Below are 72,089 nucleotides of genomic sequence, written 5' to 3' on the forward strand. Positions count from 1 at the left end.
CAGAGAGGGATATCGGTCGATGTTTTGCCATATAATATCAGTATCCAGGGACGTATTTGTGCACATATAGTACTGCCTGGAAAGATTATAATTTACAGGTGATTGTTTGGAGGAGTTGAAATTACTAGCACTCATATATATGGGTATATAGATAAAAATGAAGTTTCCCAAGAGATTCTGCATAAACAGTTTCCTCAGAAAGAAAAAGGGCTTGCAATAAAAATCTGTATTTTTTATATCTTGCTGCTGCATAAAGTATTGGAAGATTACTTCAAACCTTCATTTCTATTTCACTGTTTCTGGGCCATTTCCTCTAATATTATATTTTGTGCTGCCACGTTATGAATCCTCATCTTTTCAGTCCCCACGGACTCCGGCAAGTTTTCACGTTTAAGAAGCAGAGAGATGCAAACTGCGCTTTTGTAACTCTCTACTACTCAGAGCAAAGGTCTGTGTTGTCATACATCAGGATTAGTAGGTTTAACAGTAGTCTGTAGCGCAGGCGGCCATGGCAATAGTACTGGGAAATTCAGAGGTCGCATAAACGCATAGTCGTTACTCCACAACAATTTGATTAAGATTAAATTATTTTAATGCTTCATAGACCGTATCACATAAAGTGAACACTGAAATTGTAAATATGAGACTTGGGGCCAGATCACAAAATATTTTTGAATGGTGCTTCCTGACCTTGGTGGTAGGCTAAGGCAGTGTTTCGTGCAAACACCTTTGTATAATGAAGGAAGATTGCTGGAGGTGGTAATGTGTGGCAAACGTGCAGATTTATTGTAATTTTGCTGTGGTGGTGATGTGTTTTTTTGTTGTTGTCTATGCTGCTTTTTTGTGCTGCATTATTACAGCATGAGGTTGATGTGTTGCATTGCAGTTGGTAAAGTTTATTCTGTTTTGACTGTTTTGCTGTGCTCTGTTAGATTTGAATTGTGTTATGTTACTCGGTGTATGCTATTGTTTATGCTCTCCTGTATTCTTTAGATCTGCCATTTCTAGCAAAACGCAACACCTGCCTTGAAAGTTTCCGTGACAAGTAAACATTTGTCACTGCCTAAGGTAGTAAAATAGCGCTGCTCCAACTCTATATCCATTTAAGTCAGTCCAAAACTGTGGAGATGGAGACTCATTAATCTAATAAAAAATTACAATAATCAGGCACCTCACCTGTTCAATCCCTGGCCACATATGACTGTCTTGTTGAACCCTTATTCCATTTGGTCTTTACTGTTGTGAATACAGGCTCAATGTAAATAATATCTTACCCCGTGAGTCCGAAGCACTACAGAGATCAAAAGGGGATACTGTTTTCAAACTGCTTTTTCATTAGGCTGAATCAGTCTCTGTTATCATCCGAACCAATACCTGAAACACACACTCCAGACACGAAGCAAAACAGTAATAAACGCTACACTCTTAGGGCCAGATGTATGACCGTTTTTAGCAGTTTCAAACGGAGATTCAACTCGTTTGTGCTCTCTGACATGTACAAACCATATTTTGCGAGTTAGTAACCTATTACTATCTCACAAAATAGGGTTTGTGAATTGCTATTAGAAAAGGCATGCCATAGGCATCCCTTCCTAATAGGAACTTTCAGGGGGATGTAAGATTGTTTTGCTATTGGAATACAGTTGAAAAACAATTGCAGTTTACTGCCTACTTCAAGTAGGTGGTAAGCCAGTCGCAAACAGGAAAGGGTCCCCAGGGGACCCCTTCCCCTTTGTGAATGGTAGTGAAAATGTTTTTTAACAGTATGCAGTGGTCCTATGGACCTCTGCCTACCCTTTAAAAAATGAAACAGAAACGTTGAATTTTTCTTTTTGAAATACATACCGTTTTCCTTTACGTAAAAACGAGCTGCATTTAAAAAAAAATGATTTATTTAAAAGCAAACACATACATGGTGGTCTGCTGTCCCCAGCAGGCCACCATCCCTATGTTATTGCCCATTCCCAATGGTTCGCAAGTTGTGACCCCAATGGGAATTGCTAAATGTATCTCTGACTCATTAGTAGCATTTCCTTTTGCGACTCGGGAATTATGAGTAACTCAAAATTGCAATTTGCAAGTCCCAAAAGGAAATGGTCATACATCTAGCCCCTGGGTACTCGCAAACATTTTCCCAGGGGCCAAAAAGTTTGTTGTGTGATGTGCCAGAGGGCCGCATTGATGCCAGGGGGATGGCGGTCAGGGGAGGGGAGTTGGGAGATTGGTGGCAAGGTATATGTAGGAGAAGCAAAGGATTTACATCTAGTGGCTGCACTGAACAATGTGAAACCAGAAAACCTTGGATTAATCCCGGCTTCCCTACTTTTACAAATTGTGTGATCCTAGGAATTTGTTTAATTTCACTTTCCCTCCTTTTTCTTTATTATCACATTTAAGGGGACCTTGAAATACATAATTTCATGGTGAGCACTGTACAAAACCTGCTACTCTGTTTGATTTAATATACTCTAACATTGTTCATGTATAGTAGGAACCCAGGCCACCTAAAAAGTGCACATAACAACTGACTTGATTTTAATTTACTATGGGTGTTGTTGTCAGGGTAAGGGGAAGAATTGTTTCTAAATTCATGTTTGAAAACTATCACTCTTAAATTAATACTTCTCAATGCACTGATATAATACATTGTACTAAGACCAAAAGAGTCTGCATGTTAACCTAATACACTTTTTGAATTCTGAAAAGACTGTCATTTTTACAGTTTTGCTGCAAGATGTCTTTAAAAATGAAGGCGTTTCTAAAGTTAAGTGTAGGACTCCCTAGTTACTTCCTTTCTTTAACACTAACTAAGCTTAGAATAAATTGTTGCCTGTCTAATATCTTTTACTGTTGGTGCCGAGTCGACTAAACAACCTCCCAGTGCTCCTGTTGCCCAGGGACCTCATGTAAAGATAAGGGGGGGAACCACATGCGTAATTTAGGTATCCATAATCTAGACCTTAATACCTGACATCCACCGACAGAGATTGTTAGAAAACCATACGACTCCAAAGAAAACAATCAGTACCATAAGTGACCCCGACTCTATGTAATTGGTCGACCGGACCACCCCCGTGAAGTTCCCTGAAGCTATTAACGTTCACACCGACTAGATTTGAAGATCATAGGAACAAACAGGTCAATGCAATGTGACAAAAAACCCAAAGCACGAAGAGCCCAGAGAATTATAGAATGTTATGCCATTCAAACAGTGTGTAACGTGATATAGAATCATCGATTTATAGAGCAAAGGAGAAATATGTAACTTGTAGCCATAGAAATATTGGTGAACACAAGATTCATTTTGATGACAGTGATAAATCCCTGGGGTATGGTTGTCTGATATAATTAATACACATTTTATTCTGTTCTCATGTGAAATTCCATTCATTTTGGTTAAATGGGTTAGTGGAGCACATTTTACAGTCTCTAAAGCGTGACATTGTGATAAACCTAACCCCAAGCAGTTAATGCCCAGTTGAAGTATGGGATTTGGGGAACAGATACAATTACCCATAAGTAATTATATGAAACTTTTCATATTTTGAGAATCTGAAGTCTCCTGACGACATCATCATGGTGGGTTACAGAAGCAGAGAACGTGAAACCCAATGCACAATACATGGAAATAATATTTTCAAATATGATTAGTAATTCCAAAATATGTTTTACATTCATGTTTCAGCTTCACCTATTCGCATTTATGGTGCGGTGAATGTGAATTTACTGAAATACTGTGGACTGTACACAATACTTAAAAACGTATTATTATTTGCACAATGAACTGTAGGAGCAACTTAATTGTAACCCATCTCTGCTTGACGCTTCATTATAATTCCGAAATGATGTCTCTGCTCATCCATAATTCAATTTTTATATCACAAAGACCTCAAATCAATTATATCCTACTATTCCTTCGCTAATTAACTTTAGATAGAAAAGTGGAAGATCTGTTAGGAAATATAATATGCCAATTTATGAAAGACTGCTTCCTTTCATTGGGGTATGTGAAATTAGCTGTCTTTTTATGGTACTGTCTCCTTTCTTTGTGTAATGTTTTGTATCTCCCTTCTTTCTCTCTATAATATGAGAAAGTACATTATCTTATGATAGAAACTCGTTTTAGGTTTTGCCTCAGTGACACTGTAGAGCCATTCCTTGGGGGCAAAGGGGTTATGTTGAGGTTCTCACAAAATAACTCTTGGGACTGTTGTTGTAGGGAGGCTAAATCATTTGTTGCTATGCAGGTGTAAGTTACTTTTCAACTGCATAACAAAATGCTAAAAAACGCATCGACCAGAGGGTAGGCTACCAGGAAAGCCATAAGTTCTCCTAAAAGCTGTTGCAATATCCCTCTCCCAAACAGCAACCACAAATAATCTCTGTCTGTAAGGGTGGTTTTTTTAACTTCAGCCTTTCTTGAATTCAAAAATGCTTTCTCCATGGAAGACTACATGGATATGATGCAGCCTCTGCTTGCGAAATCATTGTATATTACGTTTCGGATTGGGACCTTGCTGCTACGTTCATTCACTGCTTAATGGCATTGTCCCCCCCACTGACCTACAAATGAGTTGCCCCTTCTGTCCTGACACAAAAGAATGCATTGACCATGTTCATTTTTTTTACCTGGATTATCACGCTTATCAGAGGAAATGGATTGTGTTTCTGTGTCGCAACCTAGGGCCAGGGATCATAGTACAGCCTCTAGGATTATTAGATGTAACCCAACACAGCCAATTGTTATGTTATGTTAAAAGATTTATAAAGGTCATAGCAGCCCCAACATAGGGACTACCCAGCGCTGGCACATAAAACATGCACTGCAGAAACCAACACACCAAGAATGGGAAATAGACTAGAGGGAAACAAAACATGTTTTAGGAGATTTCCTAAAAAGAAGATAATTGGAAATATTTCTAATAGAAAGGGGGAGTGAATTCCAGAGATGAGGGGTCAGGACACTGAAAGACTGGCCTCTCGCTCTTGCTTTCCTCACTCATGGAATGGTGGCCAGATTGAGGTTGGCAGAGCGTAGGAGACGAGCAAGAAGATACGATGAGATAAGATGGCTCAATAATGGGGCCGCCTGGAAATTATGGATCATATGGGTAGTGCAGAAAGTTTTAAAATGAATACATTTCTCCACAAGGAGCAGAATTATAGCCTGCACAACAGACATAAGCAGAACAAGATTTTGCGAGGGAGGAGAGCATCCTGGGAGCAGCATTTTGGGCAAGCTGTAATTTTTTTATGACAGATTTATTGGCACCCAAGAATAGAATATTGCAGTAGTCCGAACAGGACAGTATAGCCGCCTGGATGATAGTTTGGCAGGTGCGGGATCAAAAAAGCCCAGAATTGGTTTAAAGCATCTCATGAGGCCAAACCAAGTGCCGGCAACATATTAGGCTTGGGCCTCGATGGCCAGGGTGTTGTCCATCCAAACTCCTGGGTTTTTGATACAAGACTTGGGTTTGGGGGGAGGACCAAGGTAAGAGGGCCACCGGTCATCATCCTGGGAGAGAGTTTGTTTGCCCAGGAGAAGAATCTCGGTCTTACTAGGATTAAGGCGTAGACAGTTGTTCATCATCGATTCTGCCACTGCAAGTATACCTTTTTAGAACTTGGATCTGTCTTGCAATGGATTGTCTGAAATTGAAAGCACAAGATGAGTTTTGTCTGCATTTGAAATCAGCATAAGCCCTACCAATTTCAAAACCTGAGCTAAAGGCTGGATGTATGTGTTAAACAGTGTGGGGCTTAATGATGAACCCTGAGGGATGCCATACTGTAGCACATGGGGTTGAAAGCTGTACAGAGGAGAGATGACCTGAAAGGAGCACTCGGATAGGTACCCAAGACACAGTTATCTCCTAAGAAGCCAGTTAGGATGCCATTTACATACCTCTCCTTAACCTTTGCAAGAAAGGGTAAGAGGGAAACAGGACAGAACCTTTCGGGCTTGGAAGCATCTAAGGATGGTGGTTTCCTAAGGAGCAGGATTACTTTAGCATGCTTTCAAGGGCTAGGTACAGAGGCGGTGGAGAGAGGGTGACTGACCAGCTCTAAGCTGGGAGGATGTGGCGAATCCAGTGTAATGAACAACGCGGTAGTCAGTCTTCAAGTAGGTAAGTGAGGTTTTATTGTTTGATAAAGTGGATGAGTGATTGCTAGTTTCTTCCTCTCGTCCTTCCGGTCTTTCTTGGTTATGTCTCCCTCATTCCCCGGTTCTGACCCTCTTCCTTATTTCTCTTCGTCTCTTAGGACTCCCGGGATGCACATGTGGAGAAAAGGAAAATAAGAGCGGTAAGTGCTTTGAATTTTCTTTTCCTATTTTTCCTAACTGCTTCTTGTTTTCCCTTGTCTTTGGTCTTTTCTTGCTTTTTTTTACTTTTCTCTTTCTCTCTCTCTCTCTCTTCCTTCCTTTCTTTCTCTTTTTTATCTTTCTCATTTTATTCCCTCTTGTCAGGGTTTGCCTTAGCCTTCTCTTGTGGCTTTTTTCCCTTTCTGTCTTCTCTCTCTTCATTTCCTGTCCGTGGTGGATTTTCCTGTTTTTTTTTCTCTTTCTCTCTCATGCTACTAATGTGACCTGGGGTCCTTTCCTTTATAAATGTTCTGGGTTATTTCCCTTCCCCACCCTTGCTTCAATTATCGTGCACCATCTGTCCCATATTCCCATTTCTTCTCCCACCCCCTCCCTTGACTCCAATTTTTCTCCACCCGTCCTCCCTTCCCGAGTTATGGCGCTCATAAATACCTGAGTTTGCCACGCTTCTCCAGAAGCGTGGCGGGTTGTAGCGCTCAGCTTCCCGGGTTGCAGCGTTGCCTCCATCTCCTTCGGCGGCTCCGTTGGACTTCACGCTCTGGTTGCGGCAAAACGGCTCTTCAACCTTCAAAATCTTCCGGCTGGGTTTTCTCGCTCCGGTATCCTCTCGACCTGTCAGTTCTCCGTCTTGCTCCTCGTCTGTTTGGTTTGTCTCCTCTCCCTCCTCCTTCGCCTTCTTCGATCCCGACGCTGCCTCTTTCAGCGCCCCTCCTTCCTGCGTCGTCCTGCCTGCAGCTTCCCCATTGGAGGACGACCCGCAGTGTTCTGGTTCAGTAGTGGCAGCATCAGCACAAGTCACGGCAATGTGCGGGCGGCTACCATCCAGCCCGTCACAGACACTCCCCCTAGAGAGCGGTTGTGGGAGACGCTCCGTTGTCAGATATCGGGACAGAAAATCCACATTCGTCATTTGGTTGCCTGGCAAGTGTACGATCAGAAAGGAAAAAGGCTGTAAGGAAAGGAACCACCGTAGGATACGAGCATTAGTATCCTTGTTGTGTGCAAGACACGTGAGGGGAGCGTGATCCGTTACCAGGGTAAACATTCTGCCTGTTAGATAGTACCGGAGAGATTCCACTGCCCATTTGATGGCCAAGCATTATTTTTCTATCGTGGGATAATGGGTTTCCCTAGGTAGAAGCTTCCGGCTAATGTACACTATAGGATGTAAAGTCCCATCCCTTTGTGGCTGGGAAAGTACTGCCCCTAGACCCACAGCAGAGGCGTCCATTTGTAAAATAAAGGGCTTCTGAAAATCCAGGCAACACAAGACTGGACCAGATGTCAGCATGGTTGTTAGCTGTTCAAAGCACTGACGTTCAGCCTTAGAGAGAGGTGGAAGGGTGTTGGGACAGGATTTCCTTAACAGGTTAGTAAGCGGTTCTGCTAACGTGGAAAATTGTGGAATGAACCATCTATAATACCCCACGAGACCGAGGAAGTCCCTAACATCTTACTTTGTCCGTGGCACAGGTATATTCATAATGGCATCTATTTTCTCGATTTGAGGTCTGACATGACCATTCCCCAAGACATACCCCAGGTATTTGATACTGGTATGTCCAAGTTTGTACTTCTCTGGATTTGCCATTAGATTAGCTGCTCTCAAGGCCTGAAAAATGTAACTTAAATGTTTCATGTGTTCTTCCCAGGTCATACTATAGATCACTATATCATCAAGATACGCCGCAGCATATCGATGATGTGGACGTAGTATCCTATCCATGAGCCTCTGAAAGGTGGCTGGCGCCCCATGGAGCCCAAATGGTAGTACTGTGAATTGATAGAGTCCTGATGGTGTTGCGAAAGCAGTTTTTTCTTTGTCCTCTGTTCTTAAAGGGATTTGCCAGTACCCTTTGGTCAAGTCTAAGGTTGACATACATTGGGCTTGGCCTAGTCTCTCAAGTAGTTCATCAATACGGGGCATGGGATATGCATCGAAGTATGTCAAATAATTGACTCGTCTATAATCTACACAAAAACGGGTACTTCCGTCCGGTTTGGGTACTAGCATGACTGGGGAACACCAAAGGCTGGCTGATGGCTCAATAATGCCAGCCTCTAGCATGGAGTGTACTTCCTGTTCTATTATTCACTTTTTGGCTTCCGGAATACGGTATGGTCACTGTCTGGAGACTTTATCTACTTTTAACCAGATCGGGTGGTGTACTAAATTTGTTTGACCAGGAGTCTTAGAGAAGCTATCTCTATTTTCCTCTACCAAGTGAGTGAGTTGCCTGCGATAAGGTTCTGCTAAGGTAAGATTTATCTGGGGGGGAGAAGAGCCATGGGGTTCTCTTGAGGGAAAAGAAAGGTAGGGGATCTCCTTTGTGGAACCATGGGTGATATATCAAACTGGCTGCCCACATGAGGGTTCCTGGCATTTTTTAAGGAGATTTATGTGATATATCTGCTCTCTACCCAATCCTTGTGGAATGGCTAATTTATATGTGGTGGGGTTGATCTGTTCAATAATCTCATATGGTCCTTGCCACCGGGCCAATAGTTTATTTTCACTGCTAGGGAGCATGACTAACCTGCTCCCTAGCTTTATCTCCTACCTTTAGACTGCGAAACACACTTCTAGCGTCATATCATTGTTTTTGTTTACTCTGTGCTTCTCTTAAGGTGGTGTGGGCCTCTTCCCATACTGTATGGAGATTTTCTTTTAGTTCCAGGGTGTATGTTAAGAGATCTTTCACCTCTGTCTCCTCCCACTGTTCAGCCAACATTTCGAGAAGGGTCTGAGGTTGTCGGCTGAACAATAACTCGAATGGGCTATGACCCAGGGAAGCCTGAACATGGGTCCGTATTGCATATAAAACTAGAGGCAGTTTTTTCTCCCAATCTTTTCCCGCCTCAGAAATGCTTTTCTTGAGGAGAGATTTGATCATCTTATTATACCTTTCCACTAAAACATCAGTTTGTGGATGATATACCAATGTTCTGATTTGTTCACCCCCAATGCTTTGCTCACCTCAGCGATGAGTCTGGACATGAATTGTGTCCCTTGGTCAGTAAGTATTTCTTTGGGAAACCCTACCCGGGAAAATAATTCTGTCATCGCCTGTGCAGTGACTTTAGTGTGCATACTGAGAATGGGGATTGCTTCCGGATACCGGGTTGCATAGTCTACAATTACCAGTACATATTGACGTCCTCTTATGGAGGGGGTGAGTGGTCCAATAATATCCATACCCACTCTCGAAAATGGAGTGTCTATGATAGGAAGGGGTTGGAGAGGGGCTGGTCGGTGTGGAGAGGGGTTAAAGAGTTGGCATTTTGGACATTCTGAGCAATGTTTACGTATCTCTCCATACACTCCAGGCCAATAGAAGCGTCAAAGTACTGCTTCCTCCTTCTTTTCCCTTCCCAGGTGTCCTTCCCCATTATCCCCATGTGCGAGATGTAAGACCTGCTGTCTATGACTTATGGGAACTACTAGTTGTAAGGTCTTTCCCGCTATGTTCGGTTTTCTATATAGTAGGTAGTTTTGCACGATAAATCGTGGACCTACCCCATGCTCCTCCGGATTCATGGCTTGTTGCCACGCATGTTTCAGGGAGGGGTCATTGTGTTGACTTTTCTGGAACTCCCCCGGGATGGTACACACCCTACTAGCTACTTCTGGGTTGTCAACTGTTGGGACTTGCCGCGTCTGGGAATATTGTTGTCTCTGTTCCCGTTTTTCTTTTCTACTGAGGATAGGTCTGGGAGGTCGACCTTCCTCCTCGCCTACCCCAAAAGGCACTTCCTCCCACCAACTTCTAAGAGCATGGTCCTGACCCGCTTTGGCTAAGAGGGAGGGAAAATCCTCGTAGTCTGTTCCAAGGATGATATCTTCACCCAGATGGGGTAGTACTCCCACTCTTATCGTCTCACTTTTGCTTCTCCAATTCAGGCGAATATTTGCTACTGGGTAATATCTTTGATCCCCGTGGACGCATGCTATCAATACTTGTGAATGTGTTTCCTCTTGACCTGGTAAGACTAATTGTTGACTGATTACGCTCTGACTACATCCAGAGTCTATCAGTGCTGTCCTTTCAATGTCATTGATGAGAAGAGTCAGAGTATACTTGGGTTTTTCCCCTCCGGACCAGAATACTCGACCCCTCGTTAAACCAATCTCCATGGGTTCCCCAGCATCTTTCTTATGGGGGCAATGTCTAGCTATATGTCCCCACTCTGAGCAGTGGTAGCACTGGGGACCTGTGGTCGGATAGGTTGTATTGGACGTTGTTGCCGGCAGGGACCGCTCAGGACCATGTAATAGTACGGGTCGCTGGATGGGGCCTTTTGCTATGGCTGGTCGTACAGGGGAAGGGAGATGTTGTCTACTGGATGTAGCCCGGAAGTCCAGGGCCCTATGATAGGCACAAGCAAGGTCTACTGTGGTATCATTAGTCAGGCCTGGGTGTTGTCTAACCCAATTGCGAGTGTTACAGGGTAATGCCTCCAAATATTGTTCCAGAACTATAGTGTCGAACATGTCTTCCCTAGTTTTCTCTGTAGGGTGTAGCCATCTCCCTGCTGCATTCTGAACCCTGTAATATAAGGTACGGGGATTCTCCTGATGCTGCCATTTGATTTGGCAAAACCTGGTGCGATAGCTTTCACTGTCCAGCCCTACGCGTTCCAGAATGGTTTTCTTTATGTCTTCATAAGGAAGAGTGCCACTGGGGTTAATGGACTGGTAGGTGGCTTGTAAATGTCCCATGAGTAATGGAGCTGTATATTGGCCCCATTTTTCCTCTGGCCAATTTGCTGTGCTGGCAACTCTCTCAAAGTTTGTAAAAAAAGGAGTCTGGATCATCCTGTTCTTGGTATTTCTGCAACACACTACTTGGGACATTTGGTTGAACTTTGGTATGTGCAATAGTGTCTGTAGGTTTTCCAAGAGCTGTTTAGTGCACTAGCTGATTATTCGCCATTATTGTTGCTTGACTCTTAAGTGCTGTCTGTAATGCCTCGCACTCCCCTTTGGCCTCTTTCGTCTGCTGTTTCCATACAATCTGCAAGTGCCGCTCCCCTCTGCCTGTTGGGCGATCATGTCGGCCATGGATGGTTTCTCCTCCATTGTGGCATATTACTCTCTGATCCCACTTCTGACACCACTTGTGGCGAACGCAGTGTAATGAACAACGCGTTAGTCAGTCTTCAAGTAGGTAAGTGATGTTTTATTGTTTGATAAAGTGGATGAGTGATTGCTAGTTTCTTCCTCTTGTCCTTCCGTCTTTCTTGGTTACGTCTCCCTCGTTCCCCGGTTCTGACCCTCTTCTTTATTTCTTTTCATCTCTTAGGACTCCCAGGAAACGCATGTGAAGAAAAGGAAAATAAGAGTGGTAAGTGCTTTGAATTTTCTTTTCCTATTTTTCCTAACTGCTTCTTGTTTTCCCTTGTCTTTGGTCTTTTCTTGCTTCTTTTTACTTTTCTCTTTCTCTCTCTCTCTCTTCCTTCCTTTCTTTCTCTTTTTTTTATCTTTCTCCTTCTATTCCCTCCTGTCAGGGTTTGCCTTAGCCTTCTCTTGTGGCTTTTTTCCCTTTCTGTCTTCTTTTCCTGTCCGTGGTGGATTTTCCTGGTTTTTTTCTCTTTCTCTCTCATGCTACTAATGTGACCTGTGGTCCATTTCCATTATATATGTTCTGGGTTATTTCCCTTCCCCACACGTGCTTCAATTATTGTGCCCCATCTGTCCCATATTCCCATTTCTTCTCCCACCCCCTCCCTTGACTCCAATTTTCCTCCACCCGTACTCCTTTCCCGAGTTATGGCGCTCTTAAATACCTGAGTTTACCATGCTTCTCCAGAAGCATGGCGGGTTGTAGCGCTCGGCTTCCCGGGTTGCAGCATTTCCTCCGTCTCCTTCGGCGGCTCCGTTGGACTTCACGCTCTAGTTGCGGCAAAACGGCTCTTCAACCTTCAAAATCTTCCGGCTGGGTTTTCTCACTCCGGTATCCTCTCGACCTGTCGGTTCTCCGTCTTGCTCCTCGTCTTTTTGGTTTGTCTCCTCTCCCTCCTCCTTCGCCTTCTTCGATCCCGACGCTGCCTCTTTCAGCGCCCCTCCTTCCCGCGTTGTCCTGCCTGCAGCTTCCCCATTGGAGGACGACCCGCAGTGTTCTGGTTCAGTAGTGGCAGCATCAGCACAAGTCACGGCAATGTGCGGGCGGCTACCATCCAGCCCGTCACAGACACTCCCCCTAGAGAGTGGTTGTGGGAGACGCTCCGTTGTCAGATATCGGGACAGAAAATCCACATTTGTCATTTGGTTGCCTGGCAAGTGTACGATCTGAAAGGAAAAAGGCTGTAAGGAAAGGAACCACCGTAGGATACGAGCATTAGTATCCTTGTTGTGTGCAAGACACGTGAGGGGAGCGTGATCCGTTACCAGGGTAAACATTCTGCCTGTTAGATAGTACCAGAGAGATTCCACTGCCCATTTGATGGCCAAGCATTCTTTTTCTATCGTGGGATAATGGGTTTCCCTAGGTAGAAGCTTCCGGCTAATGTACACTATAGGATGTGAAGTCCCATCCCTTTGTGGCTGGGAAAGTACTGCCCCTAGACCCACAGCAGAGGCGTCCATTTGTAAAATAAAGGGCTTCTGAAAATCCAGGCAACACAAGACTGGACCAGATGTCAGCGTGGTTGTTAACTGTTCAAAGCACTGACGTTCAGCCTTAGAGAGAGGTGGAAGGGTGTTGGGATAGGATTTCCTTAACAGGTTAGTAAGCGGTTCTGCTAACGTGGAAAATTGTGGAATGAACCATCTATAATACCCCACGAGACCGAGGAAGTCCCTAACATCTTACTTTGTCCGTGGCACAGGTATATTCATAATGGCATCTATTTTCTCGATTTGAGGTCTGACATGACCATTCCCCAAGACATACCCCAGGTATTTGATACTGGTATGTCCAAGTTTGTACTTCTCTGGATTTGCCATTAGATTAGCTGCTCTCAAGGCCTGAAAAATGTCACTTAAATGTTTCATGTGTTCTTCCCAGGTCATACTATAGATCACTATATCATCAAGATACGCCGCAGCATATCGATGATGTGGACGTAGTATCCTATCCATGAGCCTCTGAAAGGTGGCTGGCGCCCCATGGAGCCCAAATGGTAGTACTGTGAATTGATAGAGTCCTGATGGTGTTGCAAAAGCAGTTTTTTCTTTGTCCTCTGTTCTTAAAGGGATTTGCCAATACCCTTTGGTCAAGTCTAAGGTTGACATACATTGGGCTTGGCCTAGACTCTCAAGTAGTTCATCAATACGGGGCATGGGATATGCATCGAAGTATGTCAAATAATTGACTCGTCTATAATCTACACAAAAACGGGTACTTCCGTCCGGTTTGGGTATTAGCATGACTGGGGAACACCAAAGGCTGGCTGATGGCTCAATAATGCCAGCCTCTAGCATGGAGTGTACTTCCTGTTCTATTATTCACTTTTTGGCTTCAGGAATACGGTATGGTCACTGTCTGGAGACTTTATCTACTTTTAACCAGATCGGGTGGTGTACTAAATTTGTTTGACCAGGAGTCTTAGAGAAGATATCTCTTTTTTCCTCTACCAAGTGAGTGAGTTGTCTGCGATAAGGTTCTGCTAAGGTAAGATTTATCTGGGGGGGAGAAGAACCATGGGGTTCTCTTGAGGGAAAAGAAAGGTAGGGGATCTCCTTTGTGGAACCATGGGTGATATATCAAACTGGCTGCCCAAATGAGGGTTCCTGGCATTTTTTAAGGAGATTTATGTGATATATCTGCTCTCTACCCAATCCTTGTGGAATGGCTAATTTATATGTGGTGGGGTTGATCTGTTCAATAATCTCATATGGTCCTTGCCACCGGGCCAATAGTTTATTTTCACTGCTAGGGAGCATGACTAACCTGCTCCCTAGCTTTATCTCCTACCTTTAGACTGCGAAACACACTTCTAGCATCATCTCATTGTTTTTGTTTACTCTGTGCTTCTCTTAAGGTGGTGTGGGCCTCTTCCCAAACTGTATGGAGATTTTCTTTTAGTTCCAGGGTGTATGTTAAGAGATCTTTCACCTCTGTCTCCTCCCACTGTTCAGCCAACATTTCGAGAAGGGTCTGAGGTTGTCGGCCGAACAATAGCTCGAATGGGCTATGACCCAGGGGAGCCTGAACATGGGTCCGTATTGCATATAAAACTAGAGGCAGTTTTTTCTCCCAATCTTTTCCCGCCTCAGAAATGCTTTTCTTGAGGAGAGATTTGATCATCTTATTATACCTTTCCACTAAACCATCAGTTTGTGGATGATATACCAATGTTCTGATTTGTTTCACCCCCAATGCTTTGCTCACCTCGGCCATGAGTCTGGACATGAATGGTGTCCCTTGGTCGGTAAGTATTTCTTTGGGAAACCCTACCCGGGAAAAGAATTCTATCATCGCCTGTGCAGTGACTTTAGTGTGCATACTGAGAATGGGGATTGCTTCCGGATACCGGGTTGCATAGTCTACAATTACCAGTACATATTGACGTCCTCTTATGGAGGGGGTGAGTGGTCCAATAATATCCATACCCACTCTCGAAAATGGAGTGTCTATGATAGGAAGGGGTTGGAGAGGGGCTGGTCGGTGTGGAGAGGGGTTAAAGAGTTGGCATTTGAGACATTCTGAGCAATGTTTACGTATCTCTCCATACACTCCAGGCCAATAGAAGCGTCAAAGTACTGCTTCCTCCTTCTTTTCCCTTCCCAGGTGTCCTTCCCCATTATCCCCATGTGCGAGATGTAAGACCTGCTGTCTATGACTTATGGGAGCTACTAGTTGTAAGGTCTTTCCCGCTATGTTCGGTTTTCTATATAGTAGGTAGTTTTGCACGATAAATCGTGGACCTACCCCATGCTTCTCCGGATTCAAGGCTTGTTGCCACGCATGTTTCAGGGAGGGGTCATCGTGTTGACTTTTCCGGAACTCCCCCGGGATGGTACACACCCTACTAGCTACTTCTGGGTTGTCAACTGTTGGGACTTACCACGTCTGGGAATATTGTTGTCTCTGTTCCCATTTTTCTTTTCTACTGAGGATAGGTCTGGGAGGTCGACCTTCCTCCTCGCCTACCCCAAAAGGCACTTCCTCCCACCAACTTCTAAGAGCATCGTCCTGACCCGCTTTGGCTAAGAGGGAGGGAAAATCCTCGTAGTCTGTTCCAAGGATGATATCTTCACCCAGATGGGGTAGTACTCCCACTCTTATCGTCTCACTTTTGTTTCTCCAATTCAGGCGAATATTTGCTACTGGGTAATATCTTTGATCCCCGTGGACGCATGCTATCAATACTTGTGAATGTGTTTCCTCTTGACCTGGTAAGACTAATTGTTGACTGATTACGCTCTGACTACATCCAGAGTCTATCAGTGCTGTTCTTTCAATGTCATTGATGAGAAGAGTCAGAGTATACTTGGGTTTTCCCCCTCCGGACCAGAATACTCGACCCCTCGTTAAACCAATCTCCATGGGTTCCTCAGCATCTTTCTTATGGGGGCAATGTCTAGCTATATGTCCCCACTCTGAGCAGTGGTAGCACTGGGGACCTGTGGTCGGATAGGTTGTATTGGACGTTGTTGCCGGCAGGGACTGCTCAGGACCATGTAATAGTACGGGTCACTGGATGGGGCCTTTTGCTATGGCTGGTCGTACAGGGGAAGGGAGATGTTGTCTACTGGATGTAGCCCGGAAGTCCGGGGCCCTATGATAGGCACAAGCAAGGTCTACTGTGGTATCATTAGTCAGGCCTGGGTGTTGTCTAACCCAATTGCGAGTGTTACAGGGTAATGCCTCCAAATATTGTTCCAGAACTATAGTGTCGAACATGTCTTCCCTAGTTTTCTCTGTAGGGTGTAGCCATCTCCCTGCTGCATTCTGAACCCTGTAATATAAGGTACGGGGATTCTCCTGATGCTGCCATTTGATTTGGCAAAACCTGGTGCGATAGCTTTCACTGTCCAGCCCTACGCGTTCCAGAATGGTTTTCTTTATGTCTTCATAAGGAAGAGTGCCACTGGGGTTAATGGACTGGTAGGTGGCTTGTAAATGTCCCATGAGTAATGGAGCTGTATATTGGCCCCATTTTTCCTCTGGCCAATTTGCTGTGCTGGCAACTCTCTCAAAGTTTGTAAAAAAAGGAGTCTGGATCATCCTGTTCTTGGTATTTCTGCAACACACTACTTGGGACATTTGGTTGAACTTTGGTATGTGCAATAGTGTCTATAAGTTTTCCTAGAGCTGTTTAGTGCACTAGCTGATTATTCGCCATTATTGTTGCTTGACTCTTAAGTGCTGTCTGTAATGCCTCGCACTCCCCTTTGGCCTCTTTCGTCTGCTGTTTCCATACAATCTGCAAGTGCCACTCCCCCTCTGCATGTTGGGCGATCATGTCGGCCATGGATGGTTTCTCCTCCATTGTGGCATATTACTCTCTGATCCCACTTCTGACACCACTTGTGGCGAACGCAGTGTAATGAACAACGCGTTAGTCAGTCTTCAAGTAGGTAAGTGATGTTTTATTGTTTGATAAAGTGGATGAGTGATTGCTAGTTTCTTCCTCTTGTCCTTCCGTCTTTCTTGGTTACGTCTCCCTCGTTCCCCGGTTCTGACCCTCTTCTTTATTTCTTTTCATCTCTTAGGACTCCCAGGAAACGCATGTGAAGAAAAGGAAAATAAGAGTGGTAAGTGCTTTGAATTTTCTTTTCCTATTTTTCCTAACTGCTTCTTGTTTTCCCCTGTCTTTGGTCTTTTCTTGCTTCTTTTTACTTTTCTCTTTCTCTCTCTCTCTCTTCCTTCCTTTCTTTCTCTTTTTTTATCTTTCTCCTTCTATTCCCTCCTGTCAGGGTTTGCCTTAGCCTTCTCTTGTGGCTTTTTTCCCTTTCTGTCTTCTTTTCCTGTCCGTGGTGGATTTTCCTGGTTTTTTTCTCTTTCTCTCTCGTGCTACTAATGTGACCTGTGGTCCATTTCCATTATATATGTTCTGGGTTATTTCCCATCCCCACCCGGGCTTCAATTATTGTCCCCCATCTGTCCCATATTCCCATTTCTTCTCCCACTCCCTCCCTTGACTCCAATTTTCCTCCACCCGTACTCCTTTCCCGAGTTATGGCGCTCTTAAATACCTGAGTTTGCCATGCTTCTCCAGAAGCATGGCGGGTTGTAGCGCTCGGCTTCCCGGGTTGCAGCGTTGCCTCCGTCTCCTTCGGCGGCTCCGTTGGACTTCACGCTCTGGTTGCGGCAAAACGGCTCTTCAACCTTCAAAATCTCCCAGCTGGGTTTTCTCGCTCCGGTATCCTCTCGACCTGTCGGTTCTCCGTCTTGCTCCTCTTCTGTTTGGTTTGTCTCCTCTCCCTCCTCCTTCGCCTTCATCGATCCCGACGCTGCCTCTTTCAGCGCCCCTCCTTCCCGCGTCGTCCTGCCTGCAGCTTCCCCATTGGAGGACGACCCGCAGTGTTCTGGTTCAGTAGTGGCAGCATCAGCACAAGTCACGGCAATGTGCGGGCGGCTACCATCCAGCCCGTCACAGACACTCCCCCTAGAGAGCGGTTGTGGGAGACGCTCCGTTGTCAGATATCGGGACAGAAAATCCACATTCGTCATTTGGTTGCCTGGCAAGTGTACGATCTGAAAGGAAAAAGGCTGTAAGGAAAGGAACCACCGTAGGATACGAGCATTAGTATCCTTGTTGTGTGCAAGACACGTGAGGGGAGCGTGATCCGTTACCAGGGTAAACATTCTGCCTGTTAGATAGTACCAGAGAGATTCCACTGCCCATTTGATGGCCAAGCATTCTTTTTCTATAGTGGGATGATGGGTTTCCCTAGGTAGAAGCTTCCGGCTAATGTACACTATAGGATGTGAAGTCCCATCCCTTTGTGGCTGGGAAAGTACTGCCCCTAGACCCACAGCAGAGGTGTCCATTTGTAAAATAAAGGGCTTCTGAAAATCCAGGCAACACAAGACTGGACCAGATGTCAGCGTGGTTGTTAGCTGTTCAAAGCACTGACGTTCAGCCTTAGAGAGAGGTGGAAGGGTGTTGGGACAGGATTTCCTTAACAGGTTAGTAAGCGGTTCTGCTAACGTGGAAAATTGTGGAATGAACCATCTATAATACCCCACGAGACCGAGGAAGTCCCTAACATCTTACTTTGTCCGTGGCACAGGTATATTCATAATGGCATCTATTTTCTCGATTTGAGGTCTGACATGACCATTCCCCAAGACATACCCCAGGTATTTGATACTGGTATGTCCAAGTTTGTACTTCTCTGGATTTGCCATTAGATTAGCTACTCTCAAGGCCTGAAAAATGTCACTTAAATGTTTCATGTGTTCTTCCCAGTTCATACTATAGATCACTATATCATCAAGATACGCCGCAGCATATCGATGATGTGGACGTAGTATCCTATCCATGAGCCTCTGAAAGGTGGCTGGCGCCCCATGGAGCCCAAATGGTAGTACTGTGAATTGATAGAGTCCTGATGGTGTTGCGAAAGCAGTTTTTTCTTTGTCCTCTGTTCTTAAAGGGATTTGCCAATACCCTTTGGTCAAGTCTAAGGTTGACATACATTGGGCTTGGCCTAGTCTCTCAAGTAGTTCATCAATACGGGGCATGGGATATGCATCGAAGTATGTCAAATAATTGACTTGTCTATAATCTACACAAAAACGGGTACTTCCGTCCGGTTTGGGTACTAGCATGACTGGGGAACACCAAAGGCTGGCTGATGGCTCAATAATGCCAGCCTCTAGCATGGAGTGTACTTCCTGTTCTATTATTCACTTTTTGGCTTCCGGAATACGGTATGGTCACTGTCTGGAGACTTTATCTACTTTTAACCCGATCGGGTGGTGTACTAAATTTGTTTGACCAGGAGTCTTAGAGAAGATATCTCTATTTTCCTCTACCAAGTGAGTGAGTTGCCTGCGATAAGGTTCTGCTAAGGTAAGATTTATCTGGGGGGGAGAAGAGCCATGGGGTTCTCTTGAGGGAAAAGAAAGGTAGGGGATCTCCTTTGTGGAACCATGGGTGATATATCAAACTGGTTGCCCACATGAGGGTTCCTGGTATTTTTTAAGGAGATTTATGTGATATATCTGCTCTCTACCCAATCCTTGTGGAATGGCTAATTTATATGTGGTGGGGTTGATCTGTTCAATAATCTCATATGGTCCTTGCCACTGGGCCAATAGTTTATTTTCACTGCTAGGGAGCATGACTAACCTGCTCCCTAGCTTTATCTCCTAACTTTAGACTGCGAAACACACTTCTAGCATCATATCATTGTTTTTGTTTACTTTGTGCTTCTCTTAAGGTGGTGTGGGCCTCTTCCCATACTGTATGGAGATTTTCTTTTAGTTCCAGGGTGTATGTTAAGAGATCTTTCACCTCTGTCTCCTCCCACTGTTCAGCCAACATTTCGAGAAGGGTCTGAGGTTGTCGGCCGAACAATAACTCGAATGGTCTATGACCCAGGGGAGCCTGAACATGGGTCCGTATTGCATATAAAATTAGAGGCAGTTTTTTCTCCCAATCTTTTCCCGCCTCAGAAATGCTTTTCTTGAGGAGAGATTTGATCATCTTATTATACCTTTCTACTAAACCATCAGTTTGTGGATGATATACCAATGTTCTGATTTGTTTCACCCCCAATGCTTTGCTCACCTCGGCCATGAGTCTGGACATGAATGGTGTCCGTTGGTCAGTAAGTATTTCTTTGGGAAACCCTACCCGGGAAAAGAATTCTATCATCGCCTGTGCAGTGACTTTAGTGTGCATACTGAGAATGGGGATTGCTTCCGGATACCGGGTTGCATAGTCTACAATTACCAGTACATATTGACGTCCTCTTATGGAGGGGGTGAGTGGTCCAATAATATCCATACCCACTCTCGAAAATGGAGTGTCTATGATAGGAAGGGATTGGAGAGGGGCTGGTCGGTGTGGAGAGGGGTTAAAGAGTTGGCATTTTGGACATTCTGAGCAATGTTTACGTATCTCTCCATACACTCCAGGCCAATAGAAGCGTCAAAGTACTGCTTCCTCCTTCTTTTCCCTTCCCAGGTGTCCTTCCCCATTATCCCCATGTGCGAGATGTAAGACCTGCTGTCTATGACTTATGGGAACTACTAGTTGTAAGGTCTTTCCCGCTATGTTCGGTTTTCTATATAGTAGGTAGTTTTGCACAATAAATTGTGGACCTACCCCATGCTCCTCCGGATTCAAGGCTTGTTGCCACGCATGTTTCAGGGAGGGGTCATCGTGTTGACTTTTCTGGAACTCCCCCGGGATGGTACACACCCTACTAGCTACTTCTGGGTTGTCAACCTTTGGGACTTGCCGCGTCTGGGAATATTGTTGTCTCTGTTCCCATTTTTCTTTTCTACTGAGGATAGGTCTGGGAGGTCGACCTTCCTCCTCGCCTACCCCAAAAGGCACTTCCTCCCACCAACTTCTAAGAGCATGGTCCTGACCCGCTTTGGCTAAGAGGGAGGGAAAATCCTCGTAGTCTGTTCCAAGGATGATATCTTCACCCAGATGGGGTAGTACTCCCACTCTTATCGTCTCACTTTTGTTTCTCCAATTCAGGCGAATATTTGCTACTGGGTAATATCTTTGATCCCCGTGGACGCATGCTATCAATACTTGTGAATGTGTTTCCTCTTGACCTGGTAAGACTAATTGTTGACTGATTACGCTCTGACTACATCCAGAGTCTATCAGTGCTGTTCTTTCAATGTCATTGATGAGAAGAGTCAGAGTATACTTGGGTTTTCCCCCTCCGGACCAGAATACTCGACCCCTCGTTAAACCAATCTCCATGGGTTCCTCAGCATCTTTCTTATGGGGGCAATGTCTAGCTATATGTCCCCACTCTGAGCAGTGGTAGCACTGGGGACCTGTGGTCGGATAGGTTGTATTGGACGTTGTTGCCGGCAGGGACCGCTCAGGACCATGTAATAGTACGGGTCACTGGATGGGGCCTTTTGCTATGGCTGGTCGTACAGGGGAAGGGAGATGTTGTCTACTGGATGTAGCCCGGAAGTCCGGGGCCCTATGATAGGCACAAGCAAGGTCTACTGTGGTATCATTAGTCAGGCCTGGGTGTTGTCTAACCCAATTGCGAGTGTTACAGGGTAATGCCTCCAAATATTGTTCCAGAACTATAGTGTTGAACATGTCTTCCCTAGTTTTCTCTGTAGGGTGTAGCCATCTCCCTGCTGCATTCTGAACCCTGTAATATAAGGTACGGGGATTCTCCTGATGCTGCCATTTGATTTGGCAAAACCTGGTGCGATAGCTTTCACTGTCCAGCCCTACGCGTTCCAGAATGGTTTTCTTTATGTCTTCATAAGGAAGAGTGCCACTGGGGTTAATGGACTGGTAGGTGGCTTGTAAATGTCCCATGAGTAATGGAGCTGTATATTGGCCCCATTTTTCCTCTGGCCAATTTGCTGTGCTGGCAACTCTCTCAAAGTTTGTAACAAAAGGAGTCTGGATCATCCTGTTCTTGGTATTTCTGCAACACACTACTTGGGACATTTGATTGAACTTTGGTATGTGCAATAGTGTCTGTAAGTGTTCCCAGAGCTGTTTAGTGCACTAGCTGATTATTCGCCATTATTGTTGCTTGACTCTTAAGTGCTGTCTGTAATGCCTCGCACTCCCCTTTGGCCTCTTTCGTCTGCTGTTTCCATACAATCTGCAAGTGCCGCTCCCCCTCTGCCTGTTGGGCGATCATGTCGGCCATGGATGGTTTCTCCTCCATTGTGGCATATTACTCTCTGATCCCACTTCTGACACCACTTGTGGCGAACGCAGTGTAATGAACAACGCGTTAGTCAGTCTTCAAGTAGGTAAGTGATGTTTTATTGTTTGATAAAGTGGATGAGTGATTGCTAGTTTCTTCCTCTTGTCCTTCCGTCTTTCTTGGTTACGTCTCCCTCGTTCCCCGGTTCTGACCCTCTTCTTTATTTCTTTTCATCTCTTAGGACTCCCAGGAAACGCATGTGAAGAAAAGGAAAATAAGAGTGGTAAGTGCTTTGAATTTTCTTTTCCTATTTTTCCTAACTGCTTCTTGTTTTCCCTTGTCTTTGGTCTTTTCTAGCTTCTTTTTACTTTTCTCTTTCTCTCTCTCTCTCTTCCTTCCTTTCTTTCTCTTTTTTTATCTTTCTCCTTCTATTCCCTCCTGTCAGGGTTTGCCTTAGCCTTCTCTTGTGGCTTTTTTCCCTTTCTGTCTTCTTTTCCTGTCCGTGGTGGATTTTCCTGGTTTTTTTCTCTTTCTCTCTCGTGCTACTAATGTGACCTGTGGTCCATTTCCATTATATATGTTCTGGGTTATTTCCCTTCCCCACCCGGGCTTCAATTATTGTCCCCCATCTGTCCCATATTCCCATTTCTTCTCCCACCCCCTCCCTTGACTCCAATTTTCCTCCACCCGTACTCCTTTCCCGAGTTATGGCGCTCTTAAATACCTGAGTTTGCCATGCTTCTCCAGAAGCATGGCGGGTTGTAGCGCTCGGCTTCCCGGGTTGCAGCGTTGCCTCCGTCTCCTTCGGCGGCTCCGTTGGACTTCACGCTCTGGTTGCGGCAAAACGGCTCTTCAACCTTCAAAATCTCCCGGCTGGGTTTTCTCGCTCCGGTATCCTCTTGACCTGTCGGTTCTCCGTCTTGCTCCTCGTCTGTTTGGTTTGTCTCCTCTCCCTCCTCCTTCGCCTTCATCGATCCCGACGCTGCCTCTTTCAGCGCCCCTCCTTCCCGCGTCGTCCTGCCTGCAGCTTCCCCATTGGAGGACGACCCGCAGTGTTCTGGTTCAGTAGTGGCAGCATCAGCACAAGTCACGGCAATGTGCGGGCGGCTACCATCCAGCCCGTCACAGACACTCCCCCTAGAAAGCGGTTGTGGGAGACGCTCCGTTGTCAGATATCGGGACAGAAAATCCACATTCGTCATTTGGTTGCCTGGCAAGTGTACGATCTGAAAGGAAAAAGGCTGTAAGGAAAGGAACCACCGTAGGATACGAGCATTAGTATCCTTGTTGTGTGCAAGACACGTGAGGGGAGCGTGATCCGTTACCAGGGTAAACATTCTGCCTGTTAGATAGTACCAGAGAGATTCCACTGCCCATTTGATGGCCAAGCATTCTTTTTCTATAGTGGGATGATGGGTTTCCCTAGGTAGAAGCTTCCGGCTAATGTACACTATAGGATGTGAAGTCCCATCCCTTTGTGGCTGGGAAAGTACTGCCCCTAGACCCACAGCAGAGGCGTCCATTTGTAAAATAAAGGGCTTCTGAAAATCCAGGCAACACAAGACTGGACCAGATGTCAGCGTGGTTGTTAGCTGTTCAAAGCACTGACGTTCAGCCTTAGAGAGAGGTGGAAGGGTGTTGGGACAGGATTTCCTTAACAGGTTAGTAAGCGGTTCTGCTAACGTGGAAAATTGTGGAATGAACCATCTATAATACCCCACGAGACCGAGGAAGTCCCTAACATCTTACTTTGTCCGTGGCACAGGTATATTCATAATGGCATCTATTTTCTCGATTTGAGGTCTGACATGACCATTCCCCAAGACATACCCCAGGTATTTGATACTGGTATGTCCAAGTTTGTACTTCTCTGGATTTGCCATTAGATTAGCTACTCTCAAGGCCTGAAAAATGTCACTTAAATGTTTCATGTGTTCTTCCCAGTTCATACTATAGATCACTATATCATCAAGATACGCCGCAGCATATCGATGATGTGGACGTAGTATCCTATCCATGAGCCTCTGAAAGGTGGCTGGCGCCCCATGGAGCCCAAATGGTAGTACTGTGAATTGATAGAGTCCTGATGGTGTTGCGAAAGCAGTTTTTTCTTTGTCCTCTGTTCTTAAAGGGATTTGCCAATACCCTTTGGTCAAGTCTAAGGTTGACATACATTGGGCTTGGCCTAGTCTCTCAAGTAGTTCATCAATACGGGGCATGGGATATGCATCGAAGTATGTCAAATAATTGACTTGTCTATAATCTACACAAAAACGGGTACTTCCCTCCGGTTTGGGTACTAGCATGACTGGGGAACACCAAAGGCTGGCTGATGGCTCAATAATGCCAGCCTCTAGCATGGAGTGTACTTCCTGTTCTATTATTCACTTTTTGGCTTCCGGAATACGGTATGGTCACTGTCTGGAGACTTTATCTACTTTTAACCCGATCGGGTGGTGTACTAAATTTGTTTGACCAGGAGTCTTAGAGAAGATATCTCTATTTTCCTCTACCAAGTGAGTGAGTTGCCTGCGATAAGGTTCTGCTAAGGTAAGATTTATCTGGGGGGGAGAAGAGCCATGGGGTTCTCTTGAGGGAAAAGAAAGGTAGGGGATCTCCTTTGTGGAACCATGGGTGATATATCAAACTGGTTGCCCACATGAGGGTTCCTGGTATTTTTTAAGGAGATTTATGTGATATATCTGCTCTCTACCCAATCCTTGTGGAATGGCTAATTTATATGTGGTGGGGTTGATCTGTTCAATAATCTCATATGGTCCTTGCCACCGGGCCAATAGTTTATTTTCACTGCTAGGGAGCATGACTAACCTGCTCCCTAGCTTTATCTCCTAACTTTAGACTGCGAAACACACTTCTAGCATCATATCATTGTTTTTGTTTACTCTGTGCTTCTCTTAAGGTGGTGTGGGCCTCTTCCCATACTGTATGGAGATTTTCTTTTAGTTCCAGGGTGTATGTTAAGAGATCTTTCACCTCTGTCTCCTCCCACTGTTCAGCCAACATTTCGAGAAGGGTCTGAGGTTGTCGGCCGAACAATAACTCGAATGGGCTATGACCCAGGGGAGCCTGAACATGGGTCCGTATTGCATATAAAATTAGAGGCAGTTTTTTCTCCCAATCTTTTCCCGCCTCAGAAATGCTTTTCTTGAGGAGAGATTTGATCATCTTATTATACCTTTCTACTAAACCATCAGTTTGTGGATGATATACCAATGTTCTGATTTGTTTCACCCCCAATGCTTTGCTCACCTCGGCCATGAGTCTGGACATGAATGGTGTCCGTTGGTCAGTAAGTATTTCTTTGGGAAACCCTACCCGGGAAAAGAATTCTATCATCGCCTGTGCAGTGACTTTAGTGTGCATACTGAGAATGGGGATTGCTTCCGGATACCGGGTTGCATAGTCTACAATTACCAGTACATATTGACGTCCTCTTATGGAGGGGGTGAGTGGTCCAATAATATCCATACCCACTCTCGAAAATGGAGTGTCTATGATAGGAAGGGATTGGAGAGGGGCTGGTCGGTGTGGAGAGGGGTTAAAGAGTTGGCATTTTGGACATTCTGAGCAATGTTTACGTATCTCTCCATACACTCCAGGCCAATAGAAGCGTCAAAGTACTGCTTCCTCCTTCTTTTCCCTTCCCAGGTGTCCTTCCCCATTATCCCCATGTGCGAGATGTAAGACCTGCTGTCTATGACTTATGGGAACTACTAGTTGTAAGGTCTTTCCCGCTATGTTCGGTTTTCTATATAGTAGGTAGTTTTGCACAATAAATTGTGGACCTACCCCATGCTCCTCCGGATTCAAGGCTTGTTGCCACGCATGTTTCAGGGAGGGGTCATCGTGTTGACTTTTCTGGAACTCCCCCGGGATGGTACACACCCTACTAGCTACTTCTGGGTTGTCAACCTTTGGGACTTGCCGCGTCTGGGAATATTGTTGTCTCTGTTCCCATTTTTCTTTTCTACTGAGGATAGGTCTGGGAGGTCGACCTTCCTCCTCGCCTACCCCAAAAGGCACTTCCTCCCACCAACTTCTAAGAGCATGGTCCTGACCCGCTTTGGCTAAGAGGGAGGGAAAATCCTCGTAGTCTGTTCCAAGGATGATATCTTCACCCAGATGGGGTAGTACTCCCACTCTTATCGTCTCACTTTTGTTTCTCCAATTCAGGCGAATATTTGCTACTGGGTAATATCTTTGATCCCCGTGGACGCATGCTATCAATACTTGTGAATGTGTTTCCTCTTGACCTGGTAAGACTAATTGTTGACTGATTACGCTCTGACTACATCCAGAGTCTATCAGTGCTGTTCTTTCAATGTCATTGATGAGAAGAGTCAGAGTATACTTGGGTTTTCCCCCTCCGGACCAGAATACTCGACCCCTCGTTAAACCAATCTCCATGGGTTCCTCAGCATCTTTCTTATGGGGGCAATGTCTAGCTATATGTCCCCACTCTGAGCAGTGGTAGCACTGGGGACCTGTGGTCGGATAGGTTGTATTGGACGTTGTTGCCGGCAGGGACCGCTCAGGACCATGTAATAGTACGGGTCACTGGATGGGGCCTTTTGCTATGGCTGGTCGTACAGGGGAAGGGAGATGTTGTCTACTGGATGTAGCCCGGAAGTCCGGGGCCCTATGATAGGCACAAGCAAGGTCTACTGTGGTATCATTAGTCAGGCCTGGGTGTTGTCTAACCCAATTGCGAGTGTTACAGGGTAATGCCTCCAAATATTGTTCCAGAACTATAGTGTTGAACATGTCTTCCCTAGTTTTCTCTGTAGGGTGTAGCCATCTCCCTGCTGCATTCTGAACCCTGTAATATAAGGTACGGGGATTCTCCTGATGCTGCCATTTGATTTGGCAAAACCTGGTGCGATAGCTTTCACTGTCCAGCCCTACGCGTTCCAGAATGGTTTTCTTTATGTCTTCATAAGGAAGAGTGCCACTGGGGTTAATGGACTGGTAGGTGGCTTGTAAATGTCCCATGAGTAATGGAGCTGTATATTGGCCCCATTTTTCCTCTGGCCAATTTGCTGTGCTGGCAACTCTCTCAAAGTTTGTAACAAAAGGAGTCTGGATCATCCTGTTCTTGGTATTTCTGCAACACACTACTTGGGACATTTGATTGAACTTTGGTATGTGCAATAGTGTCTGTAAGTGTTCCCAGAGCTGTTTAGTGCACTAGCTGATTATTCGCCATTATTGTTGCTTGACTCTTAAGTGCTGTCTGTAATGCCTCGCACTCCCCTTTGGCCTCTTTCGTCTGCTGTTTCCATACAATCTGCAAGTGCCGCTCCCCCTCTGCCTGTTGGGCGATCATGTCGGCCATGGATGGTTTCTCCTCCATTGTGGCATATTACTCTCTGATCCCACTTCTGACACCACTTGTGGCGAACGCAGTGTAATGAACAACGCGTTAGTCAGTCTTCAAGTAGGTAAGTGATGTTTTATTGTTTGATAAAGTGGATGAGTGATTGCTAGTTTCTTCCTCTTGTCCTTCCGTCTTTCTTGGTTACGTCTCCCTCGTTCCCCGGTTCTGACCCTCTTCTTTATTTCTTTTCATCTCTTAGGACTCCCAGGAAACGCATGTGAAGAAAAGGAAAATAAGAGTGGTAAGTGCTTTGAATTTTCTTTTCCTATTTTTCCTAACTGCTTCTTGTTTTCCCTTGTCTTTGGTCTTTTCTTGCTTCTTTTTACTTTTCTCTTTCTCTCTCTCTCTCTTCCTTCCTTTCTTTCTCTTTTTTTATCTTTCTCCTTCTATTCCCTCCTGTCAGGGTTTGCCTTAGCCTTCTCTTGTGGCTTTTTTCCCTTTCTGTCTTCTTTTCCTGTCCGTGGTGGATTTTCCTGGTTTTTTTCTCTTTCTCTCTCGTGCTACTAATGTGACCTGTGGTCCATTTCCATTATATATGTTCTGGGTTATTTCCCTTCCCCACCCGGGCTTCAATTATTGTCCCCCATCTGTCCCATATTCCCATTTCTTCTCCCACCCCCTCCCTTGACTCCAATTTTCCTCCACCCGTACTCCTTTCCCGAGTTATGGCGCTCTTAAATACCTGAGTTTGCCATGCTTCTCCAGAAGCATGGCGGGTTGTAGCGCTCGGCTTCCCGGGTTGCAGCGTTGCCTCCGTCTCCTTCGGCGGCTCCGTTGGACTTCACGCTCTGGTTGCGGCAAAACGGCTCTTCAACCTTCAAAATCTCCCGGCTGGGTTTTCTCGCTCCGGTATCCTCTTGACCTGTCGGTTCTCCGTCTTGCTCCTCGTCTGTTTGGTTTGTCTCCTCTCCCTCCTCCTTCGCCTTCATCGATCCCGACGCTGCCTCTTTCAGCGCCCCTCCTTCCCGCGTCGTCCTGCCTGCAGCTTCCCCATTGGAGGACGACCCGCAGTGTTCTGGTTCAGTAGTGGCAGCATCAGCACAAGTCACGGCAATGTGCAGGCGGCTACCATCCAGCCCGTCACAGACACTCCCCCTAGAAAGCGGTTGTGGGAGACGCTCCGTTGTCAGATATCGGGACAGAAAATCCACATTCGTCATTTGGTTGCCTGGCAAGTGTACGATCTGAAATGAAAAAGGCTGTAAGGAAAGGAACCACCGTAGGATACGAGCATTAGTATCCTTGTTGTGTGCAAGACACGTGAGGGGAGCGTGATCCGTTACCAGGGTAAACATTCTGCCTGTTAGATAGTACCAGAGAGATTCCACTGCCCATTTGATGGCCAAGCATTCTTTTTCTATAGTGGGAGGATGCGTTTCCCTAGGTAGAAGCTTCCGGCTAATGTACACTATAGGATGTGAAGTCCCATCCCTTTGTGGCTGGGAAAGTACTGCCCCTAGACCCACAGCAGAGGCGTCCATTTGTAAAATAAAGGGCTTCTGAAAATCCAGGCAACACAAGACTGGACCAGATGTCAGCGTGGTTGTTAGCTGTTCAAAGCACTGACGTTCAGCCTTAGAGAGAGGTGGAAGGGTGTTGGGACAGGATTTCCTTAACAGGTTAGTAAGCGGTTCTGCTAACGTGGAAAATTGTGGAATGAACCATCTATAATACCCCACGAGACCGAGGAAGTCCCTAACATCTTACTTTGTCCGTGGCACAGGTATATTCATAATGGCATCTATTTTCTCGATTTGAGGTCTGACATGACCATTCCCCAAGACATACCCCAGGTATTTGATACTGGTATGTCCAAGTTTGTACTTCTCTGGATTTGCCATTAGATTAGCTGCTCTCAAGGCCTGAAAAATGTCACTTAAATGTTTCATGTGTTCTTCCCAGGTCATACTAAAGATCACTATATCATCAAGATACGCCGCAGCATATCGATGATGTGGACGTAGTATCCTATCCATGAGCCTCTGAAAGGTGGCTGGCGCCCCATGGAGCCCAAATGGTAGTACTGTGAATTGATAGAGTCCTGATGGTGTTGCGAAAGAAGTTTTTTCTTTGTCCTCTGTTCTTAAAGGGATTTGCCAGTACCCTTTGGTCAAGTCTAAGGTTGACATACATTGGGCTTGGCCTAGTCTCTCAAGTAGTTCATCAATACGGGGCATGGGATATGCATCGAAGTATGTCAAATAATTGACTCGTCTATAATCTACACAAAAACGGGTACTTCCGTCCGGTTTGGGTACTAGCATGACTGGGGAACACCAAAGGCTGGCTGATGGCTCAATAATGCCAGCCTCTAGCATGGAGTGTACTTCCTGTTCTATTATTCACTTTTTGGCTTCCGGAATACGGTATGGTCACTGTCTGGAGACTTTATCTACTTTTAACCAGATCGGGTGGTGTACTAAATTTGTTTGACCAGGAGTCTTAGAGAAGATATCTCTATTTTCCTCTACCAAGTGAGTGAGTTGCCTGCGATAAGGTTCTGCTAAGGTAAGATTTATCTGGGGGGGAGAAGAGCCATGGGGTTCTCTTGAGGGAAAAGAAAGGTAGGGGATCTCCTTTGTGGAACCATGGGTGATATATCAAACTGGTTGCCCACATGAGGGTTCCTGGTATTTTTTAAGGAGATTTATGTGATATATCTGCTCTCTACCCAATCCTTGTGGAATGGCTAATTTATATGTGGTGGGGTTGATCTGTTCAATAATCTCATATGGTCCTTGCCACCGGGCCAATAGTTTATTTTCACTGCTAGGGAGCATGACTAACCTGCTCCCTAGCTTTATCTCCTAACTTTAGACTGCGAAACACACTTCTAGCATCATATCATTGTTTTTGTTTACTCTGTGCTTCTCTTAAGGTGGTGTGGGCCTCTTCCCATACTGTATGGAGATTTTCTTTTAGTTCCAGGGTGTATGTTAAGAGATCTTTCACCTCTGTCTCCTCCCACTGTTCAGCCAACATTTCGAGAAGGGTCTGAGGTTGTCGGCCGAACAATAACTCGAATGGGCTATGACCCAGGGGAGCCTGAACATGGGTCCGTATTGCATATAAAATTAGAGGCAGTTTTTTCTCCCAATCTTTTCCCGCCTCAGAAATGCTTTTCTTGAGGAGAGATTTGATCATCTTATTATACCTTTCTACTAAACCATCAGTTTGTGGATGATATACCAATGTTCTGATTTGTTTCACCCCCAATGCTTTGCTCACCTCGGCCATGAGTCTGGACATGAATGGTGTCCGTTGGTCAGTAAGTATTTCTTTGGGAAACCCTACCCGGGAAAAGAATTCTATCATCGCCTGTGCAGTGACTTTAGTGTGCATACTGAGAATGGGGATTGCTTCCGGATACCGGGTTGCATAGTCTACAATTACCAGTACATATTGACGTCCTCTTATGGAGGGGGTGAGTGGTCCAATAATATCCATACCCACTCTCGAAAATGGAGTGTCTATGATAGGAAGGGATTGGAGAGGGGCTGGTCGGTGTGGAGAGGGGTTAAAGAGTTGGCATTTTGGACATTCTGAGCAATGTTTACGTATCTCTCCATACACTCCAGGCCAATAGAAGCGTCAAAGTACTGCTTCCTCCTTCTTTTCCCTTCCCAGGTGTCCTTCCCCATTATCCCCATGTGCGAGATGTAAGACCTGCTGTCTATGACTTATGGGAACTACTAGTTGTAAGGTCTTTCCCGCTATGTTCGGTTTTCTATATAGTAGGTAGTTTTGCACAATAAATTGTGGACCTACCCCATGCTCCTCCGGATTCAAGGCTTGTTGCCACGCATGTTTCAGGGAGGGGTCATCGTGTTGACTTTTCTGGAACTCCCCCGGGATGGTACACACCCTACTAGCTACTTCTGGGTTGTCAACCTTTGGGACTTGCCGCGTCTGGGAATATTGTTGTCTCTGTTCCCATTTTTCTTTTCTACTGAGGATAGGTCTGGGAGGTCGACCTTCCTCCTCGCCTACCCCAAAAGGCACTTCCTCCCACCAACTTCTAAGAGCATGGTCCTGACCCGCTTTGGCTAAGAGGGAGGGAAAATCCTCGTAGTCTGTTCCAAGGATGATATCTTCACCCAGATGGGGTAGTACTCCCACTCTTATCGTCTCACTTTTGTTTCTCCAATTCAGGCGAATATTTGCTACTGGGTAATATCTTTGATCCCCGTGGACGCATGCTATCAATACTTGTGAATGTGTTTCCTCTTGACCTGGTAAGACTAATTGTTGACTGATTACGCTCTGACTACATCCAGAGTCTATCAGTGCTGTTCTTTCAATGTCATTGATGAGAAGAGTCAGAGTATACTTGGGTTTTCCCCCTCCGGACCAGAATACTCGACCCCTCGTTAAACCAATCTCCATGGGTTCCTCAGCATCTTTCTTATGGGGGCAATGTCTAGCTATATGTCCCCACTCTGAGCAGTGGTAGCACTGGGGACCTGTGGTCGGATAGGTTGTATTGGACGTTGTTGCCGGCAGGGACCGCTCAGGACCATGTAATAGTACGGGTCACTGGATGGGGCCTTTTGCTATGGCTGGTCGTACAGGGGAAGGGAGATGTTGTCTACTGGATGTAGCCCGGAAGTCCGGGGCCCTATGATAGGCACAAGCAAGGTCTACTGTGGTATCATTAGTCAGGCCTGGGTGTTGTCTAACCCAATTGCGAGTGTTACAGGGTAATGCCTCCAAATATTGTTCCAGAACTATAGTGTTGAACATGTCTTCCCTAGTTTTCTCTGTAGGGTGTAGCCATCTCCCTGCTGCATTCTGAACCCTGTAATATAAGGTACGGGGATTCTCCTGATGCTGCCATTTGATTTGGCAAAACCTGGTGCGATAGCTTTCACTGTCCAGCCCTACGCGTTCCAGAATGGTTTTCTTTATGTCTTCATAAGGAAGAGTGCCACTGGGGTTAATGGACTGGTAGGTGGCTTGTAAATGTCCCATGAGTAATGGAGCTGTATATTGGCCCCATTTTTCCTCTGGCCAATTTGCTGTGCTGGCAACTCTCTCAAAGTTTGTAACAAAAGGAGTCTGGATCATCCTGTTCTTGGTATTTCTGCAACACACTACTTGGGACATTTGATTGAACTTTGGTATGTGCAATAGTGTCTGTAAGTGTTCCCAGAGCTGTTTAGTGCACTAGCTGATTATTCGCCATTATTGTTGCTTGACTCTTAAGTGCTGTCTGTAATGCCTCGCACTCCCCTTTGGCCTCTTTCGTCTGCTGTTTCCATACAATCTGCAAGTGCCACTCCCCCTCTGCCTGTTGGGCGATCATGTCGGCCATGGATGGTTTCTCCTCCATTGTGGCATATTACTCTCTGATCCCACTTCTGACACCACTTGTGGCGAACGCAGTGTAATGAACAACGCGTTAGTCAGTCTTCAAGTAGGTAAGTGATGTTTTATTGTTTGATAAAGTGGATGAGTGATTGCTAGTTTCTTCCTCTTGTCCTTCCGTCTTTCTTGGTTACGTCTCCCTCGTTCCCCGGTTCTGACCCTCTTCTTTATTTCTTTTCATCTCTTAGGACTCCCAGGAAACGCATGTGAAGAAAAGGAAAATAAGAGTGGTAAGTGCTTTGAATTTTCTTTTCCTATTTTTCCTAACTGCTTCTTGTTTTCCCTTGTCTTTGGTCTTTTCTTGCTTCTTTTTACTTTTCTCTTTCTCTCTCTCTCTCTTCCTTCCTTTCTTTCTCTTTTTTTATCTTTCTCCTTCTATTCCCTCCTGTCAGGGTTTGCCTTAGCCTTCTCTTGTGGCTTTTTTCCCTTTCTGTCTTCTTTTCCTGTCCGTGGTGGATTTTCCTGGTTTTTTTCTCTTTCTCTCTCGTGCTACTAATGTGACCTGTGGTCCATTTCCATTATATATGTTCTGGGTTATTTCCCTTCCCCACCCGGGCTTCAATTATTGTCCCCCATCTGTCCCATATTCCCATTTCTTCTCCCACCCCCTCCCTTGACTCCAATTTTCCTCCACCCGTACTCCTTTCCCGAGTTATGGCGCTCTTAAATACCTGAGTTTGCCATGCTTCTCCAGAACATTGGCGGGTTGTAGCGCTCGGCTTCCCGGGTTGCAGCGTTGCCTCCGTCTCCTTCGGCGGCTCCGTTGGACTTCACGCTCTGGTTGCGGCAAAACGGCTCTTCAACCTTCAAAATCTCCCGGCTGGGTTTTCTCGCTCCGGTATCCTCTTGACCTGTCGGTTCTCCGTCTTGCTCCTCGTCTGTTTGGTTTGTCTCCTCTCCCTCCTCCTTCGCCTTCATCGATCCCGACGCTGCCTCTTTCAGCGCCCCTCCTTCCCGCGTCGTCCTGCCTGCAGCTTCCCCATTGGAGGACGACCCGCAGTGTTCTGGTTCAGTAGTGGCAGCATCAGCACAAGTCACGGCAATGTGCGGGCGGCTACCATCCAGCCCGTCACAGACACTCCCCCTAGAAAGCGGTTGTGGGAGACGCTCCGTTGTCAGATATCGGGACAGAAAATCCACATTCGTCATTTGGTTGCCTGGCAAGTGTACGATCTGAAAGGAAAAAGGCTGTAAGGAAAGGAACCACCGTAGGATACGAGCATTAGTATCCTTGTTGTGTGCAAGACACGTGAGGGGAGCGTGATCCGTTTCCAGGGTAAACATTCTGCCTGTTAGATAGTACCAGAGAGATTCCACTGCCCATTTGATGGCCAAGCATTCTTTTTCTATAGTGGGAGGATGCGTTTCCCTAGGTAGAAGCTTTCGGCTAATGTACACTATAGGATGTGAAGTCCCATCCCTTTGTGGCTGGGAAAGTACTGCCCCTAGACCCACAGCAGAGGCTTCCATTTGTAAAATAAAGGGCTTCTGAAAATCCAGGCAACACAAGACTGGACCAGATGTCAGCGTGGTTGTTAGCTGTTCAAAGCACTGACGTTCAGCCTTAGAGAGAGGTGGAAGGGTGTTGGGACAGGATTTCCTTAACAGGTTAGTAAGCGGTTCTGCTAACGTGGAAAATTGTGGAATGAACCATCTATAATACCCCACGAGACCGAGGAAGTCCCTAACATCTTACTTTGTCCGTGGCACAGGTATATTCATAATGGCATCTATTTTCTCGATTTGAGGTCTGACATGACCATTCCCCAAGACATACCCCAGGTATTTGATACTGGTATGTCCAAGTTTGTACTTCTCTGGATTTGCCATTAGATTAGCTGCTCTCAAGGCCTGAAAAATGTCACTTAAATGTTTCATGTGTTCTTCCCAGGTCATACTAAAGATCACTATATCATCAAGATACGCCGCAGCATATCGATGATGTGGACGTAGTATCCTATCCATGAGCCTCTGAAAGGTGGCTGGCGCCCCATGGAGCCCAAATGGTAGTACTGTGAATTGATAGAGTCCTGATGGTGTTGCGAAAGAAGTTTTTTCTTTGTCCTCTGTTCTTAAAGGGATTTGCCAGTACCCTTTGGTCAAGTCTAAGGTTGACATACATTGGGCTTGGCCTAGTCTCTCAAGTAGTTCATCAATACGGGGCATGGGATATGCATCGAAGTATGTCAAATAATTGACTCGTCTATAATCTACACAAAAACGGGTACTTCCGTCCGGTTTGGGTACTAGCATGACTGGGGAACACCAAAGGCTGGCTGATGGCTCAATAATGCCAGCCTCTAGCATGGAGTGTACTTCCTGTTCTATTATTCACTTTTTGGCATCCGGAATACGGTATGGTCACTGTCTGGAGACTTTATCTACTTTTAACCAGATCGGGTGGTGTACTAAATTTGTTTGACCAGGAGTCTTAGAGAAGATATCTCTATTTTCCTCTACCAAGTGAGTGAGTTGCCTGCGATAAGGTTCTGCTAAGGTAAGATTTATCTGGGGGGGAGAAGAGCCATGGGGTTCTCTTGAGGGAAAAGAAAGGTAGGGGATCTCCTTTGTGGAACCATGGGTGATATATCAAACTGGCTGCCCACATGAGGGTTCCTGGCATTTTTTAAGGAGATTTATGTGATATATCTGCTCTCTACCCAATCCTTGTGGAATGGCTAATTTATATGTGGTGGGGTTGATCTGTTCAATAATCTCATATGGTCCTTGCCACCGGGCCAATAGTTTATTTTCACTGCTAGGGAGCATGACTAACCTGCTCCCTAGCTTTATCTCCTACCTTTAGACTGCGAAACACACTTCTAGCATCATATCATTGTTTTTGTTTACTCTGTGCTTCTCTTAAGGTGGTGTGGGCCTCTTCCCATACTGTATGGAGATTTTCTTTTAGTTCCAGGGTGTATGTTAAGAGATCTTTCACCTCTGTCTCCTCCCACTGTTCAGCCAACATTTCGAGAAGGGTCTGAGGTTGTCGGCCGAACAATAACTCGAATGGGCTATGACCCAGGGGAGCCTGAACATGGGTCCGTATTGCATATAAAACTAGAGGCAGTTTTTTCTCCCAATCTTTTCCCGCCTCAGAAATGCTTTTCTTGAGGAGAGATTTGATCATCTTATTATACCTTTCCACTAAACCATCAGTTTGTGGATGATATACCAATGTTCTGATTTGTTTCACCCCCAATGCTTTGCTCACCTCGGCCATGAGTCTGGACATGAATGGTGTCCCTTGGTCGGTAAGTATTTCTTTGGGAAACCCTACCCGGGAAAATAATTCTATCATCGCCTGTGCAGTGACTTTAGTGTGCATACTGAGAATGGGGATTGCTTCCGGATACCGGGTTGCATAGTCTACAATTACCAGTACATATTGACGTCCTCTTATGGAGGGGGTGAGTGGTCCAATAATATCCATACCCACTCTCGAAAATGGAGTGTCTATGATAGGAAGGGGTTGGAGAGGGGCTGGTCGGTGTGGAGAGGGGTTAAAGAGTTGGCATTTTAGACATTCTGAGCAATGTTTACGTATCTCTCCATACACTCCAGGCCAATAGAAGCGTCAAAGTACTGCTTCCTCCTTCTTTTCCCTTCCCAGGTGTCCTTCCCCATTATCCCCAAGTGCGAGATGTAAGACCTGCTGTCTATGACTTATGGGAACTACTAGTTGTAAGGTCTTTCCCGCTATGTTCGGTTTTCTATATAGTAGGTAGTTTTGCACGATAAATCGTGGACCTACCCCATGCTCCTCCGGATTCAAGGCTTGTTGCCACGCATGTTTCAGGGAGGGGTCATTGTGTTGACTTTTCCGGAACTCCCCTGGGATGGTACACACCCTACTAGCTACTTCTGGGTTGTCAACTGTTGGGACTTACCACGTCTGGGAATATTGTTGTCTCTGTTCCCATTTTTCTTTTCTACTGAGGATAGGTCTGGGAGGTCGACCTTCCTCCTCGCCTACCCCAAAAGGCACTTCCTCCCACCAACTTCTAAGAGCATGGTCCTGACCCGCTTTGGCTAAGAGGGAGGGAAAATCCTCGTAGTCTGTTCCAAGGATGATATCTTCACCCAGATGGGGTAGTACTCCCACTCTTATCGTCTCACTTTTGTTTCTCCAATTCAGGCGAATATTTGCTACTGGGTAATATCTTTGATCCCCGTGGACGCATGCTATCAATACTTGTGAATGTGTTTCCTCTTGACCTGGTAAGACTAATTGTTGACTGATTACTCTCTGACTACATCCAGAGTCTATCAGTGCTGTTCTTTCAATGTCATTGATGAGAAGAGTCAGAGTATACTTGGGTTTTCCCCCTCCGGACCAGAATACTCGACCCCTCGTTAAACCAATCTCCATGGGTTCCTCAGCATCTTTCTTATGGGGGCAATGTCTAGCTATATGTCCCCACTCTGAGCAGTGGTAGCACTGGGGACCTGTGGTCGGATAGGTTGTATTGGACGTTGTTGCCGGCAGGGACCGCTCAGGACCATGTAATAGTACGGGTCACTGGATGGGGCCTTTTGCTATGGCTGGTCATACAGGGGAAGGGAGATGTTGTCTACTGGATGTAGCCCGGAAGTCCGGGGCCCTATGATAGGCACAAGCAAGGTCTACTGTGGTATCATTAGTCAGGCCTGGGTGTTGTCTAACCCAATTGCAAGTGTTACAGGGTAATGCCTCCAAATATTGTTCCAGAACTATAGTGTCTAACATGTCTTCCCTAGTTTTCTCTGTAGGGTGTAGCCATCTCCCTGCTGCATTCTGAACCCTGTAATATAAGGTACGGGGATTCTCCTGATGCTGCCATTTGATTTGGCAAAACCTGGTGCGATAGCTTTCACTGTCCAGCCATACGCGTTCCAGAATGGTTTTCTTTATGTCTTCATAAGGAAGAGTGCCACTGGGGTTAATGGACTGGTAGGTGGCTTGTAAATGTCCCATGAGTAATGGAGCTGTATATTGGCCCCATTTTTTCTCTGGCCAATTTGCTGTGCTGGCAACTCTCTCAAAGTTTGTAAAAAAAGGAGTCTGGATCATCCTGTTCTTGGTATTTCTGCAACACACTACTTGGGACATTTGGTTGAACTTTGGTATGTGCAATAGTGTCTGTAAGTTTTCCCAGAGCTGTTTCGTGCACTAGCTGATTATTCGCCATTATTGTTGCTTGACTCTTAAGTGCTGTCTGTAATGCCTCGCACTCCCCTTTGGCCTCTTTCGTCTGCTGTTTCCATACAATCTGCAAGTGCCGCTCCCTCTCTGCCTGTTGGGCGATCATGTCGGCCATGGATGGTTCCTCCTCCATTGTGGCATATTACTCTCTGATCCCACTTCTGACACCACTTGTGGCGAACGCAGTGTAATGAACAACGCGTTAGTCAGTCTTCAAGTAGGTAAGTGATGTTTTATTGTTTGATAAAGTGGATGAGTGATTGCTAGTTTCTTCCTCTTGTCCTTCCGTCTTTCTTGGTTACGTCTCCCTCGTTCCCCGGTTCTGACCCTCTTCTTTATTTCTTTTCATCTCTTAGGACTCCCAGGAAACGCATGTGAAGAAAAGGAAAATAAGAGTGGTAAGTGCTTTGAATTTTCTTTTCCTATTTTTCCTAACTGCTTCTTGTTTTCCCTTGTCTTTGGTCTTTTCTTGCTTCTTTTTACTTTTCTCTTTCTCTCTCTCTCTCTTCCTTCCTTTCTTTCTCTTTTTTTATCTTTCTCCTTCTATTCCCTCCTGTCAGGGTTTGCCTTAGCCTTCTCTTGTGGCTTTTTTCCCTTTCTGTCTTCTTTTCCTGTCCGTGGTGGATTTTCCTGGTTTTTTTCTCTTTCTCTCTCGTGCTACTAATGTGCCCTGTGGTCCATTTCCATTATATATGTTCTGGGTTATTTCCCTTCCCCCCCGTGCTTCAATTATTGTCCCCCATCTGTCCCATATTCCCATTTCTTCTCCCACCCCCTCCCTTGACTCCAATTTTCCTCCACCCGTACTCCTTTCCCGAGTTGTGGCGCTCTTAAATACCTGAGTTTGCCATGCTTCTCCAGAAGCATGGCGGGTTGTAGCGCTCGGCTTCCCGGGTTGCAGCGTTGCCTCCGTCTCCTTCGGCGGCTCCGTTGGACTTCACGCTCTGGTTGCGGCAAAACGGCTCTTCAACCTTCAAAATCTCCCGGCTGGGTTTTCTCGGTCCGGTATCCTCTCGACCTGTCGGTTCTCCGTCTTGCTCCTCGTCTGTTTGGTTTGTCTCCTCTCCCTCCTCCTTCGCCTTCATCGATCCCTACGCTGCCTCTTTCAGCGCCCCTTCCTTCCTGCGTCGTCCTGCCTGCAGCTTCCCCATTGGAGGACAACCCGCAGTGTTCTAGTTCAGTAGTGGCAGCATCAGCACAAGTCACGGCAATGTGCGGGCGGCTACCATCCAGCCCGTCACAGACACTCCCCCTAGAGAGCGGTTGTGGGAGACGCTCCGTTGTCAGATATCGGGACAGAAAATCCACATTCGTCATTTGGTTGCCTGGCAAGTGTACGATCTGAAAGGAAAAAGGCTGTAAGGAAAGGAACCACCGTAGGATACGAGCATTAGTATCCTTGTTGTGTGCAAGACACGTGTGGGGAGCGTGATCCGTTACCAGGGTAAACATTCTGCCTGTTAGATAGTACCAGAGAGATTCCACTGCCCATTTGATGGCCAAGCATTCTTTTTCTATAGTGGGATGATGGGTTTCCCTAGGTAGAAGCTTCCGGCTAATGTACACTATAAGATGTGAAGTCCCATCCCTTTGTGGCTGGGAAAGTACTGCCCCTAGACCCACAGCAGAGGCGTCCATTTGTAAAATAAAGGGCTTCTGAAAATCCAGGCAACACAAGACTGGACCAGATGTCAGCGTGGTTGTTAGCTGTTCAAAGCACTGACGTTCAGCCTTAGAGAGAAGTGGAAGGGTGTTGGGACAGGATTTCCTTAACAGGTTAGTAAGCGGTTCTGCTAACGTGGAAAATTTTGGAATGAACCATCTATAATACCCCACGAGACCGAGGAAGTCCCTAACATCTTACTTTGTCCGTGGCACAGGTATATTCATAATGGCATCTATTTTCTCGATTTGAGGTCTGACATGACCATTCCCCAAGACATACCCCAGGTATTTGATACTGGTATGTCCAAGTTTGTACTTCTCTGGATTTGCCATTAGATTAGCTGCTCTCAAGGCCTGAAAAATGTCACTTAAATGTTTCATGTGTTCTTCCCAGGTCATACTATAGATCACTATATCATCAAGATACACCGCAGCATATCGATGATGTGGACGTAGTATCCTATCCATGAGCCTCTGAAAGGTGGCTGGCGCCCCATGGAGCCCAAATGGTAGTACTGTGAATTGATAGAGTCCTGATGGTGTTGCGAAAGCAGTTTTTTCTTTGTCCTCTGTTCTTAAAGGGATTTGCCAATACCCTTTGGTCAAGTCTAAGGTTGACATACATTGGGCTTGGCCTAGTCTCTCAAGTAGTTCATCAATACGGGGCATGGGATATGCATCGAAGTATGTCAAATAATTGACTCGTCTATAATCTACACAAAAATGGGTACTTCCGTCCGGTTTGGGTACTAGCATGACTGGGGAACACCAAAGGCTGGCTGATGGCTCAATAATGCCAGCCTCTAGCATGGAGTGTACTTCCTGTTCTATTATTCACTTTTTGGCTTCCGGAATACGATATGGTCACTGTCTGGAGACTTTATCTACTTTTAACCGGATCGGGTGGTGTACTAAATTTGTTTGACCAGGAGTCTTAGAGAAGATATCTCTATTTTTCTCTACCAAGTGAGTGAGTTTCCTGCGATAAGGTTCTGCTAAGGTAAGATTTATCTGGGGGGGAGAAGAGCCATGGGGTTCTCTTGAGGGAAAAGAAAGGTAGGGGATCTCCTTTGTGGAACCATGGGTGATATATCAAACTGGCTGCCCACATGAGGGTTCCTGGCATTTTTTAAGGAGATTTATGTGATATATCTGCTCTCTACCCAATCCTTGTGGAATGGCTAATTTATATGTGGTGGGGTTGATCTGTTCAATAATCTCATATGGTCCTTGCCACCGGGCCAATAGTTTATTTTCACTGCTAGGGAGCATGACTAACCTGCTCCCTAGCTTTATCTCCTACCTTTAGACTGCGAAACACACTTCTAGCGTCATATCATTGTTTTTGTTTACTCTGTGCTTCTCTTAAGGTGGTGTGGGCCTCTTCCCATACTGTATGGAGATTTTCTTTTAGTTCCAGGGTGTATGTTAAGAGATCTTTCACCTCTGTCTCCTCCCATTGTTCAGCCAACATTTCGAGAAGGGTCTGAGGTTGTCGGCCGAACAATAACTCGAATGGGCTATGACCCAGGGGAGCCTGAACATGGGTCCGTATTGCATATAAAACTAGAGGCAGTTTTTTCTCCCAATCTTTTCCCGCCTCAGAAATGCTTTTCTTGAGGAGAGATTTGATCATCTTATTATACCTTTCCACTAAACCATCAGTTTGTGGATGATATACCAATGTTCTGATTTGTTTCACCCCCAATGCTTTGCTCACCTCGGCCATGAGTCTGGACATGAATGGTGTCCCTTGGTCGGTAAGTATTTCTTTGGGAAACCCTACCCGGGAAAATAATTCTATCATCGCCTGTGCAGTGACTTTAGTGTGCATACTGAGAATGGGGATTGCTTCTGGATACCGGGTTGCATAGTCTACAATTACCAGTACATATTGACGTCCTCTTATGGAGGGGGTGAGTGGTCCAATAATATCCATACCCACTCTCGAAAATGGAGTGTCTATGATAGGAAGGGGTTGGAGAGGGGCTGGTCGGTGTGGAGAGGGGTTAAAGAGTTGGCATTTTGGACATTCTGAGCAATGTTTACGTATCTCTCCATACACTCAAGGCCAATAGAAGCGTCAAAGTACTGCTTCCTCCTTCTTTTCCCTTCCCAGGCGTCCTTCCCCATGATCCCCATGTGCGAGATGTAAGACCTGCTGTCTATGACTTATGGGAACTACTAGTTGTAAGGTCTTTCCCGCTATGTTCGGTTTTCTATATAGTAGGTAGTTTTGCACGATAAATCGTGTACCTACCCCATGCTCCTCCGGATTCAAGGCTTGTTGCCACGCATGTTTCAGGGAGGGGTCATCGTGTTGACTTTTCCGGAACTCCCCCGGGATGGTACACACCCTACTAGCTACTTCTGGGTTGTCAACTGTTGGGACTTGCCACGTCTGGGAATATTGTTGTCTCTGTTCCCGTTTTTCTTTTCTACTGAGGATAGGTCTGGGAGGTCGACCTTCCTCCTCGCCTACCCCAAAAGGCACTTCCTCCCACCAACTTCTAAGAGCATGGTCCTGACCCGCTTTGGCTAAGAGGGAGGGAAAATCCTCGTAGTCTGTTCCAAGGATGATATCTTCACCCAGATGGGGTAGTACTCCCACTCTTATCGTCTCACTTTTGTTTCTCCAATTCAGGCGAATATTTGCTACTGGGTAATATCTTTGATCCCCGTGGACGCATGCTATCAATACTTGTGAATGTGTTTCCTCTTGACCTGGTAAGACTAATTGTTGACTGATTACGCTCTGACTACATCCAGAGTCTATCAGTGCTGTTCTTTCAATGTCATTGATGAGAACAGTCAGAGTATACTTGGGTTTTCCCCCTCCGGACCAGAATACTCGACCCCTCGTTAAACCAATCTCCATGGGTTCCTCAGCATCTTTCTTATGGGGGCAATGTCTAGCTATATGTCCCCACTCTGAGCAGTGGTAGCACTGGGGACCTGTGGTCGGATAGGTTGTATTGGACGTTGTTGCCGGCATGGACCGCTCAGGACCATGTAATAGTACAGGTCGCTGGATGGGGCCTTTTGCTCTGGCTGGTCGTACAGGGGAAGGGAGATGTTGTCTACTGGATGTAGCCCGGAAGTCCGGGGCCCTATGATAGGCACAAGCAAGGTCTACTGTGGTATCATTAGTCAGGCCTGGGTGTTGTCTAACCCAATTGCGAGTGTTACAGGGTAATGCCTCCAAATATTGTTCCAGAACTATAGTGTCGAACATGTCTTCCCTAGTTTTCTCTGTAGGGTGTAGCCATCTCCCTGCTGCATTCTGAACCCTGTAATATAAGGTACGGGGATTCTCCTGATGCTGCCATTTGATTTGGCAAAACCTGGTGCGATAGCTTTCACTGTCCAGCCCTACGCGTTCCAGAATGGTTTTCTTTATGTCTTCATAAGGAAGAGTGCCACTGGGGTTAATGGACTGGTAGGTGGCTTGTAAATGTCCCATGAGTAATGGAGCTGTATATTGGCCCCATTTTTCCTCTGGCCAATTTGCTGTGCTGGCAACTCTCTCAAAGTTTGTAAAAAAAGGAGTCTGGATCATCCTGTTCTTGGTATTTCTGCAACACACTACTTGGGACATTTGGTTGAACTTTGGTATGTGCAATAGTGTCTGTAAGTTTTCCCAGAGCTGTTTAGTGCACTAGCTGATTATTCGCCATTATTGTTGCTTGACTCTTAAGTGCTGTCTGTAATGCCTCGCACTCCCCTTTGGCCTCTTTCGTCTGCTGTTTCCATACAATCTGCAAGTGCCGCTCCCCCTCTGCCTGTTGGGCGATCATGTCGGCCATGGATGGTTTCTCCTCCATTGTGGCATATTACTCTCTGATCCCACTTCTGACACCACTTGTGGCGAACAAAGTGTAATGAACAACGCGTTAGTCAGTCTTCAAGTAGGTAAGTGATGTTTTATTGTTTGATAAAGTGGATGAGTGATTGCTAGTTTCTTCCTCTTGTCCTTCCGTCTTTCTTGGTTACGTCTCCCTCGTTCCCCGGTTCTGACCCTCTTCTTTATTTCTTTTCATCTCTTAGGACTCCCAGGAAACGCATGTGAAGAAAAGGAAAATAAGAGTGGTAAGTGCTTTGAATTTTCTTTTCCTATTTTTCCTAACTGTTTCTTGTTTTCCCTTGTCTTTGGTCTTTTCTTGCTTCTTTTTACTTTTCTCTTTCTCTCTCTCTCTCTCTTCCTTCCTTTCTTTCTCTTTTTTTATCTTTCTCCTTCTATTCCCTCCTGTCAGGGTTTGCCTTAGCCTTCTCTTGTGGCTTTTTTCCCTTTCTGTCTTCTTTTCCTGTCCGTGGTGGATTTTCCTGTTTTTTTCTCTTTCTCTCTCGTGCTACTAATGTGACCTGTGGTCCATTTCCATTATATATGTTCTGGGTTATTTCCCTTCCCCACCCGTGCTTCAATTATTGTGCCCCATCTGTCCCATATTCCCATTTCTTCTCCCACCCCCTCCCTTGACTCCAATTTTCCTCCACCCGTACTCCTTTCCCGAGTTATGGCGCTCTTAAATACCTGAGTTTGCCATGCTTCTCCAGAAGCATGGCGGGTTGTAGCGCTCGGCTTCCCGGGTTGCAGCGTTGCCTCCGTCTCCTTCGGTGGCTCCGTTGGACTTCACGCTCTGGTTGCGGCAAAACGGCTCTTCAACCTTCAAAATCTCCCGGCTGGGTTTTCTCGCTCCGGTATCCTCTCGACCTGTCGGTTCTCCGTCTTGCTCCTCGTCTGTTTGGTTTGTCTCCTCTCCCTCCTCCTTCGCCTTCATCGATCCCGACGCTGCCTCTTTCAGCGCCCCTCCTTCCCGCGTCATCCTGCCTGCAGCTTCCCCATTGGAGGACGACCCGCAGTGTTCTGGTTCAGTAGTGGCAGCATCAGCACAAGTCACGGCAATGTGCGGGCGGCTACCATCCAGCCCGTCACAGACACTCCCCCTAGAGAGCGGTTGTGGGAGACGCTCCGTTGTCAGATATCGGGACAGAAAATCCACATTCGTCATTTGGTTGCCTGGCAAGTGTACGATCTGAAAGGAAAAAGGCTGTAAGGAAAGAAACCACCGTAGGATACGAGCATTAGTATCCTTGTTGTGTGCAAGACACGTGAGGGGAGCGTGATCCGTTACCAGGGTAAACATTCTGCCTGTTAGATAGTACCAGAGAGATTCCACTGCCCATTTGATGGCCAAGCATTCTTTTTCTATCGTGGGATGATGGGTTTCCCTAGGTAGAAGCTTCCGGCTAATGTACACTATAGGATGTGAAGTCCCATCCCTTTGTGGCTGGGAAAGTACTGCCCCTAGACCCACAGTAGAGGCGTCCATTTGTAAAATAAAGGGCTTCTGAAAATCCAGGCAACTCAAGACTGGACCAGATGTCAGCGTGATTGTTAGCTGTTCAAAGCACTGACGTTCAGCCTTAGAGAGAGGTGGAAGGGTGTTGGGACAGGATTTCCTTAACAGGTTAGTAAGCGGTTCTGCTAACATGGAAAATAGTGGAATGAACCATCTATAATACCCCACGAGACCGAGGAAGTCCCTAACATCTTACTTTGTCCGTGGCACAGGTATATTCATAATGGCATCTATTTTCTCGATTTGAGGTCTGACATGACCATTCCCCAAGACATACCCCAGGTATTTGATACTGGTATGTCCAAGTTTGTACTTCTCTGGATTTGCCATTAGATTAGCTGCTCTCAAGGCCTGAAAAATGTCACTTAAATGTTTCATGTGTTCTTCCCAGGTCATACTATAGATCACTATATCATCAAGATACGCCGCAGCATATCGATGATGTGGACGTAGTATCCTATCAATGATCCTCTGAAAGGTGGCTGGCGCCCCATGGAGCCCAAATGGTAGTACTGTGAATTGATAGAGTCCTGATGGTGTTGCGAAAGCAGTTTTTTCTTTGTCCTCTGTTCTTAAAGGGATTTGCCAATACCCTTTGGTCAAGTCTAAGGTTGACATACATTGGGCTTGGCCTAGTCTCTCAAGTAGTTCATCAATACGGGGCATGGGATATGCATCGAAGTATGTCAAATAATTGACTCGTCTATAATTTACACAAAAACAGGTACTTCCGTCCGGTTTGGGTACTAGCATGACTGGGGAACACCAAAGGCTGGCTGATGGCTCAAGCTCCTTTGGGCTTCACGCTCTGGTCGCGGCTCTTCAACCTTCAAAATCTTCCGGCCGGGTTTTCTCGCTCCGGTATCCTCTCGACCTGTCGGTTCTCCGTCTTCCTCCTCGTCTGTTTGGTTTGTCTGCTCTCCCGCCTCCTTCGCCTTCTTCGATCCCGACACTGCCTCTTTCAGGGCCCCTCCTTCCCACGTCGTCCTGCCTGCAGCTTCCCCATTGGAGGATGACCCGCGGTGTTCTGGTTCAGTGGTGGCAGCATCAGCACAAGTCACGGCAATGTGCGGGCAGCTACCATCCAGCCCGTCACAGAGGAATAAGCTGGTCCTGAAGTTTAATAGAAATATCCAGTTTGAGTGGGTTGTTAGGAGAGCCGGATTTCACATGGCTACAGAAAGTGTGAAAAGTAGGCAAACTTAACGGATGTAACCAGCTGAGCAGGGCTGCTCCTGCAGTGTCTGTAGCTGGCGTCACAGCCTCGGCCCTAGTGTTCTGTGCGAGCCACTTACCTGAATCCAGTTGGTCCGATGAGGCAATGACAATTCCCCAATCCCAGTGAGGACTATTGTGACCGTAATGAAGAGTACATTGCCCTCTCCCAAGTCCTCAAGGGAAAGTATCAGCTTCTGCTTCATGGACTGCAGAATCAGACCGCTTGACCCTGGACTACGTGTCGTGTTGGGCATCAGGACTACTGATTTCTCAAACCTTTGGGTTCTTGCCTTTTAGGATTCTGGGCTGCAAAATAATTACTTCATTAATACATTAAATTTGCATAAACTATTGCAAAATGTCAGTTATTGTTTGCACATTGTGCATACTTTTCTATAAGGACAAATGTCTTCCTCTTTTTACAATACTTTCAGAGTATCTGAAGCAATGTCCAAACTCAAAAACAATCAACTTGACTAAAGGGCTTCTTTGTGTTCTGGTGTAATCTCTTGCCAGTAATAGTTTTGATTAAATTGCTCTATTTCTGATCTCCTAATTCTCAAGAGAGAGCTTGTTACAGAAAATACGTCTTCCCTTAATGTCTGTTTAGCGGTATCTCGGATTCCTACCCAAACAATAAATCATGCTAGTTCTTATTATCATAAATTATTTAAAAGACATAGCTCTGTTTTGTTTCAGTTGAGCGATTAATCTTTCTTTACCTTGAAATCATGTTACGTGCTTGAATATTGCAGAAGAACCCAAACTGGGTTTTTTCACCTTTCTTATTTTCTCTCTTTTACAGGAAATACGGGATCATAGGCAGAAGATGGAAGAGGAGAGCTGGGACTCCATAGGAAGCCGACCGAATGGCGAGGATCGCTGGAAATCAACTGGAGGCTGTCTGGAGGATGACTTGATTGGAAGCTGGTTGGAGTACGAGGAACACTGGAACTTGACTGGAGGAAGGCTGGGGGACAAGGAACTTGACTTGACTGGAAACAGGTGAGCAGAGCAATAGGTACGAAGCCAAGCAAGGCCGCAGACTAACATGCAAACAAACACAAATGATGAATGGAATGTGGAACCAATCAAAAATTCACAGATCTGGGTTTAATCCATGAATTCCTTTGCTCACCATGCCACCCCAGACTCACAAGCATCCTTAAATAAGCAAATGTGCACATGTGCTTTTTGGCAGTTGATTGCTAGTTAAGGAAATGAACAATTATCCTCCTGATTGTGGCACATGTTCACTACAGATCACATTATGAAGAGCACATGTTTTGGAGGTTACAGTTGGGGCAGGCGGAAAGGTAGTTGGTTGCATGTTAAGGAAATGAGCAATTATCCTCCTGTTTATAGCACATGCTCAATATAGATCACATTGTGAAGAGTATGTTTTGACATTTACAGTTGGCACAAGTTTAGCAGGTGGAATACAATGTGTATAATCAACAAGCATTGGTTATAATAAATGAGACTTTTAACAAGGATTGGTTATTGCAAACTTGATATTCAAGGATGTAATGAATATTCCCAAATAAGACTGAATGTTGCAAGTAGCAGCGCTTTACTGTAATTGAGCTCTTGGATGTGCTAGTGTACCCACAACACCTAGCCACTGAGATGGCCGGGGGAAGGTGCAAATAAATGTCATCAATTTTGTTTAAAAAGTAGTTGGCTAATTTATCACAATGTGTGTTATAGGCTATGGTCTTATCAGCTGGAAGCCCAGGTTTCGTGAGACTGTTCACCAAGCTGAAGATTCCTTTAGGCAGGTTCTTACTGCTATTGATTTTGCTAGCATAGTAATCTGCCCTGGATTTCATGATCAATTTATAGGAATATTTAATGGCTGATCTACACAAGACTTTTAGAGTGGAATCATATGATCTCCATGAGCATTCTAGAGCCTTGCAGTGCTTTTTTTAGCGATGAATGCCTCACCGAACCAAGGGGCAGCGAGTCTCTTCTTTGCAGAGACTTCACTAACTGGAATAAAGGCATCTAAGTTGGAAGTAAGTCAACAGTCCAAAGTGTAGTTAGCATTCTCCACATTGGGAGGCAGCTAGCGTTAATAAATTGGCCACATGTTTGAAGATCAAGCTTCTGCCATGGAAGCGTTAGAGAGTATTCTGACAATGATATAGTAACCCTAGATGGAAGGACAATGATCACAGAGATCAAAACATGGTCTGTCCACAGCATAGGAAGTGGAGCTGCTACTTGTAGGGTAATGAAATTAGAAAACACTGGGTCAAGAACATTACCATTGTAGTGTCTGGCACCGCCCACAAGTTAAGATGGATGCATAGCAACAAGCTCATCAATGAAACTGGCAATATCACTATCCTGGGTGGACTCTAAATGGAGATTGAGGTCCACCAGGATGCTGACATTTGCCAGTTTTATGATCGGAGGTGTGATAAAGTTTATTAGAGCCTCCTTGAAGGCTTTGGAGGGATCAGGGGGGCAATAGATTAACAGGCCAGAAAATGTGAAGATTTTAGTCAGGGAGATAGAGAAGAGACCGCTTTCACAGTTAGTAATGGTGCACTGCGATAGCCCAGAGGTGTACATATCTTTATAAATCATGGCCATGCCGCTGCCACCGCTACCACTTATTCTATTGAAAATATTTAAGTGGTAGCTAGCGCAAAGTGCCAAGATAGATGCTGCAATAGAGAACCGGCCCAACCAGGTATCTGTGAGAAATAAAGCATCTGGAACTTTGTCCTGAATGAAATCAGAGATATCGGCATGGTGTTTAACCAGGGACTGACAGTTAATGCAATAGAGCTTGTATTCCATGTGTAGAGAGGTATAGATGACTGGTGAGCTTGAAGAGGTGGCTTGCTAATAGGCCCAGGTGGTCAGATATTTAAGCCACAGGATCTGCAAGTGAACATAGGTTCCTCTAAGGCCCACATATGTGAGCAACAGGGCTGTTAAGATACTCTGAGTATATGGACTGCCAAAAAAGAGTGGACTAGCCTGCAGAAGCCAGGGACTGGCCCCTGGTGCCATATTCACTGTTTCCCTTTTTTTTTTTTACATATGTGGAGATGTAGACAGACAGGGGCAGCTCATTTGTCAAGGGATTTATAAGTTGCCCATGCCTCTACTACACAACTGCCTGCTATTAAATGAATTTTATGTTCTCTTTTGCCGTGATTTTGGATCTTTAGTGCCATGTATTACTTTTTTTGTATCATTTAAAATTATATATGGTACTATTTTCCTGGATTTTGTCTTAATTTTTAACATTATGGGCCTGATTAAGACTTTGGCGGAGTGGGTTAATCCGTCCCAAATGTGACGGATATCCTGCCCGTCGTATTACAAGTTCCATAGGATCTAATGGACTCGTAATTCAGCGGGCGGGATATCTGTCACATTTGGGACGGATTAGCCCCCTCCTCCAAAGTCGTAATCAGGCCCTATGTTTTTAAATGCTTTTATTCTACTCATGTCTTGTATTTTATGCGTTCTTATACCAATTTTTTCTGAATCAAGATTGATATGATTGAATCTCTATCTTTCTGGCTGCCCGGAGCACTCTCTATGGCCCCATCCACCTGAATGAAATAAGCAGGCTAGCTTGTCCAGCTCCACAGTGGTCTCATCTCCGCAAGTTTGGTGGTTGGCTTGTCCGACCGCCAAACTCCTAATGAGCCCCTAAATCAGAAGGTAAAATATTTGTTCAGGAAGACCCTCTTCAAGTAGTTAACTTGCACTCCATCAAAGTCTCCCTGAAATTGCACCTAGGTCCTGGTCAGTAGGGGTGGGCAGACATCTTAGAGTTTTACTCTGAAGAATTCCACAGAGTTACCTAAAAATAAAATCGTGCAAGATTCTGCAGAGTTCTGCCCACCCCTACATTAAATGAGTATAAGTGGAACAGTCCTCTTCTGTCTGATGAAGATTCTTCTATGTCCTTGCACTGACTCAGCTGTCCTAGTTCCGTGGCACATTGGCTGGTGTCCTGTTTGATGCTCTGCTCTCTGCAGCACATGCAGAGGGTATTGGGCTCTACCTTTGATACGTGTTTAGCAAGTGCCAATGCCAACTCAGCCCATGACTATTTACTGAGATGGAGGAGCAGTGCCTCTAGTGGCTGTGGACTGGTGTTTCAAACACATCAACAGAGGTAATGCTTTCAACAAGAATTGGATTTTCTCTCTCACAAGTATTTGGCTGCAGCCTTCTGAACTTTCTAACCCACTGACTGGCCATTATTTTCAGCTTATAGGACTATCCATTTACAATGCGAATGGATATTAAGTGAAACATATTAGGCCTTTAGTTTATTTGATAATAACATGCATTCTGGTAAATGTGGTCTCCATTTTCAAATATAAAATAAAAACTGTGTATTTTGACACTGAATACGCAGCAGTATCTCCATGGAGCTGTACTGGTCAGCTCAACATCTCTTGTTTTGTCTGTGTAGATGAATGAAAGGCTGAGGCAACCCATTCAGAATTAATGCACATTTATAAAGAAGCATCTTTCAGCCCCAAAGGACAGAAACCTCAGATGCAGTTTCACAAAGCTCTTTTTCCAGGAGCAGGTGCGACTGACACCTATGAAAGGCCTTATGGTAAGCATACGTGTTCTCCACCTATTCACATTATGCTGCTGGTCAGTAGGATGCGCACTTATGCATTTTGCTGTTTTAGATTAGCATCCAAGATGATATTGTACCTTGCATAGTGGCCAAGATAGCGCTAAGTGAATGAGTTTTCACTCTCAGTTTGGTGCATCTATATGTAATCAAATAATAGGCATGAGCCTATAGGGAGTTTAGCTCAGCAAGCAGGACGTTAGCTGCTACCAACTGTGGTATTCTGAACCTCACAGAGTCAAATACCGCCAAGACAGACAGCCTTCCCTTATTCAACATTAGTAAGTGAGTACCCTACTAGTAATGTCTGTTATTTACAGTGATTGCAAACCACAAAAGAGCTAGTTGGACAGCACATTATTAGCTCTGACAGGCATCTTTACATCCAGTTTACACACAGACAAGCAGGTATACATGGTGCACAAAATGTGACAATGCACCGACTTGTTTAGGGTATAAATGAAAATAGTAAAATTTTAATGACAAAACATACACTTTAGCAGAAACATATATAGTGAGAAATAGCATCAGTAGTATATATTATTTATATCCTTAAGCATGTGGGACATATGCATCACTTTCAGTGTGCAACCACAGGATTTCCAAAATTGCTGTAAATACACAATGTTAATCCATGCTTTGCCCTTACGAGGCAAGGCTCACAACTTCACAAATATATCAACTCACACAAGTTTAATGAGAAAGTGTACATTGTATTTAAACTCCCAATGACTTAATATCAACTAGCTGAACATCAAATATACCTATTACTACTGAACACCAGCTGTAAAACAACTTCTGGATTCAGAGCTAGCTATTCATACATACATGGAATTTCAGGCATTTAGTATTGCTCTAGTGCTACAAGCTTCTCCAAGGTTGAGCATCAGCCATCATCACCAGCAAGGCATAGGGCTTAGCTCAATACATGTCAGAACAGTGTATCCCACACCTTTGAAGGCTGTGACACTTAATCATTCTCACCCTGCTGTTGCTGCTCGTATCTCAGGTGCAGCTTCTCCTTCTTACCCTCTGAATGGAGCTCACAGGGGCAGTGACAAAGGAAGCTGGCAGGCCCCCCTCAACAGGAGCAGAACCCACTCAGCTTGACTTTCGGCCTGGGCCACACCGCTCCCGGAAATGCTTATGGGCCCCGAACTCCTTGATCCAGTGCTTGTGTTTTTTGTGCTCACGGTGTCGTTCTTCGCCATCCTTCTTGGAGAAACCCATGAAAGTGTTTGAGTGGTCTCCTCTCTCGTGCCGGGTGTTGATGCACCTATATTGTGTTGACCTTTTCATTTTGTGAAACAGAAGGAGGACAACCTACAGCATGCGTACTTCAAACAAACACTAAGCCCGTGAAAGGGAAGGCTTTGACAGCTCCATGTTTCACCAGCAGAGGAATGTTATAAAATAGAGTGGCCATCTTGAAATGTGAAATCAATCGTTCAAGAAAATGCCACCTAGTGCTGATTAATTCTGCCGGTGTAGTGGCGGAATTTATTAGTAAATCCACTTTACAAGAGTAACACAGAATTATTCAATTCCTTCAATTCCTCTAGCAGAATTAATAATTCCACCCAACCCTACGGTTTATTGAGGAATAGCGATTTATCATTGGACATTTACATTTTCTTTACACTGTTTGTCTTAAAAAATTTAAACTTCCTATCTCTGGTTCCCCTTGTTTGATTTTTGTCACTTTGAAAAATGTTGTAAATTTTTTAAATTGGCTGTGGAATTTTTATTGAGATGTGTTTTAACTTTTTTAACTTTTTAATGTTGCTGAATATGTGAAATATTTTCTATGTTAAGGTTGTCTGGTCTGTTCTATACCTACCAGAAATTGAGCCCAGGTTTACAATATTGAAACTGCGTGTTTGACCTAATAGGATTTTGACACTTGATACTTGAATAGGACTCACATTCCTCCAACTAATAACCCATTTTCTTACACAAGATAAAAGGCTCACCCCAAATAATGGTTAACATTGTTTTCAACTTGTGAATATCCATGGGATAATGACCATTGTCAACACATAAAAAATGTGGGCCCTGGCAAAATGGAGGTAATTCTTGACATCTTGTTGGTATCTATGGCATGATGATCATTGTCAACCCCTGGCATAATGCTGGTACTTGTATAATGTTGTTATTCTTGGTTCTTGCAGCCCTTGGATTCTTGGCTGTGTCTAAGTGGACTTCTTCTAACATCTCACATGGGACTTAGAAAATTCTTCAACTAGAAAACTTTTGGTGGGCCGGGACAAACCTCCCAAGCTGATTCACCCAAGGTGTGGTTTCCTCCACTCAGAGCTTTTCCGCAGCTGTAAATCTAATTCAGCAAGTCCTTGCCAAGAAGGTATCTGGCCTCTTGGAGCCCTTTTTGGATGCAACCCACAGCCTTGCCCCATTGGAGGATTCTGAGTTTGGAAAAAGAGACTAAAACTAAGGGTAAAATATTGACCCCACAAAGGTGCCAAAAGCAACTGGCAGGTGAGAGGACTTCCCTGGATGTGAAATTCAAATTTTCACACATGAGGTTTTTCCTGCCAACACCAACGGCTTCACTGGAACCTCATTCAACACATATCATATATCATGAATCCCTCCTCGGCTATAGACTCCTCCTACCTTGCCTCACTGAAGGATTTTGACTCATAGGAAAAAGACTAGTTTTGAGGTAAAACCTCAGACCTGGTTGAATCTAGTTGGTATATCTGACTCATGCTCCATCGTGGTCTTCCTGAAATTGCGTCTATGTCCCGGTCTACCACGACCATTGACTGCCACTGGCACTTGCTCTTTCTTGCTCTATTTTTATTTAAACCTTTCCAAAATGTATATTTGCATTCCCTCACTGGAATATTGTAGTTTTGGTGCCAATTTGTTTATTAAAATGTACTCTAGTTTTCTTAATTGGAGTGGGACTTTCATTGTCTTTTGTTTGTAATATTTTAATTGTTTCATTTTTTAGTTCTTCAAAATACTTAATACATTTTATTAAGTTAAGCCTTTCTGCTCCATGCCATGGATAAGTGGAGCTCAGGTTTAAATTACTCCAACCTTTAACTGGACCTAAAATGATAGTGGCTTTATCAATTGTGATAAATTACCATCACTCAAATTAATAATAGTCAATCTCACAGTGGTCATTCTTGAGGTACTGTACATATAAATGGCACAGTGGTTTCCACTCATAGCATAATGGTGTTTCTGACAGTATGGTCAACATGGTTGGCATATCTTGAGCATCCATTGCATACGTTACCATTCCTGGCATAATATTCACCCTGACACAGTCCTCGTATTTTGTGGAATATTGTGTGCAACTATGACCCAATGGTGTTCCTTGCAGTACAGTGTTAATTCTTGCCATATTGTAGTCTTCTGTCGCACAATTATGGTAATTATTCATATATTGTGGGCATCCATGTCATCCACACCTTGTCTGATGCTTTTCCCTGCATTATGGTTGTAATAACAAAAGGCTGACAAGGGGATCATTCAAATCCTAACTCATGAAATGTAAAAAGATTTATTCAACAGTGTATACATAGAGATATCTCTTAGTATTGAGCATCAACGTGATAAAGAAAATAATTAAACACTCCAGTGCATACAAAAAAACAAATATTTTTTACTTAAAAGGTCAAACAAAGACAGACAGAAATGGGTGGTTACACAAGTTCCAGCATCCAACAGACTAATGACCCAAAATAGTGCCAATAATTCCATAGATATGACCAAAAGTACTGTTGGTCCACTCTTATAAGAAGATAGTTCGATCAGGACCTAATCCATTGATAACAAAATAATTTCTGTGTTGACAAAAGCCAAACTGGTTTAAAAAAAGCAAGTAATAGAAAGACGTCAACGTTTGAATCTCTTGTATAATTAATATGTGAGACCATCCTCAGCATAATCCCTAGACGCAAAATACCTTATAGATTTCACTGCTATATAAGAGAGCAAAAAAAGTAGACAAATGCCTTGAGAAACTGAAGTTAAGCTAAAAGCTGTGTTACACCAGTGTCAAGATATATGTAAACAAGAATAAAACAAAATAGTGCGGCCCTCTGTGATCAGGTAAAACCATCCAGATTTTTTATTTTAGTTTGGATGGTTTTAATTGGTGTTAGAAATTGGGTTACTGGCTGACTGTGGTGTGAGCCCTGGTGGAGTCTTAACTACAATCCTAGTCAGGGTAAGGCACAAGAAACTTCAAGTTAATCTCTGCTCAACCTCCTTGTAGCTGCACATGGAGCAGTCAGGCTTAACTTATAGGCAAGGTGTAAAGTAGTTATGCAACTCTGCATAAAAAGATCCCAAGCCAGGTTAAAAATAGAACAACTTGTACTATAGTGCCTAAAAGCATAAAGCACCAATTGTGACTATCTGGTTGCACTGGACTGAGCCAAAATCAAAAGTTCAGGCCGACCATGACGGAACACGGGTTAGATATGGTCCCAGAATAGTCCAGCTGAAGATTTACCTTCTAATGTTTTGTGCCAAGAGTCCTGTTCTGATTGGGGAGGGTCCCGAGGAGCAAGGAGAACATTGCGGGCTGCAGTTGGCATGGTACAAGATCTGGCCGGGCTTTGTGGATGGGGGGAGCTGGGACTTCGCGTTAGCGGTCCCCTGCAGGCTGTCAATGATGCGGTGTGAAGAGACAAAATGACAGTATTGGTGCCATCGGGCCAGTTCGTGGTTCCAAAGATCCCAAATGCTTGACTTGAACTGCCTGTGAGCCACACCAATGGTCCAGGATCCGAAAGGCATCACTTGGGGACCAAGAATTTGCTGCAGCTCGGTGGGGAGCTTTTTATGTCTCTGATGCTCAGATCAGGAGGGCAGCAGAATAGCCGTTTGAGTCAATCTGAGGTCCTGGATTTAAGATGAAGTTGCAGGTCCAGTACTTCTACACCTGGCAGAGGGCAACAGGCAGAGGGTAAGCACAGCAGGGCAACAGTGCCTTTACAGCAGCAGTCCAGCAGAGTGCCCGTCCTTATAGCAGCACAGCAGTCCTTCTTCCTGACAGAGCATCCAGAGGCCCGGAAGTGTACTGAAGAGTTGATGATTGAGGTCCTTCTTTTATACACAGTTGTGCCTTTGAAATGGGGAGAAGCTTCTAGCGGCAAGTGCACAGATGTCCTGCCTTCCTGGCCCTGGCTCCAGACTGACTACAGAGTGTATGTAGCCTTTTGTGTGGAGGGAGGACACAGCGTACTCATGTTTAAGTGAGGCTGCATCCAGCTCCTCCTTACCATCCTGCCAGTGATGGCCCATCCATTTACACCTAAGCTCCCCATTGTGTGTGGCTGTCTAGGAGGAATACACAAAGCCCAACTGTCACCCATACCCAGTCATGTGGCTCAGAGAAAGGCTACAAGCACAAAATGGCTGCAGCAAGAAAATGCCACATTTCTAAAAGTGGCAATTTACGTATTGTAATTTGACATCCAATTTCACAATAAAGATAAGGATTTAAAATAAGGATTCCAGAGTTACCAAAAATGAACTGGTTATCTCTTTCAAGAGATAAGCCTTGCTGTAGTAAAAAATGAATTTAGGAGTTTTTCACTACCAGAACAAGTAAAACTTAAAAGTATATGTTTGAGTTTCCTAGTACATTGCACCTCGCCTTCCTGACTTTCCAGGGCCTACATTAGGGGTGACTTGTATGTATTAAAAAATAACATTTGGGTCTGGCAAAAGGTTTATTTTGCCAGGTTGAAATGGCAGTTTGAAACACACAGAGGCTCTGCAGTGGCAGGCCTGAGACATGTTTAAGGGGCTACCTAAGTGGGTGACACAATCAGTGTTGCAGGCCCACTATTAGCATTTAATTTGCAGGCCCTAGGAACATATAGTACCACTTTACTGGGTACTTATAAGTATATTCAATGTGGCAAAATGGGTGTATTCCAATATTACCATGTTTTAAACAGTGAACACAAGCACTTTAGCACAGGTTAGCAGGGGTAGTTTGTGCAAATCTAGCAAAAACAAAGTCAGCAAAAACAGAAGGTCTGAAGGCAAAAAGTTAGGGGAAAGCACACCAAAGATAGCAGGTCTAATAGTTGGTCATGGAGACTTAAGAAGGGATCTTGCATTGAAGAAGGGATCTTGCATTGGCTTCACCATATAAGAAGTCATCCTAAGTAGATGCCTACTAATTACAAAGCTTACTAGAGTGTGAGAACATGTGGGAGTAAGACTAATGAAAATTATCAGGAATAATACAAATTCTATCCATGTCCCTCTTTATCACACACATACCTACTTGTGATGTATAGAACTTACTACTGTGGTTTGGATATGTGTCATAAGCAAGCTTTGATATTTGGCCCTTGTGTCCTTAGGGCCTGAAAAATCTACGCATGTGTAGCTGTACATCTTCAGCTAGCTGTAACTCTCCACGTTTTTGTTATTCACGATTTCCAAGTCAATTAGTATTTTAGCCCAAGAAAAACCCCAGGAGGATTGAACACTGAAGAAGATCTGCACACCTATTCGTAATCATTATTTTCCCTTCAGAATTAGGAGCATTTTCTTGGTTACCCATACAGTGTTTTATTGTGTTGCAAATATAATTTAATTGTTGAGAAATAGTGTGACAATAAAGTATTGAATTTCTGTTATATTCAGGTTTATAGAAGTTGGTATCTGCAAGGTCATATTAAGCTCATAAGGGCCTAAATGCAAATTGACTACTTTAAGTTATTAAGAAAGATAGACCTTTTTCAGTTCATGAACAACACAATTTTTATGACATGCTTAATTCCATGCTCTATTAATTTGGACTAATTTTCGGTTGGATGTAGTAGGTCTGGGAATATTTTTCTAGACCAAAAACTTACATGGCCCACTGGTGCTTGAACGCGGTATATAAGATGAACAGATAGATACTGGGGTGAAGAGAAATTAATTTGATTTGTGATAATTGAATTGGTTGGGTGCCAGAAATAACAGTATAAAATGTACAATAATTTGCACGAAACACATGAGCACTTTACGTAAATGGCTACGGTAGATGCATGTTACGCTATAGTATTTTTCTATGGCTATGAAATGTATGATCATGTGTGTACTGAAATACTCGCTTAAAATAGTACTGCTTTCTGTGACTAAGGTTGTAGGTATGGCTGAAGTGCCTAATGGCTAACAGTGGTTGTAAATAACTCCAGAGACTTTTTAGTGCCTGCAGCTTTTATTGACGAAGTAGAGAATTCACAAATGTGTACAGAGTGAGCTGAGTCAGAGTAGCCAAACACCTCGACCAAACGGAGTCGGTGCGAGCTCCGGGTGTAAAAACCCGTATGTAATCCAAGGAACATTTGCATTTTCCGCTCAGGACACAAACTGCACGCACTCCAGAATAAAGCTTTTCAAATACGTTTATTTACGGGCAACGCATTTCGACCCTGCGGCCTTGGTCACAGCCTGAGTTGCTTGTGTGCACAACCACCTTTAAATGCCAAAGCAAATTGTATAAGTATAAATAAAGCACAATTTCTTCTAGTGCAATGGTAACACAGAAAGGACAGGGAAAACAGACTCCTCCGAAGATGTCTAGAAGGATATGATCAAACCCTTCACAGTTTCCTCATAAGACATCCCCAGTGCGTTTTAAAATAATAATAAATGTCCATGGATGGTAGCTCAGTTTCTAGAATTGTAGCTCATAAATTAAGTAAATTTCAATTATACATTTAACATGGTGACAATCAAGGTCAAGTGACCATACATATTTTACCGCGTTAGTAAATGGACTAAAGCTTCATCCCATGCCACATTCTCAGAAAAACATAATGCATGAGATGCATATTGCATATCCACATGAGACATCAACAGTGGGTTATAAAAATAATTATAATTAATAATAATAAACATCCCGGCAGGTAGTTTTGTAGAAATGATGGTTCATAAATGAAGCAAATTTCAGTTGTACATTCAACATAGTAACAATCAAGGTCAAATGACCATATGCACCTTGCTGCTTTTGTGAAAGAGAAAAAACATCATCACATGTGAAATTCTCAGAAACACATAGTAAGTGAAATGCATTTTGGAAATCTAATCACACCGTCACCACAATGGGAACCAAAACAAATTCAAGTAAGTACAGCCTTAAAACGTCTCACTAATCATCTGTCTAAAGGATGTTATATCAAAGCGCACCTCAGCAACTTTTCTTTAGATTTATATATATATATATATATATATATATTTATATTAGCTTTAAAAAAACAAAGGTTACAGGGACTTTATAGTTAGGAAATAGAAATAAAAAAATAAAATATAAATTCACTTAAAAAACAGAAAGGTTACAGGGGTTTCATAGTTAGGTTCTGAATTTACTCGTACAAAACCTTTGGCCATGTGCACCAGGTGTTGGCTGCAGGTCTGCATCCAATTTTGGCCCTGGGGACCCCATCCAATGGGGACACGTGTTAATATATGTATAGTTTTGGGCCTCATGGCCCCCCTCCCTGGTAGGACTTTGGCCCCAGGGACCCTGTCCCCCGGGGCCCAGTGTTAATATATATTTATTTTGCCCTCCCCAGGCAGATCTCTGCTCTGGGGACCTCATCTACCAGGGTCCGGCCTAAACATTGTATTTTTTGGGTGTGAGGAGGGCCATGATGCCCCCCTTCCTAGGATGATCTCTGTATTGGGAACCCCATCCCTCAGGGCCCGGTTATGTCACCTGGGTGCCCCCAGGGCTTCATGTCAATATAAGAATGGTGATGACATATAGTGAAGAAAATCATCTAATTCCCAACATTCTCAATAAATATTGGGATATAATAAAGAAAGATCCACAAATTGGAAAACTACTGGGAGCGAGGCCCACGATCACATATAAGAAGGTACCATCTTTGAAAGATCTCATGGTAAGGAGTCACTTTCAAATGAGTAAACCATCAAATTGGTTAATGTTTTTGTAAGTTGTGGGAAATGCAAAGCATGTGGTCTAGGGACGAACATAAATAATATAAAGGCTCAAAAGGCAATAAGATGGTGATCAACAAAAGCATCACATGCAATACTACTCATGTGGTGTACATAATTGGGTGTTTCTGTGGCCTACAGTATGTGGGAAGTACGAAATGTCCCTTAAAGAAACTAATTTTGGAGCACATTAGAGCAGTACAGAATAAAGAGTGCTGTTTGAATTTTATGGGTGAAAATGCAATGAAGCACTGGAACTGGGCTTCAACACTTTGTTCTTCTATATAAATATGTATATGTGTATATATGTATAGGTATATATATATATATATATATATATATATGTATATATGTATAGATATATATATATATGTATATATATGTGTGTGTATGTGTGTATATATATATATATATATATATATATATATATATATACATATATATATATACACATATGTATTTCACTGAAAAAAAACAATGGGTACAGGGACATTGCAGTTAGGTTCTGAAGCATAAAGCCACAGAAATTCAGCTCTGATAGTTAGAGTTATTTCAAGTAACTATAACTCATGCCTTAACGTAACGTTTTCGCTCTCAGGATATGTAAAGCATAAAATGAAAATGTCCTTTTCTTTAATATTTAGTACCCTGCTTTGTCGGCTACTAAGACCTTCACTAAGGGAGACATAACTATTAAAAAAAAAAAGGTTTTGACTTGGCAAAAGATCAAACCACAGCAAAGGTTTCCCTTTCTATGTCATTCCAATGCTGCTCTACAGGGAGGAGTCACTTACTGACAAGCACCTGATTGGTCCCGGGCCTCTTCATTTACCTGTGCCAACACTGTCCCAATACAATGTTCCATAGCACCTGTCTTGACCATAAACACCCTACTTAAGTCAGGTGTTTTTAGGAGGGGTGCTGAGCACATTGCTCCTTTAAGGGTGTCAAAGGTCTTCTGATACTCTACGGTCCAAATAACCTTCTTTGGCTATTTCTTGGAAGTGAGTTATTTCTGGGGTGTTACAACAAAGCCATGCCCTTTTACAAAGCTCCAGTAGTGCCAATTCAGTCCAAGGAGCCTGGAGAGCCTACACATGTCCTCTACATACAAGGTAGCCCAGGTACACAACAGTATTTTGCCCTATCCCGCACTTGCTTGCCTTAATAGTCAGGCCTGCCTGTTGTAAGGCCTGAAACACTTCCTTCTGGTGAGTTAGTTGGCCCAGCCAGGTGGAACTAACTACAGCAATATCACTCAGATATCCTGTACTAAGAGCTTCCAGCCCAGAAGGCATCCTGTTCACCCACCTTTCAAAGGTAACAGGGGCACTCTTTAAGGCAAAGAGCATCACCCTAAACTAAAAGTGGTGCTCTGGTGTGTAGAACGCAGACGTCTCCCTGGATTAGGGCAATTTGCCACTACCATGAAGTGAGATGAAATGTGCTCAGAAATTTAGCAGTCCCACATTTGTCTATGAGCTCATCATCCCTTGGAATTGAGTGAGCATACATATTGGTTACTGCACTGAGTCCCCTGGAGTCCACACAAAGTATCTGATTTACAATTTTTTGGGTTGAGTTTGGTAACCAGCGCCACTGGGTTGGACCAAGGACTACCGAAGGGCTCAATCACCCAAAACTCCAGCATTTAATCAACCTCAACTTTAATACTGGCCTTCACTTATTCAGACATTCTGTAGATTCCACTTTTCACAGATAACTATCACTTGTGTCTATGAACCCACCACTGGGTCTGACCTGGTATTGCAGAGAACAATTTAGCAAACTGTCTTAACAAGTTTTGACAGCTCTTCTGCTTTTGTTCTATCACTGTGAAGGAAAGCACCACTCCTTTCACCGAGCAATTCTTGGCATTCTGTGACAAGAGGTTTGAGGTGGTTTATTTACTTCTTCCTCTCCTCCATTTGTCACCATGAGCATTGTCATGTCAGCACTGTCATAGTGAGGTTTCAATCTGTTCACATACATCACCCAATGGGGTGTATGGGGGTGCTGAGGTCCACTAAGTGCATCTCTTTTCAATCAATCAATCAATCAATCAGATATTTGTAGAGCACGCTACTCACCCACTAGGGTCTCAAGGTGCTGGGGGGGGTGCTACTGCTCGAATAGCCAGGTCTTGAGGCATTTCCTGAAGGTCAGTAGGTCCTGGGTCTGTCGCAGGTGGAAGGGGAGGGAGTTCCAGGACTTGGCGGGAGGTGAGAGAACGATCTTCCGCTGGCTGTAGTTCTATTGATGCGAGGAACGGTGGCGAGGGCGGAGTGGAGTTGGCAGTTGGGAGCGTAGAAGGTGAGACGCTCGTTGAGGTAAGCAGGGCTGGCGTTGTGGAGCGCTTTGTGAGCGTGGGTGAGGAGCTTGAAGGTGATCCTCATGTTGATGGGGAGCCAGTGTAGACCTCTCAGGTGGGCTGAGATGTGGTTATGGCATGGGATGTTGAGGATGAGGCGTGCAGAGGCGTTCTGTATACGTTGTAGTTTTTTCAGTAGCTTGGCAATGGTTGTCGTAGTCCAGTCTGCTGCTAACGAGGGCCTGGGTGACTGTCCTTCTGGTTTCGGTGGGGATCCACCTGAAGGTCTTGTGGAGCATGCAGAGAGTGTTGAAGCAGGAAGATGAGACAGTGTTGACTTGCTGGGTCATGGTGAGCAATGAGTCCAGGATGAAACCTAGGTTGCGTGCATGGTTGGTGGGTGTCGGTGGGGTTCCTAGGGTGGCTGGCCACCAGGAGTCGTCCCATGCAGATGGGTTGGAGCCGAGGATGAGGATCTCTGTCTTGTCTAAGTTAAGTTTCAGGCGGCTGTTCTCTATCCAGTTGGCGATGGCCTTTATTCCGTCTTGGAGGTTCATTTTGGCGGTGGCGGGGTCCTTGGTGAGTGAGAGGATCAACTGGGTGTCGTCAGCGTTGGAGATGATGTTGAGGTTGTGTGACCGGAGGATGTTGGCGAGTGGTGCTATGTAGATATTGAAAAGGGTCAGGCTGAGTGAGAATCCTTGGGGAATGCCGCAGATGGTCTCAGTGGCTCCAGAGAGAAAGGGAGGGAGGCAGACTCTCTGGGTTCTGCCGGAGAGGAAGGAAGTGATCCATTCCAGGGCTCTGTGGAGGATCCCTGCATCATGGAGGCGCGTGCGAAGGGTGTGGGGGCAGATGGTGTCGAAGGCAGCTAGGAGGTCTAGGAAGATGAGGGCCACGGTTTCACCTTTGTCAAGCATGGTCCTGATGTCGTCATTCGCGGCGATGAGGGCAGTCTTGGTGCTGTGTTTGCTACGGAAGCCGGATTGAGAAGTGTCCAGCGTGTTGTTTTCTTCAAGGAAGCGGGTCAGTTGGCCGTTGACGATCTCCAGTATCTGATAGGGCCCAGTCCACATGTCCTGGAGGGCCCTGGTAGCCACAGACTCCAACATCCACACCTTCTGTCCTAGCTGATATACCTCCAAGGCAGCTTTCTAGTCCTACTAGTGCTTCACAAGCTCCTGGCTGGCTTCCAATTTCTTATGTGACTTCTTCATGTACACTGTCGTTCATAACCTCAGGCCCAATACATAGTCTACACTGTCATGCTTTGGTTCTCTGGAAGATTCCTGCCACACCTATCTCACAAGGCTCAATGGACCTCTCAATGGGTGCCCAAACAAAGCTCAAAGGGGATTAAGCCCACTCCCTTTTGTAGAATCCCACTGTAGGCATAAGACAGGCATGGTAGCAGTATATTCCTACCTTCCTCTGAGTTTGTCAGAAAAAAAAAAAATGACCTCAGGAGAGTTTTACATCATTCTTAAAGCACTCCAGTGGTAGAGCTTCGGCTCAACAGCTTTGGAGTGCAAGGACCTCTGGAAGTTGGTCATATGCATGCATTATATGTGGCCTGAAGTGGTAAAAAAAATATTCAAGTACATGCTATGTTAAATGATTTATTGAAAATATGTTGATTTTTGATAAACAATACAGTGCTGTTATTGACAATAATGATTGCATTTGTGAGGAACTATGGCCTTTCGTCAGGGACGTGCAGGCAGAAGTTCAGGGACAGCCAGCAGCTCCCCAGCAGTCTTGGGTGGATTAGGTAGATCATTTTTTCAAGGCACTGGATGTATGGTGAAGGGCAGGGGTGTGAATCATTACAGAGGGCTGTATGATCTCTTTGTAAGAGAGCACATGTTCAGTAATTGTTTTCCAGAGCTGCACCAACACTTGATTGAGAGTAAGTCCACTGACCCCAGGGATCTTGCTAAGGAAGCAGACCACTGGATCAGAATCAGGGTCCATAGTAAGGTATCTAGGGTGGATCACCTTAGGGATGGGCAGGGTCCCCATCAGAATAAGGAATGGAGTACAAACACAAAAATCTCTAAGGTGCCCCAAACTAGTTCCAGAGGTCAGGGCTCCCAACCTTCAACTGAGAAAAAGAAGAGATGGTTCCTTGGCAGAACTGTTTTATGGAAGGCACCCTCCAAATTCTATGAGTGCCAACAGGAAGGGCACTTAAAATGGAATGCCAAGTATTCCAAGTGGGCACACACAGGTGGGCAGTCACTGGGGTTGGCTAGTGTAACTTTGGGCGGGGATTGTCCCAGATAGTGGAGAGTGACATTGTAGCAGTTACCCTAGTGTCCCTGGGTGATGGACAGATGGTTCAGAGGATTCTTGTTCCTAGTAACACTAGTAAATAAGGCAATGGGTCAGCATCAACTGGCAGAGGATAGAGGCTGTGAAAGATACTGTTCTCATGATGACTATAGTCAGATGAGTCAGATGTTATCTTGTGACCTCAGAGCAGGTAATCCCTAATGATCCCACCAAGTTGTTTTAGCTGACAAACATGAGGGTCACTATCCAGTGGCTCTGGTTTTCTTTGAGAGGTTCCTTGAGGGTATCTGTGAGTTATTCGATGCCTGTGGATTGTCTGCTTGGGAGATATTTGAAAGCCTAGAGGGCAGGATGTTGCTAACATAGTGCACCATCCTGAGCTGGTCAACTGGCGGGAAGAAGGGGTCCCATCAGGGAGGAGTTCTGAAGGATGCAGAAGGAATGCCCTACTCTCGTGCATCACCGGCAGCAGGCCTGAACCCAGGAAACTGGCAACACCTCTCTTCAATTAGCTGACTTACTGGGAGAATGGTCTCCTGTAAAGTGAGCCTAAGGTTCCTGAGCCTGGTAAAACCTGTGTGCTGGTGGTCCCACAGTACTACAGGACATCCCAAATGGAGCTTCCTCATGATGTACCCCTGGCAGGTCATATGTGGCAGAAGGGAGTCCCAAGGGATTGCTGAAAAAATTGTGATTTTTGAAAGTATTAGTACGGGGAAGACTCCCTTTAGGTGCCCTGCCCCTTGTCTCATTTTTCTTAAACTTCAGGACAGGGGACCTGAGTTTTGTAATGACTGCCAGCAACATTTTTCTCATGCTATTGGCAGCCAGCCAGAGTGCTTGTGGGAGTCTGACTTCCGTGGGAGCTAATTGGCCCAAGGGACAAGAAGGTCCCTGGGCCAATCACAACACTCATTTTTTAAATATTGGGTTGAAGGGACTCTTGTGATAGTCTCCAAAACTCAACTGTCCAGATATACAAATATTTCTAAACTTCAGTTATCTCAAAAATTACTGAACAGATTTATACCAACTCACAGAAAACTAAATCTACACACCGAGATCTAGCTTCCTGACAAAAGTGGTGTAATTCCATTCAGCAGTTTTTGTAGTAGTGCTTCTTAGAGAAGTCCATGCTTGGAGTTTTTGTATTTTGGGTCCTCTTTGTTTACCCCACCTTGATGAATCACCCTGAAACCTTCCATGGCAAAAAGTAGCACAATTTCTGGAAAGTTTTGTGGAGATTCAACCAAAGTTCTTAGAAAAACAAAAAAGGCATTTCCTATGTTTAGGGAAGTTCTCCTTTTAGCCCTGGTCACCTCCAAACTTCTTGGACAGATACTGGTGGTTACCGACTCTTGTCTGTACCCTGGGTACCGCTTGCCAGTCCCAGGGCCAGTGCTCTGTGTTAAGTGGATATGCAAATTAGGCTAATTGTAATTGGCAGTATCAACCTACCCAAAAGTACCTAGTATATGGTATACCAGTAGGTTTAGGGACCCCAACATAGGTAGTACACCCATAGATGCACTGCTAAGGTGCCCAGCGCCATTTAAAAGGCAGGATTGCCTTCCTGGATGCTTTTAAACTAAAGTCACATATAAATTCGACTTTGGAATTAAAGATACTTCCAAAGTCTTAAACTACCTTAATTTTACATATAAGTCACACTTAAGGTATGCCATAAGTGCCCCCAGGGCTGGGTGCTAGGTAACTATAAGCAGGGACCTTATAAAAATAGTTTTATAAACCCTGGTGAGGTAAAATAGCCAAATTCACTTTTACCTCACTGTAGTGAATGGGCTCCATAGGCTAAAATGGGGAGACTTCATTTTAATTTATAAAGTCCCCATAGGAGCCAGATATTACACATTTGGTTTCAAAATGTTTGTTATAATAAATGCAACAACTTGCCTTTGTTGAATTTAATATAACTAGTTCAGGGAAAGAGTTTCAGAACTCTACCTGAAAATTGCCATCTTCAGCTCTTTAGTGCCCTTCTCTGATTGGCCAGCCTCTGGTAACCTGATGAGGTGTGACGTGGCCAGGGCTGAACACAAAGGAAGTGCCTGGGGGAGGGGATCTGCCTCAGCAGATGGTAAAACAGGATGGTGGGAGGGCAGCCAAACTGGTCCTCAAAGGGAAGAAGGACATTTGGAGCAGCTCAGGACCTCCCCCATTTCCTGCAAACCCAAACAACCAGGTGCCCTCTTGATTGGATTAGGGGAGGGTAGGAGAGGGGTATCTTAAGGATTTTTAGCCACAACAGTGGGTGGGCTCAGCCATGCCTAACCTCCAAAATTCAGTTTCTGCCATTTTGGATTTTTAAGGAATGTTGCTCCCTGGGATTGATTTTTGTCACACTTCTCAGGAAGTTGTCATCCAAGGGGGTAGTGACCTGCCTGTGATTGGTCTTGCCCCCCGCGCTTTTCACCCCAGGAGCAAGGATAAATTTGGCAGAGCTGCACCCACTGCTCAGATCCCTACAAGGAACAACATCAGAAGAAAAAGGACTGCCCTGCTGGACCCATGACCTGCATCTGGACACTACACTGTGAAGGACTGCACCAGCTGCTGGACACTTGTGCTTCACCACAAAAAAGTATTTGCCTGGTTTCAACTGGTTCAAGAAGGGAGCTGCCTGCTTGCTACAGGTGAAAAATAGCTAACCAGAGTCCCCTGCACTGAATCCTGAAGAAACTCACCAGCTGACCACATGGCCAGTGGTCATTTTGAAGTTAGAGTCAGGTGCATTCTGGGAGTTGGAGTCCTAGCCCTTAGGGAGCAATTCAGAGATTCTGGAACCTTGGGGTGAGCTGTGGACTCATAAAAGACATTCAAAGACCTTCTGGAAGAAGATCCAGAAGTTTGGAGAAGACTGGTGAACTTTTGGTAAAAAGCTCCATAAAGGGACCGACCAGCCATCCTGAGTCAAGCTGACTTACGTCGACCACAACCCAACCTGACTTGCAGGTTCATCCTGCTGAAAAGCTCCGGAGCCCCAGAGTTCCAAGATTTCTCTGGGAGTGTCTTGGAAAGGCAATCCAACGATGTTGACTCGAAATCGGCTTGCAGTGGAGCGTCCTCCGACATCAGAGAGAAAAAGCTCCAAAAAAGTGACAAAGACCAAATGTAAAAAAGTTGACTGGGACATACCGTGCAGCGTATCCGAGGAGGGCTCCAGGGATGTCGGATAAAGATTCAGCTTTGGCCCAGACGAAGATTTCCATCCTGAAAAATCATCTAAGTCCAAAGGTAGAATTCTTCACCAAGGTCCACTGCGACTCATATCCGAAGAGGGCTCCAGGGATGTCTGATTGGATTGGTGACTTCGTCCCGCTGAAGAAAATCTTCAAGAGGAAGTCTAAGGCCCTCATTATGACCCTGGTAGTGAGTGATGAAGTGGCAGTAATACCACCAACAGGCTGGCGGTAATTACTGCCAAATAATGACCATGGCGGTGATAACTCCCATAGACAGACAATTTAGCACACCAACCGCCAGGGCGGAAACAACACTCACCACCGCGGTAGCCGCCAACAGCCAGGTGGGAGAGAAATTATGATACTGCAAACCACCACCTTTTCCGGGGCGGTACCAACCCCATCAAAAGCCTGGAGGAAACACATCACAGAAGAGAACTGACTCACCATCGGAGACACAGGGAAGAACCACACCGCCATGGAACCTTAACTGCAAGTCTTCCCGATGATCTTCTACAGTATGCTCCACCTGGAACACCAACGCCGACGAAGATGATGATGGTGAGCACAGCCGCCTAGCACACAAGGGAGGGAGGGAGGAAAATGAGAGTGACACACACACGCACGACACACACCAGGCACACACACACCGTACACACAACCAGCTGCACACAAAAAACAAATGGACCCGAGACACGGCAGAATAATGTAAGGACAACAGGAATTGACCTAAGTGAATGTGTTCACATCAACAGCTAATGAATATTGATTTGACAACTAAACATATATGTACACATGTGCACAAAGGGACACTGCCCAGTCCAAAGTTCAAAGGGCCCACATGGCCACAGGGCACAGTCTAAGGCCCAACTTCAATCCTGACTTCATCCGGATGGAACGCTGCAGGGGCATCAGTTTGCACGTGGGCAGGCACCTCAGGGGAAGGGGGAGGTGGGGCACTCCAGCCAGATTCGGGAGCAAACCCACTGGTTCTGGATGGGGCATCATGCCCATTGTTCTGTCGTGGGGAGTGCAAGGCCACAGTCTCTCAAATGGGTGACTTCCTCACTGGTTCTGGATGGGGCAACATTCACATTGCTCTGTCCTGGGGAGAACAAGGCCATAGTCTCCCAGGTGGGTGACTTCCTCACTGGTTCTGGATGGGGTAACATGCCCATTGCTCTCTCCTGGGGAGTGCAAGACCACAGCCTCTCAGGTGGGTGACTTTCCCACTGGTTCTGGATGGGGCAACATGCCTATTGCTCTGTCCTGGGGAGTGCAAGGCCAAAATCTCAGGTGGGTGACTTCCCCACTGGTTCTGGAGGGGGCCCCTCATACAGAAGCCGCTGGAGGATGGCCTACATGGCGTCTGCTGGTGGTGATGGCTGCAGTGTCGAGGTGGATAGCGGTGGCTCCTGGGCAGCCTCTGCAGTTGGTGATGGCTGCAGTGTGGTGGTGGATGGAGGTTCCTCCTGGGCAGTCTCTGCAGGTGGTGATGGCTGCACTTCCTCAGCTGGCGGTGGGGGCCCTGTGACCGCTGGTGGTGGTGGAGGTGTCACCCTCACAGCCTCCGCTGGAGTAGAGTTAGTAATAATGATGGGTGACTAAAGGGAGTGTATGGCGCTACTTGTCAAAATTCAATATGTTCCAATTAGTATTGATGGTTCACTTAAAAGAAGGTCACCCTAAACTCCTTACATTCAGTGATGAATCACTGATAACAATTTTAATTGATATAAGGCACACATCCAACACAAAGTCCATTAGAAATCAATGTTCATGTCTTTTATTCTCCAACTCAGAAACGGATATTCATATCTTAGATCTTCAATTATTTAAATTTCCAGTTGTTAATTGTCGGTTGCCATTAGAACTCGCCAACACGTGTTTCGTCAGGGGTATACCCCAAGACTTCATCAGGGGTGTAATAATATGTATATAGCATGTTTTCTATACAGTACTTATAAACGCAAAACTATTCAATAACAAAGATTTGTATACATTTTTCATGCAAAGAGTGGCCTCACACTGTGTTAATAGTAAACATCAGTTGCCATAATAAGTGAGATTAACCCCTACCCTGCCAGGACTTTTACCCCTCCTATGCCAGGCCTTTTTTCGGCTATTTGGGGAAGTTTGCGCTTAGGCCATCATAACTTTTTGTCCACATAAGCTAGCCAAGCCAAATTTGCATCCTTTTTTTCCAACATCCTATGGATTCTAGAGGTACCCATACTTTGTGGGTTCCCCTGAAGGAGGCCAAGAAATTAGCCAAAATACAGTGAAAATTTTGTTTTTTTCAAAAAAATGGGAAAAAGTGACTGCAGAAGAAGGCTTGTGGTTTTTTCCCTGAAAATGACATCAACAAAGGTTTGAGATGCTAAAATCACCAGCTTCCCAGCTTTCAGGAACAGGCAGACTTCAATCAGAAAACCCAATTTTTCAACACAAATTTGGCATTTTACTGGGACATACCCCATTTTTACGATTTTCCTGTCAGTGACAGAAATGGGCATGAAACCAATGCTGGATCCCAAAAACCTAAACATTTCTGAAAAGTAGACAAAATTCTGAATTCAGCAAGGGGTAATTTGTGTAGATCCTACAAGGGTTTCCTACAGAAAATAACAACTGAAAAGGAAAAATATTGAAATTGAGGTGAAAAAAAACAGCAATTTTTCTCTACGTTTTACTCTGTAACTTTTTCCTGCAATGTCAGATTTTTGAAAGCAATATACTGTTACGTCTGCTGGACTCTTCTGGTTTCAGGGATATATAGGGCTTGTAGGTTCATCAAGAACCCTAGTTACCCAGAGCCAATAAATGAGCTGCACCTTGCAGTGGGTTTTCATTCCATACCGGGTATACAACAATTATTTTGCTGAAATTTAAAGAGTGAAAAATAGCTATCAAGAAAACCTTTGTATTTCCAAAATGGACACAAGATAAGGTGTTGAGGAGCAGTGGTTATTTGCACATCTCTGAATTCCGAGGTTACCATACCAGCATGTGAATTACAGGGCATTTCTCAAATAGACGTCTTTTTTACACACTCTGTTATATTTGGAAGGAAAAAATGTAGAGAACGACAAGGGGCAATAACACTTGTTTTGCTATTCTCTGTTCCCCCAAGTATCCCGATAAAAATAATACCTCACTTGTGTGGGTAGGCCTAGTGCCAGTGACAGGAGATGCCCCAAAACACAACGTGGACACATCCCATTTTTTGACAGAAAACAGAGGTGTTTTTTGCAAAGTGCCAACCTGTAAATTTTGGCTTCTAGCTCAGCCGGCACCTAGGGAAACCTACCAAACCTGTGCATTTCTGAAAACTAGAGACCTAGGGGAATCCAAGATGGGGTGACTTGTGGGGCTCTGACCGGGTTCTGTTACCAAGAATCCTTTGGAAACCTCAAAATTTGGCTAAAAAAACACGTTTTCCTCACATTTCGGTGACAGAAAGTTCTGGAATCTGAGAGGAGCCACAAATTTCCTTTCACCCAGCGTTCCCCCAAGTCTCCCGATAAAAATGATACCTCACTTGTGTGGGTAGGCCTAGCGCCCGTGACAGGAAATGCCCCAAAACACAACGTGGACACATCACATTTTTTGACAGAAAACAGAGGTGTTTTTTGCAAAGTGCCTACCTGTAGATTTTGCCCTCGAGCTCACCTAGGGAAAACTACCAAACCTGTGCATTTTTTAAAACTAGAGACCTAGGGGAATCCAAGATGGGGTGACTTGTGGGGCTTTGACCCGGTTCTGTTACCCAGAATCCTTTTTGAAACCTCAAAATTTGGCTAAAAAAACACGTTTTCCTCACATTTCGGTGACAGAAAGTTCTGGAATCTGAGAGGAGCTGCAAATTTCCTTCCACGCAGCATTCCCCCAAGTCTCCCGATAAACATGATGCCTCACTTGTGTGGGTAGGCCTAGCGCCTGTGACAGGAAATGCCCCAAAACACAACGTGGACAAATAACAATTTTTGACAGAAAACAGAGGTGTTTTTTGCAAAGTGCCTACCTGTAGATTTTGGCCTCTAGCTCAGCCGGCACTTAGGGAAACCTACCAAACCTGTGCATTTTTGAAAACTAGAGACCTAGGGGAATCCAAGATGGGGTGACTTGTGGGGCTCTGACCAGGTTCTGCTACCCAGAATCCTTTGCAAACCTCAAAATTTGGCTAAAAAAACACGATTTCCTCACATTTAGGTGACAGAAAGTTCTGGAATCTGAGAGGAGCCACAAATTTCCTTCCACAGCGTTCCCCCAAGTCTCCCGATAAAAATGATACCTCACTTGTGTGGGTAGGCCTAGCGCCCGTGACAGGAAATGCCCCAAAACACAACGTGGACACATTACATTTTTTGACAGAAAACCGAGGTGTTTTCTG

This window comes from Pleurodeles waltl, chromosome 3_1 (genome assembly GCF_031143425.1).
Source record: "Pleurodeles waltl isolate 20211129_DDA chromosome 3_1, aPleWal1.hap1.20221129, whole genome shotgun sequence".
In the NCBI taxonomy this organism is placed as follows: Eukaryota; Metazoa; Chordata; class Amphibia; order Caudata; family Salamandridae; genus Pleurodeles; species Pleurodeles waltl.